The following is a 72,089-nucleotide window of genomic DNA, read 5'->3' as shown; positions in this document are numbered from 1 at the left end:
TCTTTGGCTAAAGGCAATGCATATTTTCACCTTGTCTTCACGTTATCCAGAAGGACTAGATGGCTTTCTCGGCAAGGAGGAACGTCTGTTTCAAAGGGAGTTTGTGAACAAAAGGAAGGTGAATGAAGGGCGAGCAGATGGAAAGAGAATAAAAGGAATAGAAGGCAGATTTGGCATGCTGCTACCTGATGTGTCTAGTGGCTCTGGGAAAGACACACACATCAGTTTCTTTCGACTTCTTCAAAGTGCAGTAGACCATTTGTATGTTCACAGAAACCCAGACAATTGTAAGAGATTTTTTTTTAGATTTCTGAATGTTCTAGTCAAGAAATGTGTCGTACCATTAATTCCGAATATTGGAAATGCAGTTATGCTCCTGGAGTTCCAGTTTGTTCTCTGCTGTGCTGTTGTGATGCGCCTTTGTCAGGGCACTAGGGTTTGCCTCCCAAAAAGTTACATTTCCATACTCCATCATTGGGAGTTCATGTTTGGAAGGAAAAGAACAAAATCTCTGGTGAAAGACACATACTCCATTTTGTTGGATTACAAACCAAAGGATGTGAACAGAGCTGCAGGATCCTTCAGATACCACCTCATGTACCTTACCAAAGTTCTCTGTGGTGAAGAGAATAAAGAATTCAATGTTCTTCTTGATGCATTCAATGACATAGACTGCATTGCTTCAGGGGAAGCTGAGAGAACTGTGGTACTTTGCTTAGTGATGATGGTGAATGTTGAAGGGGTTCTCGATGGAAAAGCTAAATCTATACTATGCAGGCATTTTCCATTGATCCAAGAAAGGCTGAAGAATTTTAAAGAACATTTCCCATCAAGAGTGCCCGAAAGACTAGTTAATGTAGTGGATAAGATTACTGAGGATATCAATATAGAGGAAGTAGTTGACTGTCTCCAGGACCTGCTGATTCAACGAGATGATGAACACTTGGTTCAATGTTCTTGGAGATGGGATATCAATTATGGCAAAGTATCAGTGCGTGGAATATTCTATGATGAAAAGTTTGTTAGAGTCCAACACCCTGTTCAAAATGTTAAAGTCCCTTATATGAACTACGACCAAGAGGACTTTTTGGAAGAGAGAGATGATCCAATGGTAGCCCTCGCATCCCAGGTACAACAGAAACATTCTGCTATGCGTCAGTTTGATGAGCTTCTCCTTCTTGTCTGCTTCTGTATAAAGTGGAAGAGGGCCTGGCGTCTTCAAATGAAAAAGAGCCAAATGGAATTGGAAGAATGCATTCCAGATACCTTCAAAAGGGCAGATGTTGACAGAACACAATGTGACATATGCGGTGTGAAATTTTCACAGCATTTAACATCATTCTCTGCCCCACTTGAGGAATTTGGGCCAGGCACTCCAGAACCAGTGACGCCAACCATGAATGGTGTGGCGGAATGCGATGGCATTGAAACCAATGAAGATCAGGAATGCAGTGAGACCTATGAGAGTCACCTTACCCTTGAGAAACATCGACATCAATTTAGATCATACCACAACTATCTTCAATTTTACAAACTGAATGTGGATTTGGTTCTTTGTGATGGAAAGTGTCTTATGCAAACCATGGAGCAAACTACTGGAGATCAGTTGGCATCCAAAGAACAGTTCTACCTGTTGCAGAAAAAGATTGAAAACAAAATTAAGGTGGTTGCTGACTTGATGGAAAACATATATGAGAAAAAGACCTGGACTGAAGGTAAGAGGATTTGTGTATGCTTCAATTAGTTGAAACTGTGACAAGAAATATTTAACATGTTATCACAAAGTTTCTGAATATAGTACTTGACAATTACTGGGCAATTTAATTATAATCTTATAAGAGCTTGTTAACAGGCATTTTTATAATGGATTTTAATCAGTCCAGTGGCTAATGTTGTTTACGTGAATGAGCCCATATGATGGAACAAAAACAAAAATCTATCAGCTGCTGATTTTATATAGAGTTATACACGTGTGCGACTATGTTCAGGAACCACGCATGCAGGATTGGTATTTTAATTTGAAGAATATACCATTTCCCCCTGACGGCACAATTTTCGAAAAGATATAATCTGTAGAATGCCACATAAATTGCCGACAAAGTATAGAGCGTCCCTCTTATTTACATTCTACTGTTAACAGTTAACATGAAAGCAGATTTTGTAAACCATCTCGTCACGGAGATCCAGCAACACAAGCTTAGCGATAACCACTGATGAAATGCTTATGGTGATGAACCATTCAATTAGATTAACGATCAGTGTGTGGTATGGGGGCACATTGAGTAGAGCTAATGCATGCACTCAATTAGAGTAGAGTAGGGGGTACTTAGCTGCAGGTGCACTGTGTCCAGGGTGATCCTAAGGTCCCAGTAGTGGTCAATGAACAAGAATGAAGCAGGCACACAGGCTTAAGCAGGGTGCTTTAATGTCCCAAGGTATCCGACGTTTCGGCTGTGCAATACAGCCTTTTATAAGGCCTTTACCTTGTAAAAGGCTGTATTGCACAGCCGCAACGTCGGATACCTTGGGACATTAAAGCATCCTGCTTAAGCCTGTGTGCCTGCTTCATTCTTGTTCATTGGGCACATTATGTGAGCATAGTCCGTTTCTGAGTTTATGTGCACAGACTTGCAGAAGCGGCAACAGAGAAGGCATTACACCCTTTTTCAGTGACTGCACAGGACTAATCATAATTACAGTATTGTTGTCTTGCTTATAATACTGTGGACAGCGTCTGTTAACATTGTAATTCTTAATTTTGCAATGCGGTAAGTACCACATTATTGGGAGGTCCCGGTTGTAGGTCAGGGATGGGTGTTCTCCCTATGTTCCTACACGTGATCTAGTACTGAGTTTTCTTGGTAAGTAGCGTGTTGGAAAAAGTTTGAAATAAATTGAAATTATACAAAGAGAGGATAACCAAAGCACAATTCAAAATCTTCCAAAAATAACATGGGCGAAAAATCTCCAAAATCAGACTCTTATCCATCCATGACAAAGTGGAAAACTTGCTCTAAACTTCTGTTACAGCTGAAGGTTTAATGGATACCCCAGTAAAAGATTTAACGACCAGTATTTGTGAAGCCCAGGAGTTGCTGAAGAAATCAGAAAGACACAAGGCAAAAACAGAAGGTATTTTCTATAGTTTAATCCTTTTGAATCCTATGTTGGCTTAAACTGAAACTGCAGATGGAAGGGTATATCATCATTTAGTTTATAAGTAGCCAAACCGCAATATATACAACCACTGATGTGTTCATCAGATGTAAGTCGCTGTAAGAATAAACTGAAGCATTTGATAGGCAGTGCCAGTGCAGTATAATTCAGACTGTTTACAACATGGAAGTGTGAACTTTATTTTTTGCTTTCCGTGGTGTTAATGTTTTACTCCTGTACAATATCGCTGTCATTGTTGTTTTTATCTCCTAGTAAAATAGGATGCACACGACGAGCTATGTAGGGTTAAAATCATACACCTTCCAGATTCACTAAGCATAGCTATGGTTAATGCGGAGAAATACAATTTGGTTATTTAGGTCACGTATGTATGTATGTCTTTATATAGCGCCATTAGTGTACATAGCGCAGTTCCAGTAGATGTATTGTACAGTAGGTCCTCCCCAAGGCAAATACCAAAATAAATAGGCATAACTTAAGGGAGGAAAATAATGAAGCTTTCTGAACCAGTTCTCGGAGTGAAAGTGTTTTATGCTATGTACAAATAACTTCCATGAACAATATTCTAATTATCTGGATTACAGGAATTGTGTCTGCATACAGTTAGCCAAGTCAATCTGTAGTTGGCCAAAATAAAATATCCCCTGTTCCTGTTTTAGTTAATCCAGTGTTGTATTAAGTGAAACTTTGTCATTGGGCCTTACCCATAATGTGCTAATGCCTCCACAGCATTTAAAACCTAAAAACGTAACCGTTTAATTTTGGAAACGTTCTATTGGTGCAAGAAAAACAGTGTGTCACACTTCTAAAAATATCATGCATCCACTAGTCCTTTTAGGCATCTTTCCCATCAAATGAACAACCGCTGAAGTTTCAAGGCATGCTCTGCAATATTTTGCCTTCCTTTTTTTGGATTCCAGGTTTAAGTAAGGAGGACGTGTTTGAAAACGAAATGGAAGATCGGTACGCAGGTTTTGAAGAGCTGAGAAACAAGAAGGCAAAGAGGAGAAAAAAAACCACTAAACGGCGCTAATAATGAAAGCAGGCAAGAAGATTTGCTGCCCTAATGGGATGTTTCTCACTGGGCGTGAGAGTCAAATTAAGTTGTTTAGTTTTCTTTTAGTCCTTTTAATTTCCAAATAACAAAAATATCAATTAACCATTATTTTCTTATGTGCACACACACACCTACTTTTGTAAGGCTTTTGTCTTTTTGAAAATAATGAACTCATTAGTTTGAATTTTGCAGCGGAGTCCTAGTAAATAATTTGTGTTAGTGTGTTCTAATGTTAAATAAAAAAAAAAAATAGTTTTGCACTATAATATTCATTTCATTCCCCTTTTATATTTTACATTGCACTTCAACTGTAACATTATGCTACATTTCACTAATATGTCACATTACTTCTCTTTACCTATTACCTGTTCTATGACATATATTGTTATAATTTGCTAGATAGAATCACCATACAGCTACTGTACCACATGCAATAATATGAACACGGTCTTGTGAAACATACTTCTACACATAGATTCTCGAGGTTCTCTTCTACTTTGCTCAAATGAGCAGCAACGTGGATCTTGTCTCTGCTTTGACACTGGCTGTTTCATAATTGATACTGGTTGACATCTCTATCTGCATTGAGTTCATCCCAGTCAAGCCATTAGAGCTACAACTTCATTCTGTTTCACAATCTTAATTGTTGACCAATATGAAACCTGTTATAGCAGCCATCTAAAGTGCTTCATCTCTAATCAATTGTTTATGCCACAAAATTGATTGTGAATTTTGTTTGTGAAAAGAGACTGTTAAATCAGATTATGAAAGGAATTTGTCCCAAAAACAGTGTTCAGTTGACTGCGGGACTTTTGTTAAATATTGATTTTTTTTAAATAAAAAAAATGGCAGTGTAGGCAGTACATAAAGTTACTTTGTGTTTGAACAGATGTGCTAACGTGGAATTTACAATTGTTTAAGCCGGGCCCATTTGCATTTTTAGTTCTGTATCTGGATGAAATAGTTCCAAAGATCTCGCTGGAAGGTTTGTTATAATTGTTTCATAGACAATTCTTGCAGTGATGACATCCATAGAATCCATATGTTTACAGATATGGGGTTATTCGTCTTAAAATAAAGATAAATGAGCAAAAATGTAAAAATCCACATCTTTTTTTTACCCAATTCGTTGATAATTCTTTTTTTTTTTTTAGCTTTTATTTGTTGGAATTTTGTGTTTACAGTGAATGACAATTAAAAGTTTTTTTTTCTTTTTAATATTTTGAAATATACAGCAATATATAGAAAACCGATTATTGCCAAATGGAATCTGTATTGTAAAGTAGTGCTAAAGTATGCTTTTTAAGTTATTTGTGAATTTGAAAGTTATATTTTGTAGCTTTTTTTTTTTTTTTTTAAATATCATGAACAACCCAGGCAGTGCATTAACCATAATCATAAAATTTGCTGAAGTTCATATTTACAGTGTGCATACTTTCTCTCTTTCAGATGTGCAAACTGAGACCAAGTAATGCTTTTAGCCCGTTCCCAGTCCTGAGCGACTATATGTATGTGCATCTGATAATACCTGAAACTGTTGACACAAACGTGTGCTTATAAAAGTTAATTGCGTGCCTGTGTATGTAAAAACTGCAGTTCACGTCACCCACTGGTAGTGATTTATAATCCGGACTCATCAGGTATACCAAACTTTATGCGCATGTCAAATACTATACATACAGATGTAGCCAGACCTTGTTTCCACACAGCCGACGTTTGCTGAAGGGGAAATGACAGCAGCAATCCATGAATGTGGGGGAAAAGGATGTTTTGCAAACACAGAGCTGCTGCGACTGTCCCTTTCCCATAGAACCAAGGAAAAATGCTTTTTATTTTCTTACAGCTCTGGGGAAGGTGCGTTGAGTCTACATCTGTCACCTTGTTTGCCCATACATAAAGCATTGCTTGGTGCCTGCACTTTTGGAATAAAGATTATACACGGCACTCCCCTGTACCTTACAAATCATGGACTTTCAACAAGTATCAATACTTTCTTTAAACGCTGCAAGCCATGAAGGAAACCAAGTTCTCGATCGTTTTTTTGGGCAGCAATATATCCCATATGTATTAAAACTGTACTATATTTCTTATTGTATTGTTTCTGTTGCAAGGTTTAACAAGTTGGGGAAACATGGCTTAATCGATAAAAAAAAAAAACTTAATAAAATAATAGCACAATGTGCGTCAGACTCGTAAGAAAATTCAAAAACTTGAGCCCCACATTTTTAATTGGACACATTTTGTAGTGTATATAGACCTTCTTTTTTTAAGTTCCATTTAAAATGTCTGGAGTACTGGATTGATAATTTTTGTATGTTTTTATAGGGATGGAATCCCCTTTGCGCTTCTAGCGTGTGACCTTGTTTAATTAGCACTGTCATTAGAAGAACAAAGCGATATCATTAATAACCATCAACTTTTCACATGATTGTTATTCTCACTAACGAAGGACCAGCATTTCCATTGTCTTCTTGCTTTACCAGTTTCGTTTAACAAGAATGTAATTTTGTAGCCGAGAATTGGCAAATTGTTCTTAACATTGTTTTGTATGTTATGTTTGTATTAAACTCCAATGCCATTCACTTTGTTAAATGAAGCTAATAAATCGGCCTGTCTTTCTACACCTTGTGTTCATTTAATTCCTAATCCAATCTGCGTCACTTTTTTTTAGAAAACAATTGATTTTAAAGAGTTGGTGAGGAGGAGAACCGTTTCAATGTTTAAAAATAAAATATTAAAATACTATGCCATGTAAGATACTGTACATTGGGAATATAAATTTTTTCAAGTATACTCAAGGACAATATATTTACCCAAATGATGCAAAATAGCATTTCCTCTGTCAGAACATTTCAAATTTGTCAAAGAACTGCTTTAAAACACAATTCTGATCATCTGTAACTTTAGAAGCACAATGTTTTTAGTTTAACGCTCACCATCACCTTGGGATAAACTTTTTAGGTGCCATATTTTACCAATGGGCAATTACAATTATTTAATATTTCTAGCCATTTTTCCTCTCCCGTTGGAGGGTAAAATTGGTGGCTGTGTTCTCTGAAGTATAATTGTAAAGTGCCTTGGGATTCAAAAACCCTATTTACTTATTGCTACTATCCATTGCCACAGCATTTGACAGTCCAGGGTTTAATGGTAATTTTGTGATATTTGTAAAGCTCTAGCCATGTATGCAGCACTGTGCATTAATATCATACAGATACATTAAAATACAGACCAGTATAATGCAAGGGATAAGGGCAGCAGATCTAAGTAAACATGGGGAGAAGGGAACACATCCCCTCCGAGATTACAATCCACTGTCTTTCGCCATAGTACAAAAGATGAAAACATGACCTTTATGCTTCTTTTGTGCTAGTGACAAATTTGTGCCAGGATTTGGTTCAGACGTTTCCTAGACAATTCTTCTTATACTTGAAAACCATTGGTTGCCACCTTACTTTAAGTGAAGAAAGTGATTCAAACGTCCCAGTCCTTCTTTTTGTCTTGGTAAACAGTGTTTCGTAGCAACAGTGATATGTTCATCCTTCTAACTGCACGGGAAGAACAACATAATAGAAAATGGGAATTGCACAGTATGAGGTTTGTTAAAAATATACATACAGTACACTAGCACACAGAACTCATTACACTTTTGTATGATAAAATCATGGCAGATGAAGAACTATTTACGTTCCCATTTAGTGCTGCAATGCCTCCTAAAATGTTTTCACAAGCAGAAAATGAAGCCCAAATTCAAATGTACTGTATTATTTATTTTTATTCTCCTTTAAAAAGTTGTATACTAAGCATATAGGCTCACATTCAATAAGAAATGAAGCAGTATGCAAGAGGAAATCGTTCCGTTCAAACAAATGGGAGTAACATCTTCTCCAGCACAGCGAAGGTCTCTTAACAGCATATTGAATAGAGGGGCAATTGAATGAAACCGCTAATTGAATATGCCCCTTTGTCAAACATGCCTCATTCCTATTTCCTCTATGTAGCCTATTTAATAAAGTCAATAAAAATGCTTTGTCTTTAGGGAAAAAAAGAGCTAAGTTCTTTGCTTATATTTTTTTGAATAAAGTTTGCCTAAGTCAGTAAAAAAAAAAAGCTATTTATGTTTTCTGAGATTAATTTGCAGGTAGGTATTGGGCAAATTGAAAATATATTGCAATAACCCAGCAGAAACCCCAACACTACCTGTAAGGCCTCGTTCGTAGTTGCGGCGGCAGTGCGTGCGCGCTCGCACGCGAAATCTGCGCTGGAGGTGATGGAAGGCATGGCGGAGGTGCGGCCATGACATCACGTGAGCGGTTCACCCTCATTGGCTGAACCGCACACGTGACGCGGCCGTCTCTTGGCAAGAACAATTTCCAAAGTCTGTTCAAAAATTGCACACTTGAACATGTTGGTCGCGTGCACTATGTGCACACGGAAAACATTCATTTGTTTTGGCAGTGCGCGACACCACTATAAACGTGGCCTAATGTGACAAATCATTAAGTTAAATCCGTACTATCTGTTGTTTTCATAAATAAGCGTTAGTTCATTCTTTGGCCAAAGCATTATAAGCCTGTAGTCACGTTGAGGTTAATTCCTTTTACTGCAGGTCCTATACTACATGCAAATGTTCTCTTTACCTTCTGGAGGAAGAAGTCTCTCCATAGACGGGGCATTCACAAGTATATATCAGGACCTGCTAATTAAAGTGGGATGGGTGAGCCAGCGACCATCAAAATTTTTTCCCCTAGTTGTGTGACTTGGCTTGCTTCCTTATCAGAGATGCAAGGAATGTCTTGTGTTGTAAATACAGTTGTGTGGAAAAAAAAGTACACCCTCTTTGAAGTCTATGGTTTTACATATCAGGATATAATAACAATCATCTGTTCCTTAGCAGGTCATAAAATTAGGTAAACCTCAGATGAACAACAACACATGACCTATTACACCGTGTCATGATTTATTTAACAAAAATAAAGCCAAAATGGAGAAGCTATGTTTGAAAAACTAAGTATACCCTTACTGCTTCCATAGGAATTAAGATGCTAAATAGCAGACAGGTGCTGCTAATCAAATGCCCTTGATTAATTGATCAACAGCAAGTGTGACCACCTCTATAAAAGCCGAAGTTTTAGCAGTTTGCTGGTCTGGAGCATTCAGGTGTGTGTTAACACAATGCCAAGGAGGAAAGACATCAGCAATGATCTTAGAGAAGCAATTGTTGCTGCCCATCAATCTGGGAAGGGTTATAAGGCCATTTCCAAACAATTTAAAGTCCATCATTCTACAGTGAGAAAGATTATTCAAAAGTGGAAAACATTCAAGACAGTTGCCAATCTTCCCAGGAGTGGACGTCCCAGCAAATTCACCACAAGGTCAGACCGTGCAATGCTCAGAGAAATTGCAAAAAAACCAAGAGTTACATCTCAGACTCTACAGGCCGCAGTTAGTATGTTAAATGTTAAAGTTCATGACAGTACAATTAGAAAAAGACTGAACAAGTATGGTTTGTTTGGTAGGGTTGCCAGGAGAAAGCCTCTTCTCTCTAAAAAGAACATGGCAGCACGGCTTAGGTTTGCAAAGTTGCACCTGAGCAAACCACAAGACTTCTGGAACAATGTCCTTTAGACAGACTAGACCAAACACAGCATATCAGCACAAACACCTCATACCAACTGTCAAGCACGGTGGTGGAGGGGTGATGATTTGGGCTTGTTTTGCAGCCACAGGACCTGGGAACCTTGCAGTCATTGAGTCGACCATGAACTCCACTGTATACCAAAGTATAGTCAAATGTGAGGCCATCTGTCCGACAGCTAAAGCTTGGCCGAAATTGGGTCATGCAACAGGACAATGATTCCAAGCACACCAGCAAATCTACAACAGAATGGCTGAAAAAGAAAGAAACAAGGTGCTTCAATGTCCCAGTCAAAGTCCAGACCTCAACCCTATTGAAATGCTGTGGCTGGACCTTAAGAGATCTGTGCATAAACAAATGCCCCCAAACATCAATGAACTGAAGCAACGTTGTAAAGAAGAGTGGGCCAAAATTCCTCCACAACGATGTGAGAGACTGATAAAGTCATACAGAAAACGGTTACTTCAAGTTATTGCTGCTAAAGGTGGTTCTAGAAGCTATTGAATCATAAGGTATACTTAGTTTTTCACACATGGCTTCTCCATTTTGGCTTTATTTTTGTTAAATAAATCATGATGCAGTGTAATGTGTCGTGTTGTTGTTCATCTGAGCTTGTATTTACATTATTTTAAGACCTGCTAAGGAATAGATGATTGTTATGTCCTGATATGTAAAACCATAGAATTCAAAGAGGGTGTACTTTCTTTTTCACACCACTGTACCTGACACTTTGGATAGAGAGGATAATATAGATTTCTTAACTTTCTATAAACCACAGTGATAATGAAGTAACGCATACTGTAGTTCATTCCACCATACTTGCCGTGGCTAGTAAGGGGTAAAGAGTCCTAACACTAATTGTACCACCTTACCATCTCCCCCCACCCATCTCATCTTAAAAAATGCATATTAAAGCAGCAATCTTTTCTTCCTCCCTTAACCCAGAAACCTATATGAGTTTAACATAATGTTAATACCTTGCCCATGAACATGTTTTTTTCCCCGTGTTAAAAATAATGTTTTTCTTTGTTTAGAGCACCTGAGGTGACCAGAATTAACTTATAGACTGCTCTAGAAAGAGCTATATTTGAACCTCCTTGGACACTTAATATTTCAAATGCTTATATCTCCTGAACAAAGCATCAGATTTAAAAAAAGAAAAAATGCAGGAGTTGTTTTATGGGATAACACAGTTTAGCGACTTTGGCCCTAAATGTTTTATTGTGCCCATGTTTTGTTCCCTTTATCAGGTCACAGAACTCTCAAGCTAATGATTCAACAAATGTTGCCTTTTTATGAGGTAATACAATATGTACAGTAGTTCCAGTGGCAAGGAATGTACATAAACGGATGATCCTATTTGAGGTTTACAGGTACAATTGGTCAGTGAGAGGATTATCCTGATATTGCAGTGGTATATACTATGGAAGTCTATTAGGCCAACTGATTTGTGTAAGATGCTTATGATCGCAAATATGTTGATAAAAATGACGATGACAACTTATGAAAGTGACTTTATAATATGGAAAAATGGGCACAATAAAACACTTATCAGTAGCCCTGGGACAGAAAAGTTTATTTGTTTCCTTTTAATCTCTTCTATGTTGCTGCCTGGTACACTTTTGTGTTGTTGTAGTCCTATCCTATGGGTATATCGAAGACGGTTGCCTAGTTGCTAGGCTTACTCCCAAGGCATCTAGTTTACTGACAAATGCATAAGGGAACCAGTAGCTGCGAGATTAAAACAATGTTTGCTAAGAATTTTTGCCACTTTTTAATTCCATTGATTGCACCATCCTTTCCAGCTCTGTTGTAGGTTCCTTTGTCAACTAATTCTATTTAGGAATGTGAGGTCATCACTAGACGTCCAACTGATCTGCTTCTTTCATAGCCGAGCGTCTGTCGTCAGCTGTTTCATCCTATTTGTTCTGATCTCCGTGATTGACGTGTGAGCTGGGAGCCCTACTTTATTAAAGATAACTTCTTTTAAGAAGATAAAAGGAATGTACTTCAAAGAAGACTAATGGAGCATAAACCATTTAAAAAAAATTGTGTCTAAAGAGCTTTCATATACAGGTTTTTTTTTTTTTTTTTTTTAATCCGGTACACAGTTTGGGGGGATATCAGATGACTTAATAGATATGTTTTTCAAAAATTATACTGAATAATTCTAAAAATGTACATTAACATCACAGAACTTTGCAAAAAGGTATTTGCTCAATCTTTTTTTGTCATTGAGGTTTTGCCAGGAATAAATTCATGCTCTGAACATTGAAATGGATGTTTGCATTTATTGTAACTCGAATATGGATATGCCCGAATATGGATAAGCCCAAATTCGGACATCTCCTACTTCTATCTATCCTGTGGATGAGTATAACTTGAGTATAAATATTTCTCGGGTAACTTTGGAGTCTGGCATTTATTGTACAAAGGGTCGTGGGACCCTAATTATTGCCCACTGTCTATACTGCTAACTGCTATTTAATAATACAATTTGTTACGTTCATTATCTAGCTCTTTTTTGTGAGTGCTGGGGACACCCACCATTTTCTAAATTGTTTTGAAAAACTGCGGGGTCCTTCTTCTTTTTTTTTTTTTTTTTAATTCCCGGGAAACTAATAATCTAAGTAAACTAGGGGTGCTGTCTGACCTATTTGTTTTATACATAACTTTTAATAATAATCTTGGCAATGTAGTCCCCTGAAAACTAAAATAGAAATTGATCTATTTAGGGAAATATTTATTTTTCAGTTATATAGCCTATAAAAGTAAGATAAGTGCTCTACCTTTATTTGTTATACTATTTTAGTTTTCAGGGGATTCATGTTTTAGGATTATTATTGTTAGTAGGGGGTGGCCAACTTCAATCCTCAAGGGCCACCAATAGGACAGGTATTAGGGATAATATATAATCATTATATCCCTAATAAATACCCCTGCTTTAGCACAGGTGACTCAATCAGTGGCTCAGTCCGAATGCCACCTGTGCTGAAAGAGGGATATCCCTAATACTTGGCTTGTTGGTGAGGTCTGGAGTTGGCTACCACTGCTGTAGGCAATTGACTGTCTAGCAGAGTGCAGCACTGAAGGGATAGCTTTTCCATGTGTATTTTGGCATACACTTTTGTATTTAGATGATACAGTACATAAACTTTTATTTTTATTTATAAAAATGTTTTACCAGGAAGTAATACATTGAAACTGATCTCTCGTTTTCAAGTATGTCATGGACACAGAGTTATGATGACAGATAAATGGTTACAAATACATGGGTACATTAGGTGAACAGGGTTATACATTATATATGAAGATATTGCATGAACAGTTAAAGATAATATACGTTCTAGGTGTATGGAACAGTTACAGACCACAAAAAATGTGAGACAGCTTTAGTTTTGAAAGAACTTGGACCGGTGGTGGTTTTGAGAGTCTCGGGTAGCTTGTTCCAGACGTGAGGAGAGAAGGCGGAGCAGCCAGATACTTTGTTGAACGATGGGACCATAATGTCAGGAATCGGCGTTCTCCTCGCTTCCCACACAAAGCACTCCCTCTCCGCAGGGAGCCCCTGGACACACAAAACAATCCTGCCTTACCGGCCTCCACGGCTCCTCGCCCCTGCCGCGGGATCACTCCCCTCGGCGATTCCTCTACTCAGCGCCGGGCGCGTCCACGCCCTCCTACACGCACGCCAGCCTCAGACGTTATGTGCATGCATTCTCAGCTTACAGAGCACACGCCTAACAGAGCACTTTTAACCTCTGCTTCTGCAGTGAGGCGTCACCCCCAAGCATCACACAGTTCAATGCAAAGCAATGATTACACTCAGCTGGGCTGTAACACCTCTCTCATATTAGGGAGGACTCCTTGCAGTCCTCCAGGCCTGCCCCCTTTTCCCATTGGCCTGCCCAGCTTTATTATGCCTGTGCTTCCCATCACTCGTCGCTCGACATAGTTCTGTATGGAAGTATTTGACTATTCTCTCAGTGACTCCTCAGGTATTGACGCGGATTGGACGACTACCCCCTCTGGCTCTCGACTTTGGCTCTACTTGGACTTCGTGACTTCTGGCATCCCTGATCTTGGCAACGGCAATAACCACTCCTTCTCTACTACCGGTACCGGCAAGTATTGTCTTCACTACTATACCTGGCCTGGCAACAAATACACCACACTCCGGACACGCTCCCTTTGCTGCGGGTGCGTGTATCCCTACGTCCCACCTTAGCACAGGGGACGGGTCTGGTCTGCGGGCAGCAACGGCGTAACACATAAAAAGCCCTTTTGAGTCGGATCTCGGGTGATGAGTGCTGCGTGCGTTAAGGGTGAGGAGCATGTTCAGATATGGGGGTAGCTTGCCCAAGACGTATTTGAAGGTAAGACAGGAGAGATGAACATTGCACCTAGATTCAAGTAATGGCCAATCTAGTTCTTTGAGCATTTCGCAGTGATGTGTGTTGTAGTTACATTGTAGGACAAATTGGCATATTGAATTGGAGAGGGTGTCTAGATTGCTAAGGTGAGTTTGGGGTGCTGTACCATATACTATGTCCCCATAGTCTATAATTGGTATTCGCATCTGCTGTGCGATGTGCTTTCTGACCAGCGGGCTTAGGAAGGATTTGTTTCTATAAAGTACACCTAGTTTGGCATAGGTTTTTGATGTCAGGGTATCAATGTGCAACCCAAATGTTAAGTGGGAGTTAAACCATATATATAGATATTTGAAACTAGTGACAGAGGCTAGGATGGTATTAGAGTTGGTTCTGATCTGAAACTCTGTCATTGGTAACTTTAGACATTTAACCTTGGTCCCAAATACCATTGTTACAGTCTTGTCAGTGTTTAAAAAGTTTGTTTTGGGAAATCCAACTTCCAACTCTCATAAAATCAGATTGAAGTACGTGTTCAAGGTCAGAGAGGCTAGGGCTGTGTGTAAGATTGTGTTATCTGCATACATGTGTATTGAAGCACCCTTACAAGCTATAAGTAGATAATTCATGAAGACTGAAAAGAGTAGGAGCCGCAGAACAGAGCCTTGCGGCACATTGCAGGTGATATCCAAGGGGTTGGAGCTAGAACCCAAGATAGACACATGTTGGGATCTACCCAATGGGTATGAGTGAAACCAGTTTAAGTGAACCCAAGTGACTTGAATCGGCGCTGAAACACCCACAATAATATAGAAGTGGTGAAACAAAATGTTACATATAAACACACTGTGAAAAAATGATGTGAAACCAAAAAGATACTTCTCAACCTTCCAAGGAATATGCAAAGATTCCCTACAGAAACAGTCTTGGTCCGGGGTGGGAAGGGAGCGATAATTTCGGGAACACACCAAGAAATAAAAAATAAAACAATAATAGTGCAGTATATTAACACATCATGGAATGTATTGAATATCTTGGCTCTGTAGAAATTCCTACTTACAGCAAGAAGGATATAAAAAGGCAGTTTTCTAGGTATATTCTAGGTATATTCACCAGTAAGTTGTCCCAGTTCTATTCCACACTGGATCTCATTGCAAACTTTTAGGAGGGTAGTTACTGTGAAGTGTTTGGGGCGAAAGCAAGATTGAAATTGGCTGGGAAAATTTGTCTTGGTATAGTAATCGCTTAATTGGGAGTGAACACATTTTCCCATTACTTTGGATAGTATTGGGAGAATAGAGATTGGCCTGTTGTTTGAGACAGTGTTTTTGTCTCCACTTTTGAAGATTGGTGCATCCCCGACTTGTGGTCTATGACCCACTCTCACACCTCCGGTACACATTTGAGCAAGAACTGCCCACGGATGACAAGATCCATCATGCCCTCGAACGTGGTGACTCCACATCCGGCTACCAACAGACGGCTGTGATTGGCTAGCCGGGAGTCAAACTCCACATAGGTGTCCAGTGTGCCTTTGTCCAGAGCCCTGAACTGAGCGCGATAGGACTCCGGCGTAACTGCATACCTGGCCAGCAACTTGGACTTCACATAATCATAATTGCCGGTGTCTGCAATGAGCATTTGTTCTCAAACCCGCAGGAACCCATCAATGTCATCGGTGCCCTCCACGAACTTGGCAAAGCTGTTAAATGACAACTGGGATCGGGCACCGTGACTACTGGTCGGGGCGTAGCAGGCATCACAGAGCACGACATCTGGTGGGCGTTGTTCTATGGATGCCTCAGGTCCCAGAGCGGGCCACAGCCCCAGAAAATCAACCACCGCAGTAGGAGCAGCTACTGTGGCAGCTACCAGGGGGGTCCGCCTCGTCCTCCTGCTCACCCCTGGAGGCTTCATTCTCCAACTCCTGGGCAATGGTATTAGCAACCGCCGCTACATTGGCGACCTCGGATAAGCCTTGTGACGCTCAATGTCCTCCACGAAGTCCACTTTTCCTCTGCCCTCGGTCGGCAGATCATAGCCCTTACAATGAGCTACAAGTTTGTCCAGTTACGGTAATGGCCAACTCTTCCGGCCATCCTGGATCAGGTCGACTAACTAAGGTGAACATGAATGAAGAGGTATACTGGACTATGCTCTGTGTGTCCGCAATCACTGGTCCTGCAGTCTTGAAATCAAGACTGACTCAGAACTGAATGTCCCACAAGAATGTCAGAGCTGACTGTCACCAGACAGGACACAATAATTGAATAAATGAAAGTTTTTCTGGCAAGCCAGAAAACACACAAAATACAATCCCAATCTACACTCACCAACTGGGGGTCTGGGGGGAAGACTCCAAAACGAGTCTGGTTCCCTGCTCCGGCCGAGCTCCTTACATAGCCCCCGCTGGCTATACTTTACATGGAGCACGAGCCACCAGCCAATCACAGCGCAACTTGTGACTGTGCAGCCAATCAGAGGAAGAGGGCATGCAAAGCTGCACCAGTGGCAAGTGGGGTGCATATTAGACGCTCAAGACCCCCCTGGATGATTAAACAGCTGGGAATCATGCCTACCGGGCTTAGACTTGATAAATGGTTCCCTTGGCCTCAGTGTCTGTGGGGAACAAAGGCTCTACCCCGCTGAGAGCCCATCCCCAGACCTGATATTCAACCCTGTGCCGCTCACCATATGTCTTGGCACCTAGCTGCTCCCAGCCTTTTGTCACAATCCGGCATTTCTCTGTAGCCAGCACAGATAAGTGAATTACTGGGTTTGGATACAGAGAAATGCTTATAACCTATATTTACAGTACGGACTTCCTGACTAATTGTATGGGCAACATGCTATACTCTACCGTGGGGAATAAAATTGCTTTTCTTTATTGTACAATCCCCGGTCCCCAATATATACAGTTTTCACCCTTCCAGACATCAGGCATTGATTAGCTCTTTTCTGTCAGGGGTTACACAAAACATTTCATACACTGGCCAAAATGAGCCTCACAGAGATGACCATTACACATGGTATTGGGGCAGCCAGATGGGCTTCACCTTTATTATGGGAGGCTGGCTACCACTACCGTCACAGCTGCTGAAATACTCGCGTTATTTTAACACTACCTGAAAGGGTGGCGAGATAGGATTTGCGATTTGCATTAGATGGAGTATCATTTATTTTTATTAAATAGGATTGAAGCAGGGAGTCTCCGGAGCTGAATTGCATGATTTTCAGGTCCGGGCACCCCCTGATTCCCAAAGTACTGGGCCAAGTATGACGTGCTGTTATCTCCTGCAAGTTTAGATATCCCAGTCACATAGGCCGTGATGCAGGACATTTAAACTTGCAGGAAATCCCGGCACCCGATACGGAGGCATGTACCTCTGGAAGCAGGGGTTGCTTCAATTCTATGCTATGTACTAAAAATACAAATGAAAACAGCTTGATTGCCTGTAAAAGCTGTGCAGGGAGACGAAGAGAGAGGGTCCGCTTATCTCGACTTTCTCTGCACAGCTCTTCCAGACTGGTGGAGGGAAATCGATGCATGTCATTTTTCTAACAACCGGTATATAAAATGTGATTTACAATAGTGAATACCGTTTTTTTTACAAATTTCATACTGTGAGCTATGGACATGCCAAAACCTTCGATGTTGCAATTAAAGTATTGAAGCTACTAGAATTGAAGCTACTTGGTATCTCCTCTATTAGTAGACCAAGTGACAAGCTAGCCGTGGGCAACCCGTGGCTAGCTGGAAACTAATTGAATTAAAGGGGTTGATATATTAATAACAATATACTACCTTTCTCCCAACATATTAAAGAGGCTACTACCCCATTTTCTTTATGTACAGTTAGGTCCTGAAATAATTGAACACTGATACAAGTTTTGTTATTTCGGCTGTGTACCAAAATAAATTCAAGTTACAGTTAAATAATGAAAAAAAAAAAAAATATATATATATATGTATATATATATATTTATATATATGTGTATATATATATATATATATATATATATATATATATATATATATGAATATAAGTGCAGTCTATCAGCTTTAATTTGAGGGTACTCACATCCAAATTGGAGGAAGGGTTTAGGAATTACATCTCTTTAATATGTAGCCCCCTCTTTTTCAAGGGACCAAATGTAATTGGACAATTGACTCAAAAGCTGTTTCATGGACAGGTGTGGGGTATTACTTCGTTATTTCATCTTCAATTAAGCAGGTAAAAGGTCTGGAGTTGATTCCAGGTGTGGCATTCGCATTTGGAAGCTGTTGCTGTGAACCCACAACATGCGGTCAAAGGAGCTCTCAATGCAATTGAAACAGAGCATCCTTAGGCCATGTCCATAGAAGGACAAGCCGTGCTGAGCCGTGCGGACGCTCCGCGCTGAGCCCCGGCATCCTCAATGAGGATGTCTTTAGAGGGGGCTCATGCGAGCGTCCGCAGGCGTGCTGACGAGTTGGATTTTTCAGCCAACAGCCAAGCTGTTTTTCAGCACGCTGTCGGCTGAAAACATCCAATCAGCGCGAAGCAGCGTCAACGTCACGGCGCCGTGACATTAACGTCGGTGCGTCATGGGCGATTGGCCCAGCGACGTCATTGCCCCGCCTCTCTCTGCCTCCCCCCGCCTCCCGATCGTGGACGCTGGCTCGCCTGCATGGGCATGAAATTGCTCATGCTTGATCAGGTGAGCATCAGCGTCCGCGCGGCTCAGCGCTGCTCCACGTTCTATGGACGCAGCCTCAGGCTGCATCAGAGAGAAAGCAGGAACATTAGGAGTGGCCAAATCAACTGTTTGGTACATTCTGAGGAAAAAAAGAACGCACTGGTGAGCTCTGCAACACAAAAAGGCCTGGACGTCCACGGAAGACAACAGTGGTGGATGATCGTAGGATCCTTTCCATGGTAAAGAAAAACCCCTTCACAACATCCAGCCAAGTGAAGAACACTCTCCAGGAGGAAGGCATATCATTATCCAAGTCTACCATAAAGAGAAGACTTCACGAGAGCAAATACAGAGGGTTCACCACAAGGTGCAAACCATTCATAAGCCTCAAGAATAGAAAGGCCAGATTAGACTTTGCCAAACAATATCTAAAAAAGCCAGCCCAGTTCTGGAGCAGCATTCTTTGGACAGATGAAACCAAGATCAACCTGTACCAGAATTATGGGAAGAAAAAAGTATGGAGTAGGCTTGGAACGGCTCATGATCCGAAGCATACCACATCATCTGTAAAACACGGTGGAGGCAGTGTGATGGCATGGGCATGCATGGCTTACAATAGCACTGGGTCACTAGTGTTTATTGATGATGTGACAGAAGACAGAAGCAGTCGGATTAATTCTGAAGTTTATAGGGATATATTGTCTGCTCAGATTCAGCCAAATTTAGTGAAGGTGATTGGATGGCGCTTCACTTTAGAGATGGACAATGACCCAAAACATACTGCGAAAGCAACCCAGGAGTTTTTTAAGGCAAAGAAGTGGAATATTCTGCAATGGCCGAGTCAATCACCTGATCTCTCGAGCATGCATTTCACTTGCTGAAGACAAAACTTAAGGCAGAAAGACACACGAACAACTGAAGACAGCTGCAGTAAAGACCTGGCAAAGCATCACAAAGGAGGAAACCCAGCGTTTGGTGATGTCCATGCGTTCCAGGTTTCGAGCAGTTATTGCCTGCAAAGGATTCTTGACAAAGTATTAAAAATGAACATTTTATTTATGATTGTGTTAATTTGTCCAATTACATTTGAGCCCCTGAAATAAGGGGACTGTGTATGAAAATGGTTGCAAATCCTAAATGTTTCATACAATATTTTTGTTCAACCCCTCGAATTAAAGCTGAAAGTCTGCACTTCTATTGCATCTTGGTTGTTTCATTTCAAATCCATTGTGGTGGCGTACAGAGCCAAAATTGTTTTAAAATGTCAGTGTCCAATTATTTCCGGACCAAACTGTATGTGTTACTTGAACCCGTGGTTATCTGGAGCAGAACTGGAGGTCTCTAATATCCAGGAAAGTTACAGTTCATGGAGAAACTGGGGGGTTAATTTCCTGATCCAAAGCTTAATCAAAATGGCTACCATCTGTATGACTGCTGGTGAGCCAGTCAGTGAGAGGAACATTGCTAGACGTGTAGCCCTTCCCTCACTTATTAGCTAATACAGAGAGCACCACTTTTTTTACTGAAAATTCCCTGGGGCACCATGGTGTGTCGCGATCCTCTGCCAAGGGTGCCACAGCCCCCATGAAAGACCCTCTGCCAGCTGTTCAGCGGATGCTTATCGCACCATCCATAGATAGAGGCCACAATCCCCCTATCCTCTCTAAACCCAGAACAGAGGAGAGGCGAATACCAACATGTTTTAGGTGGGAAGGAAAGTGTGGTACATGTGAACGAAAAGGGGTGACTGATGTCTGTAGGGCAGGGGTACCCCAAGATTTAAGAAATATTCACCCCTGTTGAAAACAAAGATTGAGAACCACTGATTTTCAGGTTGTTTTGACAGGGAGTCATTTAGCTTGCTGCAGCTGGGGTAATAGAAACATGAACCAGAACAGCTTTCCTTCTTGCAACATATACAAGATTTAGCCTTACACTTACATCACAATGTATAATAGAAGCTAGAGTGTGGTAGACTCTGAGGTAATGTGAGGAGGATCTCCTCTGAAAAGCGCAGTTCATGCATGTAACAGTCTCACACAACAGAAAGAAGGCGGCAAGTACTTTAAAGGACAAATAGACCGAAACGACTGAGACCTAAACGATGAAAGAAGATAGAGTTCAAATAAGGTTTCAAACTTTAAAGTGGGTAGAAAAAATGGGCAGACTACTGTAGTCTGACTACAGTATGTGGTACAAATGGTGTTTTTTGGTGTCAAATTGTACATTGGTGTTAAGGCCCTGATACAGTATCTGTGACTGATACCTGCGAAGCTGAGTTAGCCTGAGTAACTGAGTACAGTTTCTCACAACCCTGTCTCATGCTTTTTTCTCCTACTTTAAATGTATTGACAGTTTTACTATATTAGTATGCCTAGCATCTGCCAACTACTGTACAGCTGTAGTAAATAAATGATGATGATAATAATAGTATATTTTATCAACAATACCATCATTTTGCTGAACTTGTTTACCTCATGTCTGGGGTATGTTTAAAGATGCAGAACAGGCTGCATTGTGTTTAAAAGGATTATCTTTTTTTTAAATTACAGGTTTGAAACAGGGTTTCTGGAGCTGTGTTCCTTTTCTCTCCATTGCCCGCCTGCTTCCAGAGATACTTACCTCTGTAGGGGTGCCGGTATTTCTGTGCAGTTTAAATGGCCCAGTCATGCTGGCCAATAAGAAGCCGCAAAGGATGACTTCCCAGCTTCCTATTGGTCCGCGTGACTGGGGATATTTGAAGACGCCATTATGTTAGGCCCACAGTTCCCTACCTGCAGAGATACCGGCACCGCTACGGAGGTAAGTATCTCTGGAAGCAGGGGGTCCTCGGGGCCGAAATTAACACAGGTCAGCTCCGGACGTCTCCTTGACTGCATGTTACCCACACAACAATTTGCAGGACTCATTTGGCAATCCTTTACAGCAGCAGGAAGACCCCAATATGAGTCACAAAGTCCAGGATGCTAAGTGGTTAATGTAATAACATATCAATAAAATGAACCCGAGGATCGTCTGGTGTGTGTATTATATGGTACTGGAGCTGACACAGTTGCCAGGCTACCAAATAAATATCCAGGGTAATGTCCTGATCTCTTTCAGAAACCCCAACAGAGCTGCATAGTTTGGCACCCTCTGTGCTGTTGCCCAGTGAGGGTTGGGACAGGCTGAAACATCCAAAAGAAGATAACATTGTATTCCCTTGAAACCAAGAAAACTCAGCTAAAGAGAAAAGAAGTATAGGAAGAAAAGCACACACAGATACATTAACACACTCAAATCCTGCAGCTTTTGGCAGGCTTTCCTAACCCCTCCTCCTCCTCACACTTTCTGAAGTTACCCCCCCCCCTGCCCTAAGTGTTGAAGAGAAGAAGTGTATTATCTCTTTTCTGGAGATACTGTGCAGCAGGGAGGTGGTCCTTACACTTCATAGATCCCTTCAGCGTCTCCGGGGAATGCAGCACGATGAGGATCTGACAGCGAGTGAAAGAAATGCAGTACCTCTTGCAGGACATAATTAGCAATTGAAACACTAGAAGAATACTGCAGTTCACAGGGGCTGCTCTTTTTGTACTTATTTCCCTACTTTCTGCGGTTAGGAGCTAACATGCCTGGAGGGGCTTTGGGAACCTCTGAATTATCACCCTGCCGCTGCAAACACCATGGTAAGTTATTTCCTTTACTACTATTAATATAATAATAATTTGTTATATATATATACACACACTTTTAAAAAAAATCTATTTAATAAAAAAAATCAGTCTTTATTAGTGTTAATAATGAAAAAAACTGACATGCATTTAAGTTTGGTGTTTATCATTGCAGTAATTTTTTTAGTTTCCATACAGTACTTCCCCGTGATGCTTTTGTCTTCTACCTGTGGATGGGCCACCACAAGAGGTGGCATTTCATAGGAAAGGATGCTTAATTTCTGGTTTTAATCATTTTTAACCGAAAGTGCAACATGATCAGTCGGTGGTGTTTTTTGATTAAAGCCTAAAACCCGGAATATATATATATATATACACACACACACACACACACACACACACACACACCCCCCCCCCCCCCCCCTTAGGTAAGGGCATACCGGACAACTGTCTGGGGTTCCACACTGTAGGGGCCCCCAAATTGAGTTGATCCTGTGATATTTACATGACATTGTGATTTTAGTGTTACACTTACATTTTACTTTTGGTTGTTTATGACTTGTGTAACTTTTAGAGTTCGGTGTTGATATGTTATAGAAACTAAATTGTGTGTGCCGATGACCCGCATTTTAAATGAAATTTCTTTGTCTTTTGTCACTGTTTTGTCACAGAAATTGTATTTGTAGTGGTGGTGTTTTTAATTAAAAATCAAAACACAATTTTAGTGCCAAAACGCAAAGAAGTTTGACTTAGAACGTGTGTTTGAGCTATTTGCACATCTATATTTATAGTAACTGAATTCCTTTTGTGTGTGTGTCTGTGTGTGTGTATCAGTCACTGTGTGTGTGTGTGTGTGTGTGTGTGTCAGGCAGTGTGTGTGTGAGTCAGTCAGGGTGTATGTGTGTCTCTCTCTGTGTGGTGTGTGTTATTCTCAGTGTCCTACACCACCCTCTCTCCTGACTCCCCCGGCGGAGCTGCGGACACGGGGGAAGGGGGAAAGAAGGGGTCCTGTCTGAGTCTCCCCCTGTGGCGGAGCTGTGGACACGGTTGTGTTTCATGCTGCTGGTGCCTTCTGCCAGAGCAGCCTCCCCCTCTCTCCTTCTTCCCCCCCCTTCCCCCCGGCGGCAGTAAGGAGACACAGCCGGAGCAGCCCCTGCCCGGAGCAGCCCCCAATCTCTCCCCCGGCGGAGCTGCGGACACGTCTGTGTGTGTTCTGCTGCTAGTGCAGCCCCTCGGGGGACCCGGGAGGTGCTCGACCGCTCACTGGGAGGGGTTCTCCGCGGCTCACTGGGGGTTGGGTGTTCGGTGCATTACTCAGGGTGAGGGGTGTTCGGTGCATCACTCGGTGGGCGGGGTTCAGCGCATCACTCGGGGGGGGGTTCGGCGTATTACTTAGGGGCATGTGTGTGTGCCTTCCTCTTCTCTACGGTGACGCCTCCTGGTGGAAGCTGGCAACACTGATGGCCTCTTCTGCCAGTAGTGACATCACTTCCGTCTCCATCAACTCCATTTACTTCAAGGCAATTTTGCTCATGTGGTAGGTGTGCCCAAAGAAGTTTCACTTCAAAAAGGCAGTTTATTGAATATGAACGCATACCGTGTGTTGTGCCAGAATCACAACTTTTTGGTCACCCCAGGGGGATCTTCCACAGGGGTATCTTGACACACACGATGGTGCCTTCCATAAATACAGTAAACAAAACATCTGCACCGAGGCCAACAGATCCGTGGGAAACAGAAACTAGGTAATTGCAGGTGAATACTTCCATACAAGCTATAAACAATATCTCATAAAAATAAACTATGTAATATATGAATGAAATAAATAGCAAAGTAACACAATAAATCATAAATAAACAAAGGGGACATAGAACTAGGAATAAAGGACAAAAGTAACCACCAAATGAGCAAATAAAGAGACAGAAAACTATGCAAAAGAAATACTGAACTAAAGATGTGAATAGATATAGTGTATTACACAAGCACTTATTAGCATTAGCCTAGAATCAAATCTGTAGTTACAGTAGTTCACATCACACGGTAACATTGTTATACACAGCATTTCATTACCATCGCTCATAATGTATCAACAGAGCCAAAGTGATAAGATATACAAGATCCTCAGCAAATACAAACCGATAAGGCGGTTATAAAAAAAAAAACAAGAAAAAAAGAAGACGGACCAGAAAAATTGAGTGGGACATAAACAAATGAGTAAATAAACATAATCTTATGAAGTCATATACTGCATACGAAATGAGAGTGCATGCCCTTATATAACCCAACAAATAATAAATGGAAGCCATCACTGTATGTGCCCAGATTGCCCATAGAAAGGTCCCCCTGGGGACTGAAACGTTGAAAACAATAGGCATTTTTTCTCTAATACATCTAGTGCAATATCTCTCCCTCCCTCCTCCTCTCTCTCATTCTCTTCCCCATTTCTCTTACCCCCCTTCTCTTTCACTCTCCCTGTCATTCCCCGCTTTGCTCGTAGCTCCTCCCCACATTTGTAGCTCCACCCCTTTCTGCTCCTGCGACAACGTGGAGGAAGGGCGAAAGGGAGTGGGGAGAGAGGAGGTTGGGGGCTGCAAGTCCCCACCTGTGCCTTATATGCTCTGCCCTACATATTCTTTGATAGGTAGGAAAAGCCATTGTTTCCAATTCAATAAATCATTACTATTGTTACCAAATTGTCAGATCTTCTCACAGAAGCATGGACAGCTGACTGGTGCAATATTTCTAGAAGTGTTCCTTTTTATTACTGAATAACTGCGTCCAGTGGGATCACCTTTTCTGCAATTCAAAACAACAATCACATAATTACCTTTGGGATGTGTAACATCAGGACCCACATGGACAACAGTACACCAACCTTGACCAAGTCATTTCTGGAATTTCAAGGCGTTGGCAAGCCCAACCAACCGGACCAAGAATCGGGCGGCCCACACACCATACACAGACACACGCTACACGTACCCAACACTCACCACACACAGACACACGCACACCAGATACACGCCATACATACATGCTTTCCATACACTGTACAACAATAGAGCTCCATACGCATACAAAAGCAAAATAAACACACACAAGATAGAATATATATCTTAATGCTTCTCTCCAACTACTTCCAAGATTGTTGTAACCCCCTCATCCCCACTCAATTTCTTCTTCTTCTTCTTCTTCTTCTTCTTCTTCTTCTTCTTCTTCTTCTTCTTCTTCTTCTTCTTCTTCTTCTTCTTCTTCTTCTTCTTCTTCTTCTCCTTCTTCTCCCAGCATGCATGTGGGGGAGCTGTGCACACTTCATAATCACGTGGAACCCTCCCATTGGTAAGTGCTCCTTGGCTGGGGGGGGGGGGGGGAGAGTTAGGAGATGATGACACCCGTTGCCCTGGTTACAAGACGGTGCTGCCTGCAGGAGACTCACACTGCTGCTTCTGCATCAGAGGTAGGAGCGGGCACCCTGCACCCGGACACTCAGTACTCGCGCTGCCCATTCAGAGAGGGAGAATACCGGACACATACATGTCCGGTATTGCCTCTCATTTTTTTACTGGACAGAGGGGCTAATTACCGGTCTGTTCAGGTCAAAACGGGGCACCTGGCAACCCTAATCGGAATGTAAATTTTCAAGCCTTATTGAAAGCGAAGGCCTCAATCATATGACAATAATCTAAATCTCTGTTAATTTTATGTTCAATTGAAATCAATGCTAACCCCACAAGATGTTCTTGTTACCTAGACGAGAGTAGATCATGTTTTAACATTTTCAACTTCAAAAATGACCTCTCACCAGACGCTTCTGTTTAAGGTACAGCGAGAATAAGGGGAAGTATTACACATACATTTGGGTAACTATCTTGAAAGTTAGACTTATGAATAAACTGAAGGGCTGCTAAAGCCTTTTTCTTGAGGTTGCTAATATAACCTTAAAAAACTCTTGATTTCAGTCAGCAACACTGTAAAATCTATGTCTCCCTTAAGGTATAAAGATACATCTTTGCATCCCTTTTCAAGGTTATTATCGCCCATTTTAGCCAAAGATTTAACATCAAATATAAATCCATACTTGTCCTTAAAATGCACCATTTGTTTAAATCTGTCATCTAGTTTAGCAACTGTTTAATTCACCGTAACATTAAAGAATTCAATGCAAATTTTGTCTTTTGGGTCAAGTATGGGCTCGTCTGGGCCTCTTTCTCAAACGCTGCTCTGGAAATTTTATCTCAATAGGATCATCATATGTTCAGCAATGTTTTCAGCAACTTTCTGTACTTTGAAACCGTGATCTCTATACTCAGTCATATATTCATGGATACCTTTCAACAATGCCCTGCATATCTAGATTTTGCTTGTGCTTGCTTACTTTATTTACTTGCACAGAATGTCATACAAGATAAATGTGCTATACTATATATATATATATATATATATATATATATATTAGAGAGAGAGAGAGAGAGAGAGAGAGAGAGATAATCCACTCCAGCAGGAGCAGACACAAGAAAACTTGTATTCAAAAATAAACATAGCACAAACATATATACATATATATAAATATATATATAGTATAGCACATTTATCTTGTATGACATTCTGTGCAAGTAAATAAAGTAAGCAAGCACATGCAAAATATGGATATGCAGCTAGATGTTGCAGTATATGAGAGAGAGAGATAAAGATAAAGTTGTGGATGGGAGATACATAAGCCCTGCATCTGCAAATTATACCTATCCCTACTAAGGGTAAAAGGCCCAGGGAATGTTTTACAAATGAAGCCAGGTGCAGACCACCTGGCCTTTATTAACAGAGTTTAAAAAGGCCAGGCTGGATCAGATCTTCCCTCTCCCCTATTCCAGCTAAGGCCAGGTCCCCGCTGGCTACTGCAGTGCCCGTTGTGATGGATGCTGCAGGGACAAGAGACGCTCCTCAATGGGGCTGGGCCCGCTGCGAGGGGTGGCCGCCGCGCTGTGCGGTCAGTTTTTCCAGCCTGCAAGATAATTGTGAGGGGAACTAGCGACAGAGCGATAGGCGACGCCCCCCAGCGGTTCAGCCAATGAGGGCGAACCTGCCGGGTGATGTCATGGCCGCTTCCCCGTCATGCCCCCCCTGTCTTTCTCCCTGCAGCTCACTGAAGACCGGGGGACTCGGCTACACACGCCGCCAGCCTCGCAGGCGCGCTTGCAGAGCAGGCACTGGGGCCGTAGCCTAAGAGGGCTGGATGCTACTAACAGGCACTTGTCTGCAGCAGGTTTGCTTATGACACCTGTGTTTTATTGTTTGGTAAGTGGGGAAGCCACCCAAAGATAGCTAGACAATTGCTGTCTAGTTAATGCTCAGATAGAGCAAGGATTTATTTTTGATTCTTTTGTTTAACTTGATTTTTGTCTGCTGGAGTGCCAAGGAAAATAAAAGACTTAAACCAGACCAGGATTATCCCCTGATTGCGGTTTACCCTAAAAGCCAATGGGTTTTAAGGATCCCAGACAAGAACCCTTCAGCCAAAAAGGGTCTTTTGTCACAATATATATATATACACACACAGTTAGGTCCGGAAATAATTGGACACTGACACAATTTTCATAATTTTGACTCTGTATGCCACCACAATGGATTTGAAATGAAACAATAGAAGTGCAGACTTTCAGCTTTAATTCAAGGGGTTGAACAAAAATATCGTATGAAACGTTTAGGTATTGCAACCATTTTCATACACAGTCCTCTTATTTCAGGGGCTCAAATGTAATTGGACAAATTAACACAATCATAAATAAAATGTTCATTTTTAATACTTTGTTGAGAATCCTTTGCAGGCAAAGACTGCTTGAAGTCTGGAACGCATGGACATCACCAAACGCTGGGTTTCCTCCTTTGTGATGCTTTGCCCGGCCTTTACTGCAGCTGTCTACAGTTGTTGTTTGTTCGTGGGTCTTTCTGCCTTAAGTTTTGTCTTCAGCAAGTGAAATGTATGCTTGATCGGGTTGAGATCAGGTGATTGACTCGGCCATAGCAGAATATTCCACTTCTTTGCCTTAAAAAACTCCTGGGTTGATTTTCCATCTGTAAAGTGCAGCACCGTCCAATCAACTTAGCTGAATTTGGCTGAATGTGAGCAGACAATATATCCCTATACACGTCAGAATTAATCCGGCTGCTTCAGTCTTCTGTCACATCATCAATAAACACTTGTGAACCAGTGCCATTGTAAGCCATGCATGCAGATGCCATCACACTGCATCCACCGTGTTTTACAGATGATGTGGCATGCTTCAGATCATGAGCCGTTCCAAGCCTTCTCCATACTTTTTTCTTCCCATCATTCTGGTACAGGTTGATCTTAGTTTCATCTGTCCAAAGAATGCTGTTCCAGAACTGGGCTGGCTTTTTTAGATATTGTTTGGCAAAGTCTAATCTGGCCTTTCTACTCTTGAGGCTTATGAATGATTTGCACCTTGAGGTGAACCCTCTGTATTTACTCTCGTGAAGTCTTCTCTTTATGGTAGACTTGGATAATTATATGCCTACCTCCTGGAGAGTGTTCTTCACTTGGCTGGATGTTGTGAAGGGGTTTTTCTTAACCATGGAAAGGATCCTACGATCATTCACCACTGTTGTCTTCCGTGGACGTCCAGGCCTTTTTGTGTTGCAGAGCTCACCAGTGCGTTCTTTTATTCTCAGAATGTACCAAACTGTTTATTTGGCCACTCCTAATGTTCCTGCTATCTCTCTGATGGATTTTCTTTTTTTTGCAGCCTAAGGAGGCCCTGTTTCACTTGCATTGAGAGCTCCTTTGATCGCATGTTGTGGGGTCACAGCATCAGCTTCCAAATGCGAATGCCACACCTGGAATCAACTCCAGACCTTTTACCTTCTTAATTGATGATAAATTAACGAAGGAATAGCCCACACCTGTCCATGAAACAGCTTTTGAGTCAATTGTCCAATTACTTTTGGTCCCTTGAAAAAGAGGGGGCTACATATTAAAGAGATGTAATTCCTAAACCCTTCCTCCAATTTGCATGTGAATACCCTCACATTAAAGCTGATAGACTGCACTTTAAGCCCATATTCATTATTTAACTATAACTTGAATTTATTTTGGTACACAGCCGAAATAACAAAACTTGTATCAGTGTCCAATTATATCCGGACCTAACTGTGTATATATATATATATATATATATATATATATATATATATATGTATATATATATATGTATATATATATATATATATATATATGTATATATATATGTATATATATATATGTGTATATATATATATAATATATATATTTTATATATGTATATATATATATATATATATATATATATATATTCTGTATATATAAATAATGTATGTAGAGTCAGTGTAGTAACACACTCCTACAAAGTAGAAACCAAATTGGCATGAAAGCACAGCGTAGTATAGGAACAAAGTAGAAGTTCAGCATATGTCTTGACCATGGTTCTAACAGAGGCTGACACGTCATACACCTAACAAATTCATTTAAAAAAACATCCCAAGTGTGCTGGACTTCTACTTTGTGTGTATTAGACACCATCCATGCATCATATATACACACACACACACACACACACACACACACACACACACACACACACACACACACACACACACACACACACACACACACACACACACACACACACACACACACACACACACACTCCATGAATTATATATACACACATACACACGCCATCTATGCACCATATACATATGCACACTTACCATTACCAGCAGCACACTGCAGGTAGTCCGGGAGAGGAGGAGCTGCTGGGCTCTGCAGCACACCTCCTGCTGTCCAGAATCTACAGTGTGCGCTCACAGCTTCTCTCCTCTCACTAAGGGCACAATTATTTTTTTATCCGACCGTCCCAGGGGGCAATTTCCCCCTGGCCAATCCACCACTTTTCCAAAGACAGACAGATTTATTCTTCTCAGTGACTTCCAAGCCAGAGTCAGAAGGAATTCAAACCTCTGGGATGGAACCATTAACAAAGAAGCAGTGTGAAAGGTAAATTCCAATGGTATCCTCCTTTTCACGAAATGCATATAACATGGACTTGCCATCACTACCAACATCCAATTCTTCCAGAAAATCAATGCTGACAAAATAGTACACTAGCACTTACAATTATAAAAAAAAACAGAATACCTGCGGGTGCTGAACTCAGAGGTAGATACCAATGATAGAAAGTATAAAACGAGTAGCATTCCAGGGTCATTTATCAGCGCTTTGTGGTTTACTCAAACGTCAATGTTTCAAGGTGAGAAAACGGAGTTTGAATAAACCACATACAGTATGGCTGATAAGCCACCAGATAAGCACAAGACATCATGGCAACACCCATGATATAAGTATTGTCAATTGATCCACTATGCCATTGTTCATGCCTTGGAATCAAAAAGATATCCACATCACCTGAGCTATGCCAAGAGCTTGTGACTGTTGAAAGATCAGTGTTAAAAAAAACTAACGTGCCCGAACAAGCAGGACCTCTCTCTCCAGTGCCTTGATAGAGAACTGATGAATTCCAACCAAGAACAGTAGGAGAGTGTCAGCAGTGCTTGTCTCTCAAGTCCACCATAATCAGTGCCTGTGCAGAGCCACTGGTTTTGATTTGATTGACTCTAAGTGAAAACCCTTTTGTGCTTCGCAGAATATCAATTCCAAGCAAATAATCTATAAGCTAAAGGAAGACGCGTGACATGAAGAGCAGATGGTGGGAAAGAGACCCAACATTTTGCTGACATCCATGATATGCATTCTTTTCACTCACCAAAGCCATTTTGTCTCAGTGTTAGCATTCAGGTACCAATCCCTTTGAGACCTAAGAACAAAAGGAGATTTATTAAGGACAGGGACAACGTCAGTGCTACTTGGAAGGAATTTTTCGAAGACTGTCTCAATCAAGACTCTGATGTTGATGAGAGTGTTCTCAATTCCGTCCCACAACACCCAGTCAGAGACAGGCACAGAATCCCACTAACCCATGACTAGGAGAATAAAGTAATCAAGCAGATGTAGAAACAGCAAGGCACCTGAAGCTGATGGAATCCCTTCCAAAGTCGTTAAGCAGGGAGAAGAGGAGCTCACATCACAGCTCCATGCTCTCATCTTGAAAATCGGGAATAATAAGAAAATCTCTGATGACCTTAGGGATGCCATGATCGTGACAATCTTTAATAATGGAAAGTCCAAATGTGAAAATTGTAGAGGAATCACCCCGCTGTCTACTGATGTAAAGATCATTGTGAGAATCCTCCTGAACCACCTCCTTCCACTTGCTGAATACACTGGCGACACACTTTATTCGAGCTCGGCTAGTCCCACGAATTCGGGTATACCCGGGTGTATTGAGGTTTGTGACTGTTTTCTGCCCGAGTGCATTGGGTTATTTTCCAGGCAGGGATTGAAGCATTTTATTCCCGCTGGCTGCAATACTGCACAGTATATATATATATACTGCATTACAATTCATGAATTTATGCCATCTGGTAGACACGCAAAGCATTGCAGCCTATTAAATCCTAATCATTATCATTTAACAGATCAGCCGCCCATCAGCCAGGCATGAACCCAGGCTGGGAAGGCAAACGCAACGGGGCTTGTCAGAGGTGAGGAGTGGCACATTCCAGGTATCTGCCAGGTACATACTGGGTATTTGCTCGAATAAAGTGTGTCGGTGCAGTAGCTCCTCCCAGAATGTCCAAGTGGGTTTAGGCCATCAAGATGCACAACTGACATGATATTCTTTGTTCGCAAACTGAAGGAAAAATGTCAGAAACAACAACATAAACCTTTTAGCCTTTTTGACCCCCATTCTTTTCCTGCTCCATGAAAATATGTGAGTGGTGATACTAAGGATCCATCACAGACCCTTTTGAGATTAAGACAGGAGTGAAGCAAGGCTGAATCATCACCCCAACATTCTTCTTGATATTCCTTACTGCACTGAAACATCTGACCACTGACAAGCTTCCAATCAGAGTGGCGATAATTGACCTAATGGAGGGTAAGATACTTAACTTCTCCCAACTCTGAGTAATATGGCAGTTAACTGAAAAGTTACTGTATAAAGGTGATCTTCATTAATGTAGTCCTGAAACTATACTTTACATCAATAATTCTGTTAGAAAAGTACTGTGAAATCTGCGACAAAGTTTGGCATTGAATTATTCTATATACAGTATTCTTTATCCACTTAATTATACATTTTCATATTGAAAATGATTGATCTTTCTTATTGATACAGTATTTTGAGTATCACAAGACACATCAGGATGACCATAGCAGCCGAGGACATGGCAACCAGCTCCCTATGTGCTTGTAGCTTTTTGCAGTAGCGTTCTTGTTGCTGCTGGCTATCTTGATGTGTCCCAACCCGTACAAGTGCAAATTGTGGATTGGCGCTAACCTCAGGGAACATTATGTCCATTACTGATTTTGATAATATGGTGTTATGAAACCTGACTCCACAGAGCTTTGTGGATCTGGGCCAGCGAGGGAGCTTTAGCTAGTGGCGACCCCATAGAAAGTACCTAGCACAAATCCAATGTCTTGGGCATTAACAGTTGGCTTAGGACATGTCATGGTTCAGAAATACTGTCGGAAAGAAAATGATGTGTGTTCATAGTAGGAAAAGTGGATGCAACTGACCAGAGATTGCTAATTGCAGCTTCATGATGTTTGATAATGGTTTGGTCTTACATTTGTGACTATGGATTTTACACCTCAGATAACAACCATTTAAAGAAACGCACAGGCTAAGGAAGACGAGGCAGTTTTAAATCCTCAAATAGGGAAGGGGTATATGAGAAAATTATTTCTATGCATTGAAGAGTGAGGAGCCTATTCTTGTATGCATAACTGCATGCCTTTGCCAAGTGAATATGTGTAGTAGCAAGGGGATTGTTGCTTTGAAATTCTCAAGCACTGTAATGGTATAAACCTTCCCAATGTAAAATGTACTGACTGTAAGGGAATGCCTGTGATAAGATTTATTTCCATTACACTGTGTAAATGTAATAAGGAGAGTTTAGTTACAGTACAGATCATCTTCTTATTGAGCTAGATTCTTCAAGCTCCCCTCTCCCCCTACTAAGGCTACATTGGCAGTCTTAATTATTTACATTAAGCTACTAAACACGGCAGTGTCATTATCCAGTGTTATATTACCTCATGTACTGTAGATTACACCTTCCACACAATAGTGAGATGTGTGCAACGTAAGAAAGATAACAACAGTATTTAAAAGTCTTTCATTAGGAGCATGTGGAACAGGCATGTATATTTTAGAGCAGTGCATATCAACCATTTTCTTGTTCTTTATCACCATGTCAAAATAACAGCCCCTGTACCATTAACATTTGACAAATGTTTCAAAGCATCTATGCTATTACTTATATTTACTATAACAGGATATCCTCACGGTAGAAAACGGAGCACAGCAATTGCAGCAAAGAGGGGGCTAGATACCGGTATTAAAAGTCCTTTATTCCATGGTAGACATCATGGCATGGGATAGGTTAAAAATCTCGAACGCGTTTCGGGCCGTCGCCCTTTGTCAACGAGAATATTTTACAGACTGCGGCTACCGCAGCTGATATAGGAGTTCCCCTGCCTCCAGCTGGTTAATGACGTCTCCTACAATTGGCGCGAAATCGTCAAGGTACGATCTGATTGGCCCAAGCCCTGGACCAATGAGATCACTGGGCTGTGAATGAATCACTAATCCCGAGGAGGGGAGGGGAATATCCCATAGATCAGATGCAGAGCTTGTGTATGTTGAAACCTCAGCATACACTAATGGAGCAAAGTAATATTAAAAACAATAACATAGACACATGTTAAAAGCAATCTTGTACATTGAAATGGTGGAATAGAGGACCTAATGATTCCCAATGTTTAACTATATGAATTATAATTCACTATCTTTGTTGCATAAATATATCTAGGGACGATACATTCTTAAAGAAATAATTATGAAATGCCACAGGTGTAATAAACAAGGTATAGCATAGAACAAACATTGATTTAACTGTCTACAGCAGTCAGGAATATATATGGTTATTAAGAATTGAGCCTTAATCATTGTATATGTGAAGATGATCACACAGTGATATACAGGTATATGAATACAGAAATATCCAAAATGAGTGAAGCATATCTAGAAAATAGGTTGTACGTCATGGGGAGAATGTGCTGGAGAGGGGAGGGGGGGAGGGGGGAGGGGGTGAGGGGAGGGGGGAGGGGGGGAGGGGAGGGGAGGGAGGGGGGAAGGGGGGAGGGGAGGGAGGGGGAGAGGGGGAGGGGGGAGGGGGGGAGGGGAGGGAGGTGGAGGGGGGGAGGGGGGGAGGGGGGAGGGGGGGAGGGGAGGGAGGTGGAGGGGGGGAGGGGGGGAGGGGGGAGGGGGGGAGGGAGGGAGGGGGGAGGAGGGGAGGGGAGGGAGGGGGAGGGGGAGAGGGGGAGGGGGAGAGGGGGAGGGGGGGAGGAGAGGGAAGGGAGGGGGGAACGGGGGAGGGGAGAAGGAAGGGGTGTGGTTTTGGCGTAGGGGAGGGGATGGGGCAAGACGGACAAAGACTTGTTAACATATCGGCTATTTAAAGAATTTATTTAAGGAAATGTTTGAGTTCCCAGTCGGTATTCATACCCTTGGGTGTCAGAGTCCCAAGGGTATAAATCCAATGCATCTCCCGGCAGTTGAGAAGAGATTCTCTATCTCCACCTCTTGGATGTATTGCAATATGTTCAATGGCGCTAAATGTGAGTTGATCTGCTGAGCCCATTGAGCATTGATTGAAGTGTCTTGCGACTGGGAATTTCTCATCTCTATTCTTGATGGTTCTGATATGTTCACTGATTCTTATTTTCAAAGGTCTTATCGTTCTACCTATATAACTGCAACCACATGCACATCTCAGAATGTATATCACAAAATTAGTATTACATGTTAGAAAAGAATTAATCCTCTGTTTTTGACCTGTATATATATTTTTTATGAATTTAATAGGTAGGGCATATTTACAAAAGTTGCAGGATCCACATTTGTAAAACCCATTAGGGATGGTGCTCTTAGTAGGTTTCTTTGTTCTGTACATACTCGGTGAGATATGAGTACCTACTGTCTTTGCTTTCCTATACACTATTCTAGGATTGGATTTAGTGTATTTTTCTAGATCTTTATCCAATCTGAGTACCTCCCAGTGTTTGTTGAGAATAGATCGAATATTCCCAGCTTGTCTGGAATAGGTGGTAATAAAGAGAGGTGCCTCTCTATCATAATTCCCTTGTCTTTGTTCATCTGGTCTAGTCTTTTTATATCTTTGTAAGAGATCTGCCCTCTTAAGCTTTTTCACATTATTGAGTGCACTCCCCAGAACACCGTCTGAGTATCCACGAGCTTTAAATCTTAATCTAAGATTTTCAGCTTGAACATCAAAGGATTCTTCTGTAGAACAAATCCTTCTAAGTCGTAAAAACAGACTTTTGGGGATACCATTGAGCAGTGGTCTCGGGTGTGCACTATTAGCTCTTAACAAGGAGTTGCGGGAGTTTTCCTTTCTATAAATGTCAGTTTGTATCAGTAGATTAGTATCCACATATAGATGCACATATAGATGCATCAACCATTTTCTTGTTCTTTATCACCATGTCAAAATAACAGCCTCTGTACCATTAACATTTGACAAATGTTTCAAAGCATCTATGCTATTACTTATATTTACTATACATCTACTTCGTTTCATTTAGTCAGGTAATTATTACAACTGAGCTCTAAAAGTAACTAAACATTGAACTCCGTGGTTATTTTCGCTGTCATTCTTTATTTTACAGCCACCTGAAGCTTCAAACTACAGTCATGTAGAAAATTCAGCTGTGTGCAAAGTGGGGGGCGCTAAATTTGTCTGGGGGGGGGGCGCGGGCGGCTGCAGAGGTATTTAAATGAATGCCGGGGGACCGCATGAGCCCTCTGCAACGCTAAAACGTACCTGGACTCTGCTGGCATCACTCGTGTCCATGGCAATGCGGCGTAATGTGACATCACACGCGTCAAATGACCCTGCGGCATCATTTGACGCTGCGTGAGGTAAGGAGGGGTGAGAGGATTCCCTGATGTAGATATCCAATTTGGAAGAGCTTGCGTAAATTAAGATACATTGTACCTTGATGATTTTTCACTGAGCATTTATGATTCGCCTACAGTAGTTTACAGTAAAGCCACAATTAAAGCAGTTATAGAGGGATTGTTCATTGACCTACTCATGTACATATCTCAACCTATCCGTGTAATTGGCTTCAAGAGGGATTCAACCACCCTGAAAATTAAAATGATACATTTTTGGAACCTGTGAGAAATGAAAAGGTTTTTCATTTTCTGAATGTGGACAGAATAAGAAGTATACAATTGCATTACTAAGTACATTATTTCTGAAAACCTTTCTGGAGGGATTGTGGGAGATATTTACTATACCGTGCTATGCCACGAAGCACCTTTTGGAGCTTGAAGTTATCTCATGGTATAGAACTGCTTAGTTAATATGGGCCCATATCTTTAATGAAGACTATTTTATTGTAGTTGTAAACAATAATAACACGGATCAGAATTTAACAGTATATTGTTATACTGTATCTAGTTTATTGCCATGTACCTCTGAATTTTTTAGTTGCCATGGAAAATGAAAGGGCAATTTCTTGCACAAAATGTACAGTAATCTTATGACACATAAACAACAGTAAACTGTTTTGTTTCTTTCAGGGCAGTCATTACTTTTTGGCCATCAATACAACAATATAAACCCAAGGTCCACAGACAGAAAACAACAAATAACTTGTCCACCCTTGGGCCCCAGAACCCTTGGGAAACCACACTTTGGAACAAACAACTACACTTCACCCTATTTCCACGCGCGGAACGGTTTCCACACAATACATTCTGAGAACAGCCCTGTAAAACCGAGAATTGTGACTGTTGTAAAACCAGGAGGTCATCCTCTGAGAAAGATCACGTTACTTCTTAACAGGAGGTCTGTCCAGACTTTTGAACAGCTTGTTGCTGATATTTCAGAAGCTTTGGGATTCCCAAGGTGGAAAAATGACCGTGTGAGAAAACTGTACAGCCTCAATGGCAAGGAAATACGAAGTGTCTCTGATTTCTTCCGTGGGGATGATGCTTTCATAGCTTTGGGGAGAGAGCAGCTGACTATGAAGAGTATTGAAATTGTTGTTGATGAACTTTATCCTGATAGACCCTATTTGCATAACAGGGAACATTATGAAAAACTGAAGTACAAGCTGAATGCGAATGGTTTAAATGTAGATAGTGGCTATGAGGATACAAACATTGCCAACAACTGTAATGATGTTATGTCTCCCAGACTGGCAGCCAATAATGATAGGAAAGCACACACCAAAGGCAGAACTGAGGATACAAAAAGGTCAAAAAAACATGAAAGTGAAAAATGCAGAATAGAACAGGAGATACCCTTTGCAGCAATAACAAAAACAGAGACTTACCGTAGCAAACAAAAGCATTTACCATGTAAAATATCAAGCACAAGTTTGGCTTATATAGTCAGATGTGAACACTGTAGAGAACATAAGCATAATATTAATAGTGAAATTGAGATATTTGAGGACCCTGGTTTGATTGAGTGTCAAAAGCCTAATTTGGAAAAAACAGGAAAGACAAGAAGTTGCAGAAAATCACCAATGAGAAGTAGCCAAGAAGAAGAGTCGAGACTAAAATGTAAAGCATGCATTAGTAAATGGAAGGACTTTGACAGGGATTGCAGTGAAGAGATGGACAACAGGGCAGACAACAGGTTGGAAAAGTGTGGGAACCCAGATTGGCAAAATTCCAGAGTGCAAAATAAAGGACAGAGAATATACAAGAAGGAACTTTTGCAAAGTCAGTGTTCCACAGTGAGAAAGAACCATGTTGGAGAGTTAGCAGGTTACTCAAAAATGAAACCCAACGGTAGGCTAATCGAGGATTTCCTGGAGGACTCGGAGAACAACAAGCCATTAGAGGAGGACAAGATAATGCTGGGGAATGGTGGCAGTAAGAAAGAAGTGATAAAAGAGGTTGATTCCACAACACTAAAAACAGTCAGTGGATCACCAGCAGAGAGGGAGGAAAAAGTACACGGTATATCGAGTGTGAACAGACCACGGTGTGTCAAAGACAGAACAGATGTGGAAAGCTATTATGAGATTGGCAAGACTATTGGAGATGGAAACTTTGCAGTTGTAAAGGAGTGTAGACTTCGAAACGCAAATCAGGAATATGCTATGAAGATCATTGATAAGTTCAAATTGAAAGGAAAAGAAGATATTGTTGAAAATGAGGTTAGGATAATCAAATCCATTTCACATCCCAACATAGTGAAACTTCTAGATGATTATGAGACTGACACTGAGATTTACTTAATACTGGAGTATATCAAGGGAGGTGACCTATTTGATGCAATTACTGAGAGTATTAAATTCACTGAACATGATGCTGCTCTCATGTTGACTGACTTGTGTGAGGCTCTGGTCTATATTCACAGTAAGAATATTGTCCACAGGGACCTCAAACCTGAAAATCTTCTGGTAAGTACTAGTCACATTTTTTGTAATAACTAATATGAAGTAAAATGTATTTCCTTAATTTACATAGCACATAATAGTTTGTAATACTATATGCTGATAAAATCAAACCACTCAGTTTCAGACTTTTCTTAACTCTTGACGTTATGTATTTAAAAGAGCCCCCATTTTAACCTCCTGGACACTTAATATTTCAAACGCTTACAATATATCTTCTGAACAAAGCATTGGATTAAAAAAATATAAATGACATTGGAAAGGGCAAGAATATATCTCTTAAGTAAATAATAAAATGCAAACAAAAATGATGCAGACATATTTTAGAAGAACTTTAAGTGTAACTACTGTTGCAAGTAACCTAAAAAGTAACACTGTGTTCTTCAGCTCATTTATTAACCCCTGCAGTGCCCTATAGACAAACTCTACAATGTACAGCATAAGAGCCAGCACCTTGAAAGACCATTTGGTGTTCATTGGAGATCTGGCACTTAACCGCCCAACCAGAAATTACCGTTTAAAAATGTTTGTCACGATACCGTGTTTAGCAGACTACTAGGGATCATAATCACCAGGCAGAACACAGAAGATAAATAAATATAAGTTTATTTGGCCAGAGCCAACATTATGCAACACAAGCAAAACATGAAAATGACCCCACAAACAGGGACTTACGGGGGTACTCCTAGTTTGCTAGGTGCAGAGCGCTTTCGGAGCTAGCTTACCCTGGATGCCGCCTCGATAGTCCATTCTGGTTACCAGGTACCTTGAAGACCGTACAAGGTTCAGCACAGTCCACGGTATAGTTAGTCCCTAAACACCGGGACCAACAGAGGACAACTGTGGAGCTTGGATCGTTTTTGGCTTTTATAGTTTCCCAGCCTCTCCCCCTTCCTCTCTTAACTCATTATTCCCCCTCCTCTGTCTCTCACTCTCTTTCCTCTCTAATTTTCTCACTCTACCCCCTCCAATCTAACTCTCTAACTTTACTTCCTCATCTCTAACTCTCACACTCAATTCCCCCTTCATCTCATACTCAATCCCCTCCTCACACACAATCCCCCTCTCTTCCACTCAACCCCCCCCCCATTTTACATTGCCTTGTGGGTAATGTGGGATGGGGGCGAGGCCTCGGGTCCCACGTTGGTGGGAAGCTTGGGCCAAGAGAGCAGATGCAGAAATTGGGCCCGATTTCTGTGCAGACCCATCTTCTGGTGCCGACCAGGACAAGAGTACTCCCCTGCTTCCCTAGCTCTCCATTGTCCCTAAACACAGCACCTGGCACACACCCCAGCCAGCCCTCTGACTAATTGTATGCCCGGTCATCCGCCATTGTTACTGGCCAAGCACACAATGAGTCACACAGATAAACGTAGTTTACAGTGCATAACCCACTGAACATATGTAAACTGACATGGTATACATTACCAGGGTTGGGGACATTTTCCAATGCTGGGACTTAACAGCTTATTTTGGCAATGAAAGGGTGATTCTAGGAATATTTTAATCTTGTGGGTAAAGACAAATTACCCATACTTGCACTTCTTTGGCTGTGTACATTCCATTCAGGAAATATGTACTTTTGCTGGGTTTATTTTTTATGTGCTGGGGTTATTATGTCTTGTCAACGACGTCAAAATCTGAAATGAGTGTAAATTTATGAGAAAAACAAACAAACAAGGCCATAGTTTTTAACTAAGATTCCCGGCTATAAATATTTTGAGGGGAAACACGTTACCTATGTCTAAATACCTTGTGGTGTGTACCCTTCGAAAATATATTCTGCTAGAGTGTCGTTCTCCTGGCCAATGATAGCTAGCACCTTTTGCGTTCAGCCTTGGAAAACGTAGACATTAAGGGGTAAATCCACAGAAGCGCGTCCATTTTTTTGTGTTGCGTTATTGCCATTTTATGTATTGATATCCATACCGCGTATTCACAAAGGGGATATGCGTTATGATACTCTCACGTTACCACCAAAAATATTGCACCTGTAAATTGACGTTTTGTTTATTCATAGGCAAATCATATGGTAACGAGCAGTTTACCTAACAACAGTGATCCTCAGACCTCAGTTCATGTTAGTGCGTGAGAAATAACGCTGCGATATTTAGCACCTTCCAAAAGCTGCCGTTACTCACATACAGACCCTGATTATCATTGAATTATTTCTGAGAACAGCCCAAAAAACAATGTTTCAAGTATAGGACTTGCCCATTTCATTACAAAAAGTTACATGTGTCATACAAAGACATATATTAAGGATCATATACATGTCTGAAACACATACACTGTAGTATGGTTTTTAGTGTTTAAAGTGATATCGGTGTGGACTAATATGTACTGTATGTATGTATATCTTTATTTATATCGTGCTATCCATGTACATAGCGCTTCACAGCAGTAATACACGTGACATAATAATATAACACATAATGGGAATAAGCACTTGAGACCTAAAAGTAACATTAGGAAAAGGTTTAGGTGGATACCTGTTAACCTGACATTATTTGCCGTTATTTAATGGAGCATTGTGCATCTGATCTTAATAGCCTTACACAATCTTACTGCTATGGGGCCTGTATATAATATTTAGTATTAACCTTAATGCACGGAATTCATTTATTAGAGATCAATGGGACAGTATTTCTTCAATTTTTTTGTCTCTTTGCATCAATGTATCAAGGTCTTTGCTCCAAGCTTTGTGCCACTTGCGTCACCTTGCGATTTAGGGAGTGACAATAGGAGTATATTTGTGTATTAGTTCGGAAAGGACCGTGAGATCAAGAGACACTAACAGAGCAGACAGTGGTATTAAAACCCAGTTTTACCCATATAAGAGCCAGTGCCTTAACCACAACTTCTTGTCGCAAAGAAAAATCAAGGCATTCCTTTTAGTACTTCTACAGTACTTCAATTACACCTTCATTACCTAAGCGTTACCCTTTTGGTTAATAACATTTTCTCATCTCATATTCCCAATTTGTTCTACTAATCTAAAGTAGTCAACAGTACACATGCTTCTGAGATTGACACTGTGTGTGGTTTTACTTTCTCTCTAACCAGGGGTGTACAAACTGGGGGGGGGGGGTGGTGAGATTTTCTGTGGGGGAACCGGCGCTTACAGAGGCCCCACGCTCTTCCCGAAGGCATTTAAATGAAATGCCGATGGAGCAGGAAAGGCCTCTGTAAATTCCCTTATCTTGTCTCTGATGGCTTCTGGCAATGCGTTGCCATGGCAACGCGACAGCACATGACGTCGTGATATCAGAAACGCCGGAACCAAGGTAAGAGGGGCGGGGGGAGCCGGCAGGGGGGCGCAGAGGAAACACTTTGCACACCCCTGCTCTAGACAACTCAAGTTCAACAGAAACCAACTACTTTAAGTTCGGTGGATCCTGTACTAGTGAATTGAATCTTCTCTTTTACTCCCCCCTCTTTTACTTTTCTTTCAGACTTTCTTCTTTCATATATTTAATGACATCTACAAATAGTAGTTGTAATGCAATTTTCAATGCACTTTAATAACAATGTATCTCAGTACTTTTTACACACTTGCATTAGCAAGTAAGACTTCGGATATAGTAGTCGCGCGCGCCTGCTGCAGAGGCGATCCGTGGCCACAGGGATCTGGAGGAGGAGACGCGAAGGGAAGGCCTCCAAGATCAGCTGTGATTCACAGTTCTTTCCTTATGGAGGCGTGTCCGTGACGTCATTGGCGGAACCACGCACGTGACACGGCCTGTCGCGCGGAAAAAATAAAAAATGTGGCCTTGCGTAAAAAAATCGGCCGCGCCGTCGCTCTCGTGCACACTTGCGCACGCTCTATGGGCGTGCTCATTGCCTTATGGCCTTTTGTTCATCACGCACACCGTCGCGCTGACTTTGGACGCGGCCTAATAGCAGAAATGTTTAGACAGAGCAATAGTACAGTACATACTGAATGTACCGTACCAATTGAGGCATTTTATTTATTATTACGGATTTAGTAACACATTTTTATTTCCATTTATTGTTTTAAATACTTGGAAAAAAAAAAATCTGTGTTTGTAACTGTGATGTAACTGGACCTAATGTTTGGAAATCAATGTAAGTGTATTTAAAATGTAAATGAAAGTGCGTGGCTTATGGATTAGTGGGACACCTCAAATTACTTGAAATACCTTCAAAACAAAAGAATAAATCAACCATACTGGGTTTCTAATATCTGTTATAGAGAGAAGAGACATTTAAATCATGTTTTGTACCTGTTTACTGCATATATGTCTAGCCCCTCTTCCCCCCCTAATCGCAGATCAGGTCCCCTAAGGTGTTCTGGGGTCTGGCTAGATGTCTCTGTGTGGTGTAAACCTGCTGGCAACAGGAGGGCCTGAGTCTCCCGCAATGACAGGGGGGATAACAGGAACCGGTTACTGGGGTGGATGCCTTCGTGTTTGTTCAATGGTGCAGCGCTTCCATCTATAGTAATCCCCAGGAATGCGGGGTGGAATCCTTACCACAGAGATTCTCCACAGGGATGAGAGATTCCAGTCTCACACACGGATTATCTTTAACAGCAGCAGTCTCTTTATTCTCTTGGGCAGCAGCAGCAGCCGACAGGTACAGTTGATGCACAGCCCACTAACTGTTCTCCCTTGTGATGTCTCTGCCGCCACTCTGGACCCAAAGGGCATCCAGAGTGGGTCTAGCTCTTCCCTCACCTCCTAAGCAGGGTGAGAGGTATTTGGTCCATCTCACTAACTATGGCTATAGCAGCTCTACTCCGGAGCTGCTCACTCCTCTCCTCACTAACTCACTATAACTACTGTCAGACTGACAGAACCCCACTAAATAGGAAATGCACTGCTCTTTTACGATCTCAGCAGGCACCGCCCCTGTGTCTCTTGATTTGACACAGGGTCAGGTGACCTACCTCCACCACTCAGGGCCAGTGCTTGAATTGGGGGAAACCCATGATAATTCCTGGCAACCTGCCCTTACCAGGGATTATACAAGGAGGAGGATAGAACTATAGCCCAATTTCTTACTAGGGCTACACTCTCCCTCAGGTGGAATCCAATGGTCCCCACTTGGACCTAATTTGCTGGACCATCCTGCAGGTGAACAATCTGTGAACATACAAAACATAGTTAATCAATATTGTGTACACTAGACTGTAACACCCATGATGGTGACATAACACAGTGGGAAACTGCCAACATGGAGAACCCGAACTCAATAGTAATGACATGTATCAGGCTTCTTCACTTCCTGCCCGTTGTGATCCACAATTTTAACAAAGAAGCGTTGTACAGGCCCATTCTCCGGTCTGTACAGAATGTTATGCAGAAATATATTCCTGCCTGTACTCCAAGCCTTCATCACAGAACATATTTTGTCTTCCCTTATGTAGGCAGTGCTACCCAACTTAATTCGTAAATGCTCAAGGACTGCATCTCTGAGCCAGGTATCTCTCTGGTCCTCGATCTCCTGCATTATTGGCTCTGGCACGTATGATAACTCATATCCATGAGATTGCCGGTATCTCGCCGCTATGGCTCTGTCTGCCCTACTTAAGTTAATAAGGTTCCGGTTCCCAGCCTTTCTTGGCAGTACCCAAAGCTTTGGCTCCTCAGGCGCAATATCATCGTACAGAATAGATGAGCCTTTGGGGGTAACCACTTTTTGCATAATTTCTCTCCACCTGTTATCTAACTCTTCAGCAACCTCCTGTGGAGAATAGGTGCCAACATCCCACCAGTGATCTACAGTATCTTTCTTTATTAATACAAATCTGGTGCGGTCCATCCCCTCATGATACCCTGTGAATAACGGGGCCCACCATTTGTCTTGGTGCTCATATGAGGATGACACACTCATACCTTCCTCAGACTCTGCTCTGGAGGATACATTGGATGTCGCTGCCTCTGTAGAGTGCGAGCCTTTACGTCTCCCTCTAATGACATTCTTATAGATCGTGGGGTTCATCTTAGGTGGTTTGGGACTTACGGGACCCGCTTTTGCAGTAGACTAGGACCCTCTGGCCCTACCTCTAGGGACAAGATTAAACACAGTGGGGTTAGGTACATGTACAACACCTGACCTTGGTATCTCCCCATCAGAACCCTCATCACTTGTCACCCAATCCCGCCAATCAGTTGAAAACTTGGGCGTCTTATCCAGCTTACTCCCACTAGGACCTGGTGGCACGACACGTGACGGGGCAGGGGCAGTGGCCGGGGCAATGGCGCTAGGGGCGGTGACCATAGGATCGTCATAATCCATTACAGTGTCTCTGAGTCGGGCGATGCCATGACCGGTAGGTACTTTTTTACTGTCTCTTGCGGCAGCGCTTCGTGCTCCCCGCTTGGCTACTTGGGCCTTAAACTCCTCAAACGCATGTTTCAGCCCAGCTCTCTTTAGTGAAGCAATCAAAGCTTCCGGGCCTCTGCACCAGTCTGAGCCAGAAGTGACGTCATCACTGGTCGTCGCGGAATCTCCATCCGCTCCTTGGTTTCGCACCGGAAGTGCATCGAGGACCGGAAGGGGCGTTGGTGGACCATCAGGGTCGCGGACGGGCAGGTAGGCCTCAAGCCCTTCTCTCTCCACAGGTTCCTCCTTCACCTGGCGGGAATAAGAGGGTGGTGGTGTCCTCTTACCGCTCCGCTGTCTTGCGATGCTCGTTGGTTCCTCCGGAGCCATCTCGGATCCCATTTCTGCCGCACTGGGAGTCACCACGGCCATGGGACTTCTACGCGGTTCAGGCCGCACCAGCGCTTGCTGTCGGGGGGTCTGCGGACTCGTCTGCTCCATCTCTAGGGTAAGTGGAACTTCTTCTTTACAGCTGGGGTGGTCCGTTGGCCGGCGCATCACCACCGGGCTGTCTCTCTCATCCGATGAGGACTGCAACGGCTCCTCCGCTGGGGAATCACCTTGAGTCCTTGCGGTACCGCCAGTGGGTATAGGTACGAAACGGACCCGCTCCGGTACCTCCACTGCGGTCGCGCTCTCCTCTGTTGGGACATCTCTTGGTGGCTGGGCCTGGGTCCCTACCGCAGGGGTGACATATGGGACCAGGGCAGCCTTCGCCTCCGCCTCCTCTACCTCGATCAGCATCACTGGAGAGGCATCTCGCGGGGTCATTATTGTAGTGCATGGCTCGATAGGCCAGAGGTAGAACGTGCCACACTGTTGGCACCGTGCCGTAGTACTTGGGGCCGGTCCGGGTGACCTGCATTAGACGCACAGGCAGATATTCTCGGCCATCAACCTCCACAACCAGGAGGCCTCCTGGAAGCTGATGTGGTTACGCTTAGGTCAGCCATCTTTTGCGCGGGGGTTGATTCGCTCAGCTTGCTGGTTTCGCACTTAGCTCCTTCTCCTTCACCAGTCAAGCAGAAGTGAAGTTCCTCAGCCTCACTTCCCGTCCCTCCTTCTGCTGGGGAGGACTGTTGGGATTGGTTCTCAGTGTGCCCCCTCCCTCTGGTGGAAACAAGAGGAGGGGCACTCTCTCTCTTTGTGTGACGTGGCTTTGTCCGTCGGCCAGTCACTGCACAGGTGGGTGTGGCTTCGGCTTTCGTGCCGCTCCCTTCTTTTGGCTGGGGATCTGGGTTTGGCGCCAAACCCCTGCACATCTCTCGCCACATTTCTCTTACAGCCTGCTTGCACGCAGCACGTGCGTGATCTAGGCTTGGCGAGAGTCGCCATTTTGGATTGGCTGCAACTCGCGTTGCAGTGAATGATGCAGCTGTCGCCATTTAACCTCCTCTATGCTCCGCAGAGCACATGTATCTCTCGCCGCAATCTTTAGTGAGCCCTCAAAGGCCACGATAGCGCTACTCTCAGTGCCTATAGTGCAACTCGTTCCTAGACACTTACTACACTTAATGGTGCTCTAACCGATGAATATAACGCATGGCATACCCCAGGCTAGGCAGAACTCTCTCCTTGTACACCGCACTCGCTAACGGTTCATTACAAGCACTCTGTGGTGTGTTTTCTTGATACTGGCTAGTGTACTTGGCATTCCTAAGTACTGGGCGTCAACCTACTTTTGGCCACTCATAGTGCAGACCCTATGCTGAAGTCCCTGATTTAGTTAACAGGCTACCCCCACAGGAATCCTACACTATCTGCCTCAAGGCGACTAGAACAGCAATAGCCTCTTTATCCAAATTTACATCACCCTCCTAGGGCACCTAGGGTGTACTGTGCGAGAGGACTGTCTCTCCTGACTTCCCCTAGTCTGCAAAAATGCCCATCCTTCTGCAGCGCTTGCTCTGAAAGTGTACATGTTACTTTCAGCTCTGCTTCGCTGAAAACCTGTCCTGTTTATCTCAGCAACACTTCCAAATCTAGCCCCTCTTCCCCTCCCTAATCGCAGATCAGGTCCCCTAAGGTGTTCTGGGGTCTGGCTAGATGTCTCTGTGTGGTGCATACCTGCTGGCAACAGGAGGGCCTGAGTCTCCCGCGATGACATGGGGGATAACAGGAACAGGTTACTGGGGTGGATACCGTGGTATATGCAAAAGAAATTAAACATATACTGTACAGTGCAGACTGTAATCACTGCTACTGTTCCTTATAACTCTATAAGAATAGAACTCACAAAAATCGCTTTATAATGTCGCATGTCAGAGATCCTTCTCTCTCTGACTGGAGTCCTTTAAACCGCAAATGTCAGGATAACTGTTTTGTGACGAAGCAGTTAGCGTAACACGTAGAGTTGAAGCAGAGAACCTACGATCGGAAGGACTGGCAAGATCAGAGCTGGCACCAGACCTAGTTTGAACTCCCGCCCTAAGCTGTGATGCGATAGCGGAAGTGACGAGACGGCAGTGAAGCCCGCGGAAGCCCACAGCGAGGAGCGAGTGAGACACTGGGAAGCAGCTTGCAATTGTCCTCCAGATCCACCGGCGGTTCTCTCCCCCATTCGATTATTGTATGGAAAATGTGAGTTTTATAACACTCGTGATGATTTTACAATATACTGAGTCCGAATAGTATGCACTATTGTGGTTTTTCTTTATTTTCATACCATACTCACCCATTGAGGGATATCCTGACATTTGCGGTTTAAAGGGCTCCAGTCAGAGAGAAGGATGTCTGACATGCGACATTATACAGCGATTTTTGTGAGTTCTATTCTTATAGAGTTATAAGGAACAGTAGCAGTGATTACAGTCTGCACTATATATGTTTAATTTCTTTTGCATATATCACGATATCTTCCTGCGCTCCTCCTCACCTCCAAGCAAAGAAAACTCCATATCCTGGGATTTGGAACTGTCCCATCAGAGGAAGTTCAGCTGCTTTAAACACTTTTTTATTACTTATTCACTATTTGGTGTAAGGTGTATTTGTGTATTTTTTGTGTTTCACTTATAACACTATTTATTACTTATCACTTGGGAAGCGCCCAGTCCATCTCTCACTCCCCTTCCCCCTTTTTTTAGTACTGGGGTGGATGCCTTCGTCTTTGTTCAATGGTGCAGCGCCTCCATCTATAGTAAGCTCCAGGAATGCGGGGTGGAATCCTTACCACAGAGATTCCCACAGGGATGAGAGATTCCAGTCTCACACACGGATTATCTTTAAATGCAGCAGTCTCTTTATTCTCTTGGGCAGCAGTAGCAGCCGACAGGTACCGTTGATGCACAGTCCACTAACTGTTCTCCCTTGTTATGTCCCTGCTGCCACTCTGGACCCAAAGGGCATCCAGAGTGGGGCTAGCTCTTCCCTCACCCCCTAAGCAGGGTGAGAGGTATTTGGTCCACCTCACTAACTATGGCTATAGTAGCTCTACTCTGGAGCTGCTCACTCCTCTCCTCACTAACTCACTATAACTACTGTCAGACTGACAGAACCCCACTAAATAGGAAATGCACTGCTCTTTTACGATCTCAGCAGGCACCGCCCCTGTGTCTCTTGCTTTGACACAGGGTCAGGTGACCTACCTCCACCACTCAGGGCCAGTGCTTGAAGTGGGGGAAACCCATGATAACTCCTGGCAACCTGCCCTTACCAGGGATTATACCAGGAGGAGGATAGAACTATAGCCCCATTTCTTACCAGGGCTACATATGGGAGAAGGAGTGTCTCAGTGAGTAAAGACACTGACTCGCATTGAATTTGAAGCAGGGGAGCCCGGTGTCAGCTTATTGTGACCGTGGGCAAGTCACTATATCTCCCTGTGCCTCAGGCACCAAAAACATAAATTGTAAGCTCCACAGGGCAGGGACCTGTGCCTGCAAAATGTCTCTGTAAAGCGCTAGGTAACGCTAGCAGCGCTATACAAGAACAAACTATTATTATTATATATAAAATATAAATATATAGGATATTAGCTGTTATAGGTTGCCACCTTGTGTTCAAATCATTGTTAATTTTTTTATAGGTTATATATACAGTAGCAAATACTCATATTCACGTCTCCTGCTTTTCCCCATTATCTTCTAGCATACAATGCTTCCACTACAGCTAGGAATTCTGGGAAATGACATGCAAATGAGCACACATACGTTATTTATGACATTTAGAAACTGCAAAATCAAGGGGCAAAAACATAGCAGCAGATTTATCAGAGAAACTACATTTTATTTATTTTAGCTGTATGTTTTTCTGTGCTAAATCTTGTGATTTTTTTTGCACCACTTTTTTTGCCCAGTTTTGTTTTTATTAATTTACTTGGTGTTTCCGTAGAAGGGAGAGTGTGTAGGAGCAGTAACCCTTGGCGCATATATGTAGGTAATAACAGGTATTGCTGAGACTCAGGGGGTTATGCACTAAGCAGTGATAAGTGGTTTTAAGTGAGATAAAAAGCCATTATAGCGTGATATTGCCTGCTGTGAGATTCACCAAGCAGTTATAAGTCTTTTAAGTGAGATAAATGCCTTTATAGCGTGATACTGTCTGCTATGAGATTCACAAACCAGTGATAAGTGCTTTTAAGTGGGATAAAAAGCCATTATAGCACGATACTGCACTGTTATCACTGCTTTGTGAATCTCACAGCAGGCAGTATCACGCTATAAAGGCATTTATCTCACTTAAAAGCACTTATCACTGCTTTGTGCATAGCACCCAGAAAACCCACTTATCACTGCTTAGTGCATAACCCCCAAAGTGTGAAGGCTGATCATTGATTTTTCAAAGTAGCCTTAGCCCTACGCGTTTCTTATTTAATGAAAGACTTCTTCAATGGTGTTATTAGTTACATATATGCATATGCGCTAAGGTATTGGTTACTGCCCCTACACTCTCTCCTGTCTATGGAATCACTAAGTCTCCTTGACGTAATCCTCGCAGTCATCGCGAGATTTGGAGGACTGGGAGCAAGAGACCAGAGGCAGCTGCGATTGTGTTCAGCGTTCTGACGTTCCTCGTGGAGACCAGACCCACTTCAAATCAACACCGCAGCAAAGACAGGATTCTTTATCCTAAATGCCTGAATCTCCTGCTACTTTGTAAATAGCTGCCTTTTTTGCGCATACCTCAATACAAGCATACTTCACCATATTTGCTTTTTCTTCATTTTCAGGTTCATCTTCTACTTGGTTACTTACGGTAACTCTATTTATACAATTCAGCCATGTCCCCGTCATCCTAATTTGGACATTAACCTGTCATGTTATCTGCGCCTGTGTTTTTTCACACACGCACGCACGCACGCACGCACACACACACACACACACACACACACACACTACACAATTTAATAAACCTGAACTATTCCGAGTGATACATAAATTATCCCAAACCCAGTCATTTCCCAAACTACTTATATCCAGTAGTGATGCTACAATAACCTCCCATCAAACTCTATATACATATATATCACTGGCAATGGAGTTTGATGGGAGGTTATTGTAGCATCACTACTGGATATAAGTAGTTTGGAAAATGACTGGGTTTGGGATAATTTATGTATCACTCGGAATGGTTCAGGTTTATTAAATTGTGTAGTTTCTACTGTACTGAATAATCTTTTTTTTACTTATTAACATGCAAAAACATTATAAATTAAAACTCGAATTTACAAATGTAGCAAAGGTTAATCAGTGGCTCAGTCATTGATTGAGCCACCTGTACTGAAGCAGGGATATCCTGAAAACCTGACCTATTGGTGGCCCTTGAGGACTGGAGTTGGCCACCCTTGAGGTAGTCAAACAGAGAATGTATCACACAGAAGCCAAATCATAGTAGAAGGGCTAATTTTCCAGTATATTTGATCTGCGATTGGGCGGTGTAGTATGTCACTTTACTTCAAGCCTGGGAAATCTTGTCATGTTATGACAGTGTTGCATCCTAACCATCTGTGCACAGACAGCTTGGAACCTTTTGCTAGTATAAGCAAATGCTAAATGTTGGTGCACTGAAGTTAAAACAGCTGTTTGCAGGTGAAAGACACAATTACTTCCGTACATGTTTTCCTCAACCATTTTTATTTTTACAGGTACAGCACAATCCTGACAGAACAACCACCCTGAAACTAGCCGATTTTGGACTTGCAGTGCATGTTACAGAGCCTATATTCACAGTGTGTGGAACCCCAACTTATGTAGCTCCTGAGATACTATCAGAAAAAGGTAATTCTAGGATCAAATGAATTCCGGCTGTATCACCAATTATATTTCAATAAAATGTTGTTATTATTATTAGAATAGGCCAATATGTGTTTTCAGAGGAGAAGGACATTAACATGCATGTCGGTGCAAATAACCAGGCCAGAGACATTAGTGGCTAAGTTTAGAAACCATACGAAGACACATATATTAAAGCAGCCGAACCTCCACCTCTCCCCCCCTCCGCCTCTATATTTGTATTTGCTAGTATGAGAAGCAGGGGTCTTGAAATTAATGTGATTCAGCTCATTGGGTCCCCTGGGTCCCAAGATACTTTTCAGTTAAAGTAGTGCTGGGACTTCCTGGTACTTAAATCCCCTGAGTCACGCGGACTACTAGGAAACCACAATGGATGATCGTATTGGTCCGTGTAACTCAGGACATTGAAACCACCACTTTGCAATGCGCTACTTTCACCAGGAAGTGTCTTAGGATCCAGGTAGACCCAAGAGGTGAAATTAACATGTTCCTGCTCCGGTGACTGTGAAAAGGAAAGATCCAGTGCTCCACGGATTTGCAAAAGTATCAAATTTATTGCGTCATACACAACGACCGTTTCGACCTTAGTAGGTCTTTTTCAAATGAAAAGGCATGCCTATGTGTATGGCGCAATAAATTTGATACTTTTGCAAATCCGTGGAGCGCTGGATCTTTCTTTATCACAGTTCAAGCTTGGATATTTGTGACAGGTATCCCTTTGAACCAGCAGCACCGGTAATACTGTTTTGTTTATTTGACTAATAGTGTGCAGCATATCACTGTTCATTTGACTCCTGCTCCGGTGACCCCATTTCCCATCCTGGTACAATAAAAAATAGGGGTGCGGGTTGGGGAGGGGGGAAATTAACCAAATTCCAGTGGGAAGTGCTGCATTAAAATAAGATGCTAAAAAAACTCGGAAATTGTTTCATGGTTCATAATAATGAGAAATAGTGGATACATTATGAACTGTAATCATGTCATTTACTTTAAAATGCCACACTGTGTCAGTAAACACTGTCACTGTTACAATGTCAGATGGTAGCTATGAGGTAAAAAAAGACATATCTATCACGTTCAGTCAATCTATGTATCTATCTAATAAATGGCAAGTAGCATTCGGACTGCTCGCTGCATCAATACTGTGCCTATGCTCAAAAGTGTCGTCATAATTATAATGATCAGATTGATCTAAATCAAAATAGACATGAGATTTATGTGGTTTTAAAGATGTCCAAGGGATTTGTTTCGATCTCTATATTTTTATCTGTACAGCATAAATGAGTACTTCAGTATTACAGTAGGTGATACCTTTTTTATTTGGACTAACAAATGATATTGTAGGACAAGCTATTTCTATTTAATATATTTTTATCCTAGAATAAACTTGGGAAAAAAGGGAAGTGAAAAAAGAACAAAAATAGTTGAGATCTCACTTACATTTAGGGGATCATCAGAGGCATATTATAGATAGGTCTGTCGGCGTGTCTTTATGTCAGAGCACAGTCCAAACAAAGACAGGATGCAGAGAACTCCAAAAACATAAAAAAAGAGGAGAAGCAAAGATAGTGCAAAACCTTTAATAAAACAGCGGTAAAAGGGAACGATTGCACTTACAGAAAAACAGTAAGTCGGCCGTACAAGGACTACACAGAGTCACGAGAGGGGGAGCACTGAGTCCACATGCAGCCTGTCTGCTGAGCTGGTGATTCCGGGCTAGTGCGGTCCAATGACGTCAGAGCTTCGTGCAGGGTAAAGTTGAGAGAAAGTCTTTTTTTGCCCGGAACGAGGACCGGCCTTTCGCTCAAGTGCAGATGCAGTCTTAGTGTAAGTCCAAATCCCCTATGTGTTTTGCTCCATCCACAGCTCCATCAGGGGTAGCTTTGCACTATCTGCTTCGCCTCTTTTTTATGTATTTGGAGTTCTCGGCATCCTTTTTTTTGGATCGTGCTCTGACAACAATACCCTCCAAGAGAAAACAATCCAGAGATTGGAGCGGAGCACAGCTGCGAAAGATGGGGGTAACACCAACAAAAAACGGTTACAAAGTTATATTTTAATAATCATGGTATATGAAGAACATCAGGTAAACAGTCTGACGCGTTTCAGGCAATCTCCCTTTATCACTCATCACTTATCATAAACCACTCTTTGATGAAGGGCGTTTGCCTGAAACGCGTCAGAGTGTTTACCTGATGTTCTCCATATACCATGATTATTAAAATATAACTTTTTAACCGTTTTTTGTTGGTGTTAGCCCCATCATTCGCAGCTGTGCTCCGCTCCAATCTCTGGATTGTTTTCTTCTGTCACTGACTGGCGTGATGCACGCAAAAGGGATAAGCTGCCTTCTATGCGAGTATTATATTTCCTCCATTATTCAGTTGGGGAGAAGCTGACCATTATCAGCGCGATTATAGAGGAACATTGTCCTGTGGCGCACAATTACTGGATCATCACACACCTATACAGGTATCTGTCTCTGCCATTCGGACGGTTATTGCATTTAAACCCCTCACAATATATGTTTATGCACTGGGTCTAATAATCTCACCAGGCTTGATTAGAGCTTATCCAACACACTACTATGTGTTTTATTCAGGACTTTATTTGAAATATATGTTTCCTTTGTGTATTGAGCACTGTTACTTGGAACCTGTTTCTAACTAAATACCCACCAAGAGACCTATCTCTATACTGTATGCCTGCGATGATCCCCTAAATGTGAGTGGGATCTCCCCTATTTTAGATTTTTACCCCACAGTAGTTTTACGCTTTGCCCCTCCTGCTGCAATCATGTTTGATCTTTGGAAAACATCATTTTCTTTCAGAGCTGCACTGCTACCAGACGCTGTATTTTACCACTTTTATATTTTTGTGCACCGAGCACTTATAGGTATTATTTTTTCATTTTGCCACTGTACATCACTACATGACCCATTTGGGTCTATTACACGTGCCTCACAAATGTAGTTGCGCTTGTTTCTTTTAGCACCCCAATCTTTATCCTAACCTTTATTTTTTAAGTCCTATGTTTTCATAAAAAAAAAAAAAAATCTTGATTTAATTCTATGAGAATAAGCAAAGATACCAAATTGTATTTTTAATCCCTTCAGTGATGGATTGAAAAGTTTTGCTGAAAACAAAGATCGCAAACCACATAACCTTCAGTGGTAAAAGGGCATGTTTTGCTTACACCATTTAAATGTTGATAAAGATCTAGCAAACATCACATTTTCTGCAAGCACAATGCATCAATTAATAATGATCCCCATGTAAAGTCACATTTACCACTTTGGAATGTGTTACAGTACATCATTCTTCTTCACTAAAGCATTAAAGAGGTCCTAGAGTGATTTTAATATGCATCACTTTCCTTTCTTTGAACACTGCTTGCTATGTATTTTTCTTGTTGTCCGATATCTATCAGAACCATAAGTCTTCCAGTTCTAGAAAGCTGCTTTTTGCTAATACAACCCTTCCACATGTGAACCTGCTGTTGACTACATTGTTGCCATTATCTGTTTCTTCCCCTACAGGATATGGGTTGGAGGTAGATATGTGGGCTACTGGAGTCATCTTGTACATCCTTCTCTGTGGTTTCCCACCTTTCCGGAGTCTGGATCGCGATCAGGAGGAACTCTTCCAAATTATTCAACGTGGGGAATATGAATTCCTCTCACCTTACTGGAATAATATCTCAGATGGTAATAAGTCACATTCTGCACTAAACTGAACTCCTATCAAGTACTGACGAGGTTATGGTGCTCTCTTTCTATCTTCACCATACTGTACTAATCAATCAGTATACCCTCTACTCCAATAAGGGCTCTAACTTATGCTCAGAGAACCTTGTCTACATATTTTTCTTCTTAGTGTTAGTACAAATATGAACTAGAGCACTTCTTTTAGTCGTCATGCAATAAATAATTAGACTTTAGTAATATGAATGTTTCACATATTACTTATGTATATATTGCTTATAGGATTTATGTCAAAGTAATATTTGCACAGGCCGCAGCAATATTATTGGTACAGTATTGGGCTCCATACAGTGCTGCGTCTGTTTTTAGAGAATTACAGTAAATAAAAATACCACTTGTGGTACATTTGCACGTCTCAGGTCTGCAACCCTGTCGTTCCCCATTATCTCTTAGCAAACAATGCTTCCTCTGCAGCCAGGGATTCTGGGCAATGACACGCAAATGAGCACAGTTTGTCAAAGTGTGTCAAATGAGCACAGTGTGCCACTTTTTACTTCTTATTTTAACATGGAACCCTATAAACTTGAGCCTACGATCTTACACAGCCAAAATGCGCTACATTGTTTATACATGTATACAACATCAATATAAGTGGTATAGAAATACATTGAAACAACATGCTTGGGGAACCATGGGTTAACAGATTTTATATTCCAGTGATATAAGAGATATATAAAACAAAAAGACCTTAGGAAGCTGTTCTGATTACAAATCCCAGTCGGATCCCTAACACCTAGCACAGCACAATAGACAATCGGTAGGGGGACCTCTGTCTCAAATTGTAGAAAATATCATCTTTAATAAAAACAAATGATATCAGCAGAGAGAAATATGGGGACAAAGAACAAAATGTAGGGTAACATGTCAGGCCCAACGTGGTTCTCCCAAAACTGGCATTCTCAAGGGCACTTACAGTACATCCACCAAGACCACAGCTTCATTGTTAGATACACAGGAAGATCTCATTAGCATACTGGTTACAACTAAAAAAAACTTCAGCGCAAAAATGTACAAATTTAAATTAAATCCTTTTTCTCAAAACTCATTCAAAACATTGCAAATGTAGACTAAACATATTTTATATAAATTATTTATATGCTACGTCTATATTCAAAAGAAAAAGGAATACCAGCTGGTATTCCTTTTTCCTTTATATATTACTTTCTGGGAGGATTTGAATCACCCCCCCACAATCCAGCAGCGGGATATTTAGTCACTGTTTGTATTTAGAAGTTGGCGCTGTGTTTTCTTTATCCACGTCTATATTCAAGCCTTTTGGATTGAATTTATCTAATGTTACAATCCAAAAAGCTGTTTGTAGCAACCATTTTAACCTATAACCTCCCCTTGATAGCACAACATATTTAAGGGATACAAATTTAAGGCAGGTTTAATTTTCATTATGTTACTCACATATCTGGGCAACTGTTATGTAAATTTCTTATTTATGTAACGGTGTTTCCCCCACCCGATGGGAGATTCTGCCTTACAGTGTGTGGTGCATGCTACCTGTTGGTAAGCAGGAGGGCTGAGTCGTCCGATGTTTGTGGGAAACACAGGACAAGCTCCTGGGGTACATACCCAACATAGATCTCTAGTGGTACAGTGCTGCAGGCTCAAGATGTATGGAGGCAATCTCCTATGGTAGAACACAATCCCCTCTCTTTTCCCAGAAAGATCACACACCAGGCAGGAGGTATAATAAATGGAACGGTTTATTCTGTTCAGCGCAATGCAGTCACAGCAGGCCTCTGCCCTATGCAGTCTCTGGGGTTATATCCAGCTGTAGGATGGTCCCTGGACCTGCACTACAGGTCAAGGGCCCCCGCAGCAGTTCTTGCTATTCCCTGATCCTCTATCAGGATCAGGGGAAAGGTGCACACTCACTCTCCCCCAAGGGGACGAGGAACAGGGAAGACCAGTATTCAGGCAACCTGTGTGTGACCTGCCTCTCTCAAGTGGGGAGAGGCACTGACTAAATTTGGGTGGCAATCCCCTTAAGTACAGCCAGGAGGGGGCCACCAGATCTGACCCAGGATTGGGTGAACCCAGGCCTGGTTCCACCTCCTCCCCTGTCACTTAAGGGCACTGCTGGGAGTGGGGAAAACCCATGATAAGTACTGGCAGGCCTGCTCTTATGAGTGCTTACTGCCAGTGAGGGCAGACTGGTAGCCAATAACCAGTCCTGGCTACATTTATGATTGCATACATTTATTTATTCAACATACGAATATTTCCCCCAATATTTTGTAGCCCACATTTTCAGATAGCCATAAATACTATATACTTTGATAGACAGTTAACAAATATTATTAATATTGTATTTTTTAGTTATTTAAACCGCCTTTGAAACAGCCTAAATATTTTAAAAGATCTAATACAAAAGTCCCCGATCCTTTTAGTTCATCTTTGGTTTATTACAAACTATTGCGTTCAACACCTTTAAAATAAACCATTTTTTCGTAATTTTTTTAACAAGTTTTTTTAAGCTGAACTGGATCTTGTAACAAATCTGTATTTCCTTTTCTTCTTATGGTTTTTAGGTATAAGAAATCTCTCTCTATAATCTGAATCCTTTCTTTTGCCTTTAGAAGTGTTTCTTCACTATATCCTCCTAATTTTAGTCTATCCATAAGATGATTACTCTTTTCAGTAAACTCCCTTTCCTCTGAACAATTTCTTCCCAAACGTTAAAATTCACCTGCTGGAATATTATCCATATTCATCCAGGGATGAAAGTTTTTCGCCAATAAGATAAAATGGTGAAAATCCAAGCAGAATTTGTTCTACTGTGGATTGAACCTAACCATCAACATAAAAAGGCATATACTAATATATAATTCAATGGTCTGTGGTCTGTGCGTGAAATGAAAGTCTAAGTCATTAATATAAAGGATCTTGCAGTAAAGGGGATGCCTGGCACCGTTACCCATTTTTAGACTTCTTCAGTGACTAAAGTTTCTAATTACAATGTTACGGTTGCCTGGATTTGTAAATAAAATAGTCGTGGTACTCCATACTGTACCTCCTAATACCATCACACTTCAACCACTGTCGGCAGCATTCTTGCAATCATTAGTCATTTTCAATTATTACACTTATAAGTCTGCTGCAAGATTAAAAGAATAGTCACAGTTATTTGTAGGTGCCAAAAAGAAATGTAATTGTTCTACCAGGCCCTTCCATATCAGCCATATATTATCTACAGTATAAAGTGTCGCTACACACAAATGTAACTCCGGTAATTATTAACATGACACTAAATTAATTTCTCCAAAAAGACTTCCCAACATATTACCTTGTTGTTGATTTAAAAAAAAAAATATTTAAATTGCATAAAACTCAATTAAATCAGGGAAAATGACGTGACGTTGCCTAAAACAGGAACTGACTTTATGTCCCCTGAGTTAACGCTGAATGCACAAATCTAATTATATGCAACAACAATGTGACATTACTAGGCTCGTTGATGTTAGGGTAACATCATGTTATTTCAGAATATCACCATGTTATCTTATAACGTGGCTTAACTCACATGCCTACACTACACGATAAAAGTTCAGTCAATTAACTTTTATACATTTTCTAATATAGTATCAGCCTTAGTAGCCAGCTATCCATGGGCAAACCATGACTAGCTGACCACTAAGGGTTACGAAGGGGTTAATATACACCTCAAACTACGCTCACTGCTTTGCAATGCCTTACTAACTGATGTGTCTGGTACTCAGACCACTCTCCTGGGGGTGAGAAGTCATAAACCCCTAGAGTGCCGGTGAGGCTACTTAGGCCATCTCAAGGACAAAACAGAAACACTCCTGTAAAATTTACTGCAAAGTGACAAGATACATTATAATATATTTATTATTTTATAGCCTATTAAATAATAAATACATAAATAGATTCTTTACTTCTAATACGAAAGCCACACTTTTGCATGCCCAGCTGTATTTCTTTGCTAGAAAACTGCTAACTTTATTAAAACACAAATCAAAGACACACTTGTGATAATAATGCAAAATGCATCTGGTGTTGTGTATTTGTGGGCGCCTACATGTATAACCAGTTTGGTTTTCCTTACATCAACAGAAGCTAAAGATTTGATCAGCAAGCTACTGGTGCTGGATCCCATGAAGCGGCACTCTGCTATGTGCGTTCTTCAGCATCACTGGATCAGTTCAAGTGGACAAACAAACAACCGGAATCTGCAGAGAGAAGTCACCATGAATATTGAGCGTCACTTCAGAAACAGACGGAGGCAGGAAATGACACCCAGTGAGAAGTGATTTTCTGCTGCATTCAGATCTTTATCAGATGGTGATGACTTGTAACTTAACCACACAAAGTTTTTTCAAAGCTGTAGTTTATACAGTACATGAGTTTTGTACAAGTGTCTTCATAAGAAGTCATTAAGAAGGATCTTATAGAGTTCCCAAAGCTTGCAGACTTCTGTGATTACCAGTTTTCAGTTACTCGCGTAATTTAATCAAATTCATAATAGATTCTGCTTCTAATTTAGCCCAACTAAGTTTGTCTGGAGCTGTGGAAAAATAACGATAGGGAATAGGTAGAGAGAGAGAGAGAGAGAGAGAATAGGGATCCTGCTTGTTGGTGTACACTCTTAAAAAGTAAGGAAGGTGGCAATGTAGGCCAACAAAATCAAAATAGGAGTTATTCAGTAGTCAGACGTCACTACTGATGGTCGCATTTGTGAGAGGTCTGAGTGCAGGGGATCTCAGGTGGGTGGCAAGATCTCTCTGAACTCCTTGGGAAACACCTGATGTAGCAATCTTGTTCTAGGAACAGATTGAATGTTATCAGGCTTCCGGTTCTTCACTGAGGGTGTGTTTATTTCTGCATTGGTTGAGTGGCATATTTTACCAAGTGACGAATCAGGCTGTACCAGCAATGTTTATGTGGTTTTGAGTATTCCAATATTATGACCAGGAGCTGTTCTGACCAAGTTACTCTATTGCCTATTAGCGTACTGGGCATTTTTTGGTTAACCATATCACCACTGCCATCAGTGGACACTTTTGAATCAAGGTATTACACTCTGATATGTTACAAATAGGCTTTTTGCGAATTAGCCATACAGCAGGGCCCCGGGTATACGGCGGGTTCCGTTCCAGAGGCCCGCCATATAGTGAAAATCGCCAGAAAGCGGATCTAGCGATTTTCACTTCTGGGCATGCGCAAACCGGCATTTTTGCCGTTCTGCGCATGTGCAACCTATGGTATGCGCGCGCAACCTGCGGTCTGCTCTTGCGCGCCGGGCACACCCGCCCGTTCTGCGCATGCGTGATTTACAAACCAACATGGCGGCCCTCTTCTTGGTGCCGCCGTATCAGCGGAACGCCGAGAAGCGAAGCGCCGAGAAGCGGGGCCCTGCTGTACCACTTTTACAATGATATAAGTATCTAAAAGTTGAGTCTTAAATAAGTTATATTATTGCCATTCATCACTTTGGGCAGACTGCCTCCTATTAAGCCAAATCAGACACTGCTTAAATCAATTACACAGGCAGTATGGGCTGAATATAGGCTTTTTTTTGCAGTTGACCACTCATGGTTACTATTACTGTAGCAATCATTTCCAATTACACTTACTTGGTTGCTACAAAAAATTAATTCAGATTTCCTAAATGCACAGCATTGGCAGTTTAAACACTCATATGCTCTCACATTGTTTTAACCATGTCTGCTCACTGCAGCGGTTTTTATTCTTTAGTTCACATTAATAGTTTTACACTATTGGTAATAAAAATAGTTTTTGTTGCTAGTTATTAGCGGTACTTTATAATTCCATGTGCCTGCTACCAATTCATTGTCAGGTCTCACGATTTGCATTAGCCAAATTTCCTATCGGGTAGGCTTCAACTCTAGACATACTGATTATCTGCCTCTATAGACCACTAAAATGGGTTTCTTCTAATTTGATGTTGTCGATCTATATGCCCACCTCCTTACTTTTTAATGTGCATCAACAAAGAGGATTCTTGTTCTCTCTCTCTACCTATTCCCTATCTAATTGCATTTTGATCTTCAGGTGGCACCTCAATTCAACACTACATTCATAGTTAGAGCGAAGCATCCATCCTCCCCCTTCCCTGTTCAGCTACCTGCAAATGAATGATGTTTCCACCACTCTTGGGATGAAGCAGTAACGGCTAGCTATTGCTACTTTATTGTGGGTTGTTACTGGCTAACCACGGTCATTGGCTACTGTACGGTATGTCTGTATGTGTTTTCATGTCTATACTTTCTGTTGCAGAAAATTCCACAAATGTAGATGAGGATTAGTTAGAGATGTTAAAAGCTCATGTACTAACTATATCTATGAAGAACTCGATGTTGATCCTTTGCCACTTGTAAAAGAGTTTAGTTTCCTCCAACTCCATCTACTTACATTGGAAGCTGTTGGGAAGGGATTTCCTTTCCTATTGTCTGACTTTGTTTCACTTATTGTTTTATAATTTTCTATACTATTTTGCCGCTTTGTAAAGTGCTGAGTACACTATATAAATAAAGATATACATACATACATACTGTGATGCCCACAACACGTTGCAGTCTCTTTTATTTAAGGCCGGAAAACTGTATTTCTCTATATGGGGTTTATTTACAGGGATTAACTCATACACCAACAGGCCCACCGTCCCTTTAAGTCCAAACAAAACATTAAAAGAACACCTATTCCCTTTTGGGAAAGCTAACTACACCGTAGCTTTCGCCCTCACTAGTTGGATGGCCAGCAAAGCTGGTTCCTACATCCAAAACATTCCCTGGCATAGGCAACAATGTACAGGCATACCCCAGTTTAAGGACACTAATTTTAAGTACACTCGCGAGTAAGGACATATCGCCCAATAGGCAAACGGCAGCTCACGCATGCGCCTGTCACCACGTCCTGAACAGCAATACCAGCTCCCTACCTGTACTGAAGCTGTGCACAAGCGGGGACACTATAGAGTCTGTTACAGATGCGTTATTTACATCAGTTATGCACGTATATGACAATTGCAGTACAGTACATGCATCGATAAGTGGAAAAAAAGTAGTGCTTCACTTTAAGTACATTTTTGCTTTACATACATGCTCCGGTCCCATTGCGTACGGTAATGCGGGGTATGCCTGTATACAGTCTCTGCACACAATAATAAAGCGTTTTGCTTATCTGTTAGTCCTTTGAGCAGATATCCCCGCTTCAGCACGGTCCCTCATCCTCCCTTCCTAGGGGAACTCGGCCCCATGTGAGCTCAGAGAAACTCTCCTCTGGGTCACTCTCTTCTCTGTCTCCCTTCTCTGGGAACAGCAGTGTCAGTCCCTCAGTCTGGCAGCTTCCTTTGTCTTTTAAAACACTTCCCCATTCACTCAGCAGTCCAGCCTGATTAATTAGTTTTCAGCTGAACTAGCTTCTCTAAGGAAAATAACAGTTTGAGAGCTGACAAACCCCCTAGCTGCCCTATTCCAGCACCTAGAGGAACAGTGATGGTATCACAATAAATACATACATATATACATACAGCTGATAGCAACTAAAACACCTCATTATGGGAATCTAGTGCTATGCCGTTTCTAGCTGCCCACTATCCCATATTTTATTTATTTATAAAATATTTTACCAGGAAGTAATACATTGAGAGTTACCTCTCGTTTTCAAGTATGTCCTGGGCACAGAGTAAAACAAATAATACATGGTTACAAGTACAGTTACATAAATGAAGGGTATACATTATATACAAGACATTGCGTGCACAGTTAAAGAAAATATATATTATTAGCGTATGAAACAGTTACAGACCAGATTAAAGTGTGAGACAGCCTTAGATTTGAAAGAACTTAATATTACTAGTGATCCTTAATCACAATAGTTTCTGTTGGTGTTGGAGAGAAGTTTGAGGACATTACAGTAAGCAATGAGAATAAGTAGGTTATACGTGAGCACCATTTAGATTAGGGGGAGAATAACTGGCAATGGGAATCTTATTATATATTAGTGAAAGCACTGTATGCCTGTGTGCATCTTCCTGTGTTCCTAGGGAAAATCTCATTGGTCCCTTGGCCCGCCCGCCCCCGCACCTGTGATTGGCCTGAGGCGGAGTGATGACCGACACACACGCACGCATGCACGCATGCACACACACACACACACACACACACACACACACACACACACACACACACACACACACACACACACACACACACACACACACACACACACACACACACACACACACACACACACCTCTCTCTCTCTCTCTCTCTCTCTGTTCTCTCCCACCCCCCATCACACTCACCTCCCCCCCTCAGCTCCCCCCCCGGTGCTCCGCTCAGCTCCCCGCTCAGCTCCCCGCTCAGCTCTCCCCCCGGTGCGCCGCTCAGCTCCCCCCCGGTGCTCCGCTCAACTCCCCCCCGGTGCTCCGCTCAGCTCCCCCCGGTGCTCCGCTCAGCTCCCCCCCGGTGCTTCACTCAGCTCCCCCCCGGTGCTCCGCTCAGCTCCCCGCTCAGCTCCCCCCCCCGGTGCTCCGCTCAGCTCCCTGCTCAGCTCCCCCCCGGTGCTCCGCTCACCTCCCCCCCGGTGCTCCGACAGGCAGTGGGCAGGCAGCCTGCAGATGCCACGCGGGGCACCTAAGATGGCGGCGCCCGGAAGGACCCCCTTCCTCCCTCGCGAGGGAGTGCTCTGCTCAGCTCCCCGCTCAGCTCCCCCCCGGTGCTCCGCTCAGCTCCCCCCCGGTGCTCCACTCTGCTCCCCGCTCAGCTCCCCCCCGGTGCTCCGCTCACCTCCCCACCGGTGCTCCACTAACCTCCCCCCCGGTGCTCCGACAGACAGTGGGCAGGCAGCCTGCAGATGCCACGCGGGGCGCCTAAGATGGCGGCGCCCGGAAGGACCCCCTTCCTCCCTCGAGGTGACGTGTGTGTGTGTGTCTCACTGTGTGTCTGTGTGTGTGTGTGTGTGTGTGCGTGTGTTACACTGTGTGTGTGTGACACTGTGTGTGTGTCTCGTGTGTGTGTGTGTGTGTGTGTGTGGGACAATGTGTGTGTGTGTGTGTGTTACACTGTGTGTGTGACACTGTGTGTGAGTATGTGTGTGTGTGTGTGACACTGTGTGTGTGTGAGTCACTGTCTGTGTGTCAGACACTCCGGACCATCCCCTGTCCCCCCCCTCCCATCCACTGTCCCCCCCTCCCCCGTCCACTGTCCCCCCCTCCCATCTACTGTCCCCCCCCTCCCGTCCACTGTCCCCCCCCTCCCGTCCACTGTCCACCCCCCCTCCCATCCACTGTCCCCCCCCTCCCATCCACTGTCCCCCCCTTCCCGTCCACTGTCCCCCCCCCCTCCTGTCCACTGTCCCCCCCCTCCCGTCCACTGCCCCCCCCTCCCGTCCACTCTCCCCCCCACCCGTCCACTGTCCCCCCCCATCCACTGTCCCCCCCCTCCCATCCACTGTCCCCCCCCTCCCATCCACTGTCCCCCCCCCTCCCGTCCACTGTTCCCCCTCCCATCCACTGTCCCCCCTCCTCCCGTCCACTGTCCCTCCCCCTCCCCTCCTCCTGTCCACTGTCCCTCCCCCCCTCCCCTCCTCCTGTCCACTGTCCCTCCCCCCTCCCCTCCTCCTGTCCACTGTCCCTCCCCCCCTACCCTCCTCCTGTCCACTGTCCCTCCCCCCTCCCCTCCTCCTGTCCACTGTCCCTCCCCCCTCCCCTCCTCCTGTCCCTCCCCCCCTCCCCTCTTCCTGTCCACTGTCCCTCCCCCCTCCCCTCCTCCTGTCCATTGTCTTCCCGCCCCCTTTCCCCCCCCGTTCCCCCCCCTTCCACCCCCCTCTCTCCCCCCCCCCTTTTCCTAGCGGGAAATTTAACTCACGGGCAACGCCGGTTCTCTCAGCTAGTACTTAATATTCTGTAAGCATTGTGTAGCTGCTACCAGAGATTATTCAATTGAACATACATCAATTTCATGGTACTGTAGGTAAACAAAAACCACTGAGCATAATTTAACATTTAAGTTTTATACAACTCTAAATTAGGAGGCATCCGTTTTACATTTCGAGATCTAAGCTATAAAAGGAAATGGTATTTGCCAGTAAAATGAATTCTAATGGGAATTTGTGTTTTGCTTCGTTAACTAATGTATCCATTTCTTTTTATGAATAATTGAGATAACAAAATTGTAAGTGCATCTGTCTTCCACAGATCCCCCAAAACCTGCTTTATTCACCCTATTGTCAAACGTTATACAGTGGGCAAACTTCACTCAAGGATTCTGGGCATTGACATTCACACTGATTGGATTATTTATTAAAGTGTGATAGTGCCAATTGGACACTTACGCACTGAAACTCTAAAGTCAATAAGGCTTATTAAATAAAGTATGATAGCGGTGATTCGACACTACTGCATGAAAAGCCCCACTCAAGCTATCACACTTTGTTAAATAAGCCTTATTACTTTAATTAGTGTTTCTGTGTGGTAATGCCCCATCAGCACTATTGTCCTTTGATGAATAAACCCCTGAGTATGTCGCTTTTTACTTTTCTGTTCATTTTCCCAATGACTTTCATACTGTATGCTCAGCATTATTATATTATATATGTTATTATATTATATATATTATACAGCATTCACAGCAAACCCTGCATAAAGGAAGTATTGAATTAGAAACACCCGCAAAGACAGCCCTTTTTAAGCAATATAATGTTTCAGCACTTTTGAAAGTGCAACAATACTAAATGTATAGGGTTTGTAAACCTTTTTTTCTTAATTGCTTGAACATATTTTTTTTATATCCCATCCTTTTTACATTCACTAATTGAGATTTTTTAAGAGACATGCATGTCAACTAACATTTTTATGATAGTTATCCATTCTTCATTTTTAACTCCTATACAAAATCATTCATAGACATTTAAGGTCCTACTTTTATAGGTGCGAAAAACAGGATGGAAAACTTGGTATTTGAGCACCTAGTCCTAAAAATCAGGCTTGTTACAAAACTTTCCGAATACATGAATTTAGTTGAAGGGTTTGAAGGGGGTGTTAAAGTTACCATGTACTTGTGATGCTTTTTTCTTTGTATCACATGTATTTATAGTGATATATCTTGCAGAGACTTTGCAGGTGTCAGAGAGCAGTTGTGCCATCTTACTGCAATCTATAGTTCGATTGTATAATAAGTAGAGACAAAATGATGCCCTACCATCAAAATTACTATACCCAATGGTTCAGACGAGGGGACTTTTGTTAGACTGATATGCTACTGTATTTATTTGTCAATGTCCTTTCACTTTTTTTATGTTTAGCCTAAATAAATAAACTTTTTTTTTCATTTCGTCTGTCTTTTGTACAGTAGTTTATGAAAAGCACACTGATGTCAATCAGACGTCCATTGTATTTCTTGAACTATTCCTCTCAATTTATCAAAGCTTGTCTCTTAGTATACACTGCCTTATACTGTTTATCAGATATGATATCTACATAAAGATATAAAAAAAATCTATTACACAGTACCTATACTATAGTTCACATGACTTCTGGTGCCAGATGGTGTCTTGTGGAATAGCACTGGTTAATAAATATGGTCTAAATGTGCTTATTTTTCCTACTCTATCAGATTTCATACTTTTATTAGATACTTCCTCCCCTGTGTGGATCTCCTGTTTCTATCCCAATAGTTCTTAAGTATATTTACTTCATCATTTCTGTTGAAGGAATGTCTATGCACCTACTAGTCTCAGTATAAAAGAATCCCATGAGCCAGTGATGCAAAGGTGGCATGACTGCGGGTGTGATTTATCAAATTGATTCACCTCTTAGACTATTTCTAATATTTCCTTTAAAATAGGGTTGTTACATATTTTTTAGAATAATTCAATTAGAAGCAAGGAAGAAGCACGTGGTGCGAAACGCGTAGAGGTCACGGGAGGTTGTTCTGCGCATGCGCATGCCGGCTGGAGGGACGCTGGCTTTGAGAGAGAGTGCAGTTTACATCTGTAGACTGTCCACTTCTCCTCACGGTCATTTTTCCTTCCCCTCGGCGTGCTGTTCTCATCTGGGTGTCTTGAGGCTTTTGATTGTATTAGCTTTCTTACATCGCTGGCTATTCTGTGACCCACATGTTGTGTTCTCATTTGTGAACCTCTCTTGGGGGTGTTCCCACCTACGTGGTCATTTCTATGCTTGTGGGATTGTTTTATTGGTTGTTGTTTGTACATTGTGTATATTGTGTCTATTGTTCAGTGTGGTGTGGTCTTATATATAGACCTTTTTGTAGCATATATGTGCTGTGTTAGTCCCTCATTTGTGATACCTTTATTGTATTAAACTTTCAGTTTTAGTAATCCTGCGGTGCGCTTCGCGTACCTTGTTTTCTTAGAAGTAAGGACTTACCTGAACTGGGGTTACCTAGAAATAGTTGGCAAGTTTATGGTACTTTGGCAAAAATATTTAACTGAAGCCCTAATTTAGATGAACTATTGTAAATAGTTTAAGATGTGAAGTTTGGTATGCGCATAATATGAGAATTAAGAAATGGTTGATAATGATGAAATGTTGGGATTTTGAAATTGCATTGATCTTGTGTTTTTGCCTTTAGTTTTTTGGTCATACTTTACCTTAGCAGCACTCCAGTAAATAATAATAATAAAAAAAATGTTGTACTGGGTCTACTGGGTGATTTTATCATGAATTGGATTAAAAAGAAATGTAAGCGCTCACACAGGCTACGATGGTCATCTTGTTTCCTGGCAATCCGCCCACGGTTCAGGTCAGCGATTTAATATCCTACCTTAGCCCTGCGGGTCGCTTCCTGTTTTGGACGAGCATCGGTACATTATGCTCTAGCTACACATGGACCCCGGCTGAGGTAGGGAAGGCTGTTTCTGCCCAAAGGACTATTCTAGGAAACCATGAGAAACACTGTTCGGACCAAGACCGACAACTGGCCCTAATATCTTCATCTCTGAACACCATTGATTCCAGACTGGATACCCTCCAGATTGCACCAATCCCTGCCTCTCCTGCACTCTTGGCTCCTTCAGCCCTTTGGAAACCTTGTATACCTGCACCTCTATGTTATGGAGGAGATCCTGCTGCCTGCAGGGGATTATTAAACCAGTGCTCCATTCAATTTGAGCTCCCACCATCCCGGTTTACTACTCATCGGGCAAGGGTGGCATACATAACCTCCCTGCTCTCCGATGAGGCCCTGGAGAGAGATGTTCTCCTGGTGAATGACTCTACTGCCTTCATCCATGCCTTTTGGAGGGTCTTTGATGTCCTAGGACAGGAATGCTCCACCTCCATGTCACTACTCTGGATCTGCCAGGTGCACACACCATGGGGCAATACGCTATTGAATTTCGGACTCAAGCTGCTAAAACAGGTTGGATTAACCTGAGTCTAGGGGCCATCTTCTGGCAGAGCCTATCCGAGTGCTTGAAGCTGTCTTGCCGAGATGTTCCAACCGATTTGGAGGATCTCATCGCTCTGTGTTTACGCATGGACCTGCGTATTCAAGAACATCAAACAGAGCGAGAACAATCTCAAAGAAATTCCACATTTCTTCCTGTACCCCACTTCCAGTTCTCCTTGAGGGCACTTCCAGCTGAAGACGAGCCCATGCAGTTAACTGGTAGGAGGATGTCCGAAGAGGGGAAGCACGGGAGATGTATCAATGTTCTCTGTCTGTTCTGCGAGGGTAGTGGACATTTCACCCAAAATTTAGCCCTGCTAAGTCGGGAAACGCCAGTGCCTAGAAAGTGTGGAGGAATTCTCTCTAGGTGTTTCAGTTATTCCTTCTCTAAAGTCCCATCAACAGTTCCTGATTCCTGTCAACGTATCATGGGGGACTTCATCCACGCATACATAAAGGTTATGCCATTTGGCTTGTGTAGTGCTTCTGTGGTATTAATGAAAGTTTTGTGACATCATGGATCTCTTTGTCATAGTCTATCTTGATGATATACTTATATTCTCAAATTCTGTGGTCAAACACTGGGCACAGGTCAGGCAAGTGCTACAAATCCAGTGTCTGAAAATTATACCTTAAGTCAGAGGTGTGCAAACTGGGGGGCGTGCCTGAAATAGTTTTTGGGGTCGCGGTGCTTATAAACAGCCGTACGCTCTTCCCCAAAGCAGTTAAAGCATGTCTCCTTCACCACTTCTCAGTTCACATGAACTCCTTTCTTACCTGCACCCCCTGTTACTACACAGGTATAACCCCTGCACCAAAACACACCCCTACAAATCATCCTCACACATTCTCTTTCTTTCCATGCTTCTCCTCCTTGCTTCTGGGGATATCTCTCCCAATCCTGGTCCCTGTCTTATTTCTACATGCTCTTGTTCTCGCCTCCCACATGGAATTTCCACTCCCTCTGGTGTCAACCCCTCTAACCTCATACCCTTCCCCTCTCACCCTCCCTCATCTCTCCCTTTGGAATGCTTGCTCTCTTTCTAGCAAGTTCCTCTCTGTGCATGACTTCTTTTTTTCTCACTCTCTGCGCCTCTTTGCTATAACTGAGACTTGGCTCACTCAGTCTGACTGCTCTGGAAGCTGCCCTCTCTTATGGTGGCCTTTCTTTCTCCCACACTCCACCCTTTGATGGCAGGGGTGGAGTCGTTGGGCTCCTGCTCTCCTCTCTCTGCTGCTACCGAACCCTTCTTATTCCTCCCTCTGTTGCTTTTCCTTCCTTTGAGGCTCATACTGTCCAGATTTTCTATCATCTCCCTGTCCACGTGGCAGTTGTCTATCGCCCACATACCTCCACTAATCCCCCTTCTGTCTTTCTCTCTCACTTTGAATCCTTGCTCTCTTTCTTTCTCTCCTCAGACTCCCCTGTTCTTCTCCTTGGGGACTTAAACTGCCATATTGATGACCCCTATCTCCCTTGGGTCTCCCACTTTACCTGTCTAACCTCTTCTTTTGGCCTTCAACAGTGGACTGCAGCCAGCACCCACAAGGATGGCCACTACCTAGACCTGGTTTTCACTAAAAACTTTTCTCTCTCAGATGTCAATGCTAATCTCCTCTTCTCCCTCTACCACTTGCCCTCTTGACCCCATTCCCTCCCATCTCCTAAAACCTGTCGCTCCTACTATAATCCCTATGCTCAAACACATGTTTAACTCCTCCCTCTACTATGGAACCTTTCCCTCCGCCTTAAAACATGCAACAATCATACGATTCCTACAAAAACAGCAAGCTTGACCCTACCTGTCTTTCTAACTTTCGACCTGTCTCCCTCCTGCCTTTGCCTCTAAACTCCTTGAACGTCTTGTATTCTCTCACTTGCTCCATTTTATCAACACCTATTCTCTCCTAGACCCACTACAATCTGCTCTGCACTGCTTACTTGTATGATTCTGTTCGATCCGTGCCAGGTTTTGCTGCGGTTTGGGTTTTCCAAGTCACCTGCCCTTTCTGCTCTCTGTGGCCATTTTGGGAACTGGCAGCCTGCTATATAAGGCTGCAGTTCCTAGTGGGAGTCGCCGAGCAAAGCCCTAACGTTTGCTTCTCTTGTTGGTCTTTGCAGTTCCGCTTTACCCTTTTGCCTGTTTGATTCTCCTGTTGCTGACCGCGGACCGTGACTCCGACCTCGCTGCTTTCTGCCTGCCTCCCGGACTTTGCAACACTGCCACCAACCCTCATATTTCATCCCAAACCTGGCCCCACTACCTCCTTTCACATTACTGTTGGAAGTTCTGTAATACACCCAGAAGCGTATGCACGCTGCCTAGGGGTAACACTCGACTCCTCTCTCACACTCTCCTCTAACATTCAAAACGTATCTAAAACCCGTCGCTTTTTCCTTTGCATTATTACAAAGATACGCCCTTTCCTCTGTTGCTCGACTGCTAAAACTCTGACACAGGGCATCATTCTCTCCCGTCTCGATTACTGTAACCTCCTGCTGTCTGGCCTTCCTGCCTCTCACCTGTCTCCCCTACAATCTATCCTTAACGCTGCTGCCAGAATCACTTTACTCTTTCCTAAATCTGTCTCAGCGTCTCCCCTGCTGAAATCACTTTCCTGGCTTCCTATCAAATCCCGCATCTCACACTCAATTCTCCTCCTCACTTTTAAAGTTTTACACTCTTCTGCCACTCCCTACATCTCAGCCCTAATTTCTCGCTATATACCATCATAGTTAATCTTCCCCAGAGTAGCCAGTAACAGCTGCTGTATAATTAATCAGAATGGACTCCTTGAGTGAACAAGGAAGTGTTTAAGGCAAACACAGAGAGCTGCCATGCTGGGAGTGACACACAGAGAGAGATTGCTGTCCCAGAGAGGGGGACAGAGAAGTGCTCCCCAGCAAGCAAGGCTGGCACAGTTTTTTGGACCTGCTGGATGGTGATCGCGGAGTCCGCTGGGACTACCTGGGTTTGGATCCCAGAGAAAAGCAGGAAAGACGACAGAACGTGCTGAAGCAGGGATGTCGTGTTCTTGACAGTGGATATGTAGAGGAGAGTTTCTCTGAGCTCACGTGGGGCCGAGTTCCCCTAGGAGGAAAGGACACAAGGCCGTGCTGAAGCGGGGACAT

General features: G+C 42.5%; 2 protein-coding genes across 5 annotated transcripts in view; both read left to right on the top strand.

Annotated features, from left to right (window-relative positions):
* Positions 1 to 6,855, top strand: part of TRANK1 (tetratricopeptide repeat and ankyrin repeat containing 1) — a 69,936-nt gene extending 63,081 nt beyond the window's left edge. For 3 of the 4 annotated variants that reach the window (XM_075586511.1, XM_075586512.1, XM_075586514.1), the window contains 3 exons: positions 1 to 1,715; positions 3,031 to 3,132; positions 4,098 to 6,855. The exon at positions 1 to 1,715 is cut by the window's left edge and continues 1,296 nt beyond it. In XM_075586511.1, coding sequence (XP_075442626.1) covers positions 1 to 1,715; positions 3,031 to 3,132; positions 4,098 to 4,210 — 1,930 coding nt within the window. In that variant the 3' untranslated portion in view covers positions 4,211 to 6,855. The remainder of the gene's footprint in view (positions 1,716 to 3,030; positions 3,133 to 4,097) is intronic. The other variant, XM_075586510.1, reaches the window with a different exon arrangement.
* A 15,473-nt stretch (positions 6,856 to 22,328) lies between these two features.
* Positions 22,329 to 62,050, top strand: DCLK3 (doublecortin like kinase 3). The gene is made up of 5 exons (XM_075586509.1): positions 22,329 to 22,590; positions 37,368 to 39,205; positions 51,633 to 51,765; positions 55,320 to 55,487; positions 59,634 to 62,050. The coding sequence occupies exons 1-5, from the start codon at positions 22,533 to 22,535 to the stop codon at positions 59,828 to 59,830; spliced, it is 2,394 nt and encodes a 797-aa protein (XP_075442624.1). The 5' UTR covers positions 22,329 to 22,532; the 3' UTR covers positions 59,831 to 62,050.
* The last annotated feature ends 10,039 nt before the right edge of the window (positions 62,051 to 72,089 follow it).

This window comes from Ascaphus truei, chromosome 2 (assembly GCF_040206685.1).
Source record: "Ascaphus truei isolate aAscTru1 chromosome 2, aAscTru1.hap1, whole genome shotgun sequence".
Classification (NCBI taxonomy): Eukaryota; Metazoa; Chordata; class Amphibia; order Anura; family Ascaphidae; genus Ascaphus; species Ascaphus truei.
Note: the sequence above shows the minus strand (reverse complement) of the source record. Positions and strands in the feature narration are given on the sequence as shown.

What these genes read in the sequence shown, in the direction of transcription:
- DCLK3 (XM_075586509.1), top strand. Translation starts at nt 22,533, where the DNA reads ATGCCTGGAGGGGCTTTGGGAACCTCTGAATTATCACCCTGCCGCTGC. An exon ending in TCAAACCTGAAAATCTTCTG is followed by an intron (nt 39,206 to 51,632) that starts GTAAGTACTAGT and finishes TTATTTTTACAG; the next exon opens with GTACAGCACAATCCTGACAG. An exon ending in CTGGAATAATATCTCAGATG is followed by an intron (nt 55,488 to 59,633) that starts GTAATAAGTCAC and finishes TTACATCAACAG; the next exon opens with AAGCTAAAGATTTGATCAGC.